The 57,247-nt window shown below is 44.0% G+C and overlaps 3 protein-coding genes across 9 annotated transcripts; all 3 read right to left on the reverse strand.

The window, feature by feature from the left end:
• Nucleotides 1-6,113: 6,113 nt before the first annotated feature.
• Nucleotides 6,114-34,157, reverse strand: SLC34A3 (solute carrier family 34 member 3). The gene is made up of 12 exons (XM_027852539.1): nucleotides 34,079-34,157; nucleotides 33,715-33,828; nucleotides 33,077-33,205; nucleotides 32,430-32,573; nucleotides 32,132-32,243; nucleotides 31,778-31,973; nucleotides 27,869-27,952; nucleotides 27,303-27,414; nucleotides 27,011-27,178; nucleotides 26,264-26,380; nucleotides 7,546-7,670; nucleotides 6,114-6,587 (listed from the first exon to the last, which is right to left on the reverse strand). The coding sequence occupies exons 1-12, from the start codon at nucleotides 34,155-34,157 to the stop codon at nucleotides 6,114-6,116; spliced, it is 1,854 nt and encodes a 617-aa protein (XP_027708340.1).
• A 3,388-nt stretch (nucleotides 34,158-37,545) lies between these two features.
• RNF224 (ring finger protein 224) lies at nucleotides 37,546-47,095 on the reverse strand. Of its 6 annotated transcripts, XM_027851685.1 has the most exons (4): nucleotides 41,634-41,700; nucleotides 40,950-41,091; nucleotides 39,218-39,375; nucleotides 37,546-38,667 (listed from the first exon to the last, which is right to left on the reverse strand). In XM_027851685.1, exon 4 carries the CDS (start codon nucleotides 38,664-38,666, stop codon nucleotides 38,169-38,171), a length of 498 nt encoding a protein of 165 aa, XP_027707486.1. In that variant the 5' UTR covers nucleotide 38,667; nucleotides 39,218-39,375; nucleotides 40,950-41,091; nucleotides 41,634-41,700; the 3' UTR covers nucleotides 37,546-38,168. The 6 variants fall into 6 exon arrangements, with proteins under 6 accessions (XP_027707486.1, XP_027707496.1, XP_027707468.1 ...); XM_027851695.1 differs by lacking the exons at nucleotides 40,950-41,091; nucleotides 41,634-41,700 and adding an exon at nucleotides 47,009-47,095; XM_027851667.1 differs by lacking the exon at nucleotides 40,950-41,091 and having other exon boundaries at nucleotides 41,634-41,721.
• Nucleotides 45,936-48,625, reverse strand: CYSRT1 (cysteine rich tail 1). 2 transcript variants are annotated; one of them, XM_027851726.1, is made up of 2 exons: nucleotides 48,390-48,625; nucleotides 45,936-47,564 (listed from the first exon to the last, which is right to left on the reverse strand). In XM_027851726.1, exon 2 carries the CDS (start codon nucleotides 47,499-47,501, stop codon nucleotides 47,091-47,093), a length of 411 nt encoding a protein of 136 aa, XP_027707527.1. In that variant the 5' UTR covers nucleotides 47,502-47,564; nucleotides 48,390-48,625; the 3' UTR covers nucleotides 45,936-47,090. The 2 variants fall into 2 exon arrangements, with proteins under 2 accessions (XP_027707527.1, XP_027707517.1); XM_027851716.1 differs by having other exon boundaries at nucleotides 45,936-47,567; nucleotides 48,390-48,623.
• Nucleotides 48,626-57,247: the final 8,622 nt, after the last annotated feature.

Here is a 57,247-nt window from a genome sequence, read left to right on the forward strand (position 1 = left end):
ACACACACACACACACACACACACACACACACACACACACACACACACACACACACACCAGCCGTACTCAGAGTTAGAGGGCATAGCCCTGGGCTGGGGGGAATGTGATTTTTGGGACATAAGAAGTTCTGTTATCTCCCAAATAACTCCCTACCTTTGAACTAGTAAGACCTCTGTTAAAAATATAGATTTTGCCTGGGATGAGGTATCTAGCTGTTAAACCATTTAGTCGTTAACACCTTCATCAATACTTCAAGTATTGATTACAAGTTTATCTTAATTTAATGGGACTGAGCTTTCCTCTCTGACTCTTCTGATCAAGAATCTAACATGTTCTACCAAATCAAATTGAAACTCCTCTGTCCTCGGTCAAGGCCGCCGGTCTGGCTTTGTCCATCTAGTCCAAGGTCATTGCCCACTGCACTTCCTCCTGCAGATTATCTCCTCCCTTGGCTTCTGCTAGGCTGCTCACCCTTAGTTCCCCACTGACCACTCCTTCTCAGTCTCTTTTGCTGGATCATCCTTTGTTTCCAACCCCTCCTCACCGAGGAGAGCCCTCAGGGGTTCTGTCCTCGGCCCTACTTTTGCTCTCTCCATTCTGCCTAAGTGAGCTGAATCCTGCAGGTTCGGGATTGTCACCTCCATGCAGATGACACCAAGGGCTCCCATTTCTCTCCTAAGCTTCAGTCTTGTATCACCAGCTGTCTGCTGGACACCTCGACCTAGCCTTGTGGTAGGGGCAGGACTCAACATGTCCGAATGCAATTCATTATCTTTCTCCTAAAACCTATCCTCTTGTGGACTTCCCTTTCTCTTTCTGTCCAAGACCCCACAATCCACCCATTCATGCATATTCACACCCTCAGGGTTATCCTCAGTTCTTCAGGTCCATTTCTTGTCTCAATCCTTGGCTGTCTACTCAGAAGGCCACCAACCTGGAGTTCAGGTATTCATCGCCTCAAGCCGGCTAGAGCAGCAGCTAGGTGGTGCGGTGGATAGAGTGCTGGGCCTGGAGTCAAGGAGTTGTTCAGTTGTTTCAGGCGTGTACAACTCCTGGTGATCTCATTTTGGGTTTTCTTGGCAAAGATACTGGAGTGGTTTGCCGCTTCCTTCTCCAGCTCATTTTACAGATGAGGAAACTGAGGCAAACAGGGTTAAGTGACTTGCTGAGGGTCACACAGCCAGTAAATGTCTGAGTCCAGATTTGAATTCAGGAAGATGAGTCTTCCTGACTCCAGGCCCAGCACTCTATGCACTACGGCGCCACCTAGCTGCCCCAGGAGTTAAAAAGACCTGAGTTCAAATCCAGCCCCAGCCACTTATTAGCTGTATGACCCCTGGGCAAGTCACTTAACCTCAGTTTCCTCATCTGCAAATTGGGATAATAGCATCGACCTTCCAGGGTTGTTGTGAAGATTAGTTGAGATAATTGTAAATCGATAAACACAGTGACTGGCACATAGTAAATACTATATAAATGTTATAGCTATTATTATTAGCCAGGATTATTGCAGGAGCCTCCCAATTGTTCTTCCACTCTCTTCCGCTCGGCAATTTGGTCTCTACACAGTTGCCAAATTAATGTTTCTCTTTCTTTTTTTTTTTTTTTTAGGCAATTGGGGTTAAGTGACTTGCCCAGGGTCACACAGCTAGTAAATGACAAGTGTTTGGTCTGAGGCTGTATTTGAACTCAGGTTCTCCTGACTTCAGGGCCGGTGCTCTATCCACTGTGCCACCTAGCTGCCTCCCAAATTAATGTTTCTAAAACACAGGGCTGACTATATCGCTTCCTTGCTCAAAGATTTTCAATGCCTCCCCACTTATTTCTGGTACAAAATACAAACTCTATAGCCTGGTATTTAAAGCCCTCCATGATCTGGTTTCTACTGCTCTTCCTTGTATATTCTACATTTCAGCCAAGCAGGCCAACTTGCTACTTGCTGTGAATGACATTCCATTTCCCACTTACAGACCTCTGCAAAGGGTATGCACCCATTGCTGGAATGCTTTCCCTCCTCACTTGCATCTCTTGGAATCCTAGCTTCCAGCAAGGCCCAATTCAGGTGCATTCTTCCAGGAGAGGCCCTTTCTGATCTGCCCAGTTGTTAGCGCTTCTCTCCCTCATTACTTTGTATTTATTTGTCAGTGTATATGTTATATCCTTCCCATTGAATGGAAGCTTCCTGAGCACAACTATTATTTCACTTTTATCCCTAGAGCTTAGCACTAGGCCTTATCTGTAGTGGAGGGAGAAACAAGCATTAAGTGCCTGCTATGTGCCAGGCACTATGCAAAGCACCTTACAGAGATCTCATTTGATTGCCTTTAATAAGTACTTAATAAAATGTTTGTTGAATGGAACACAATTCCTCAGCTCCAATCAAACAAATCCCTTCTCTGCCACTCACATCTCTTCCTTTGCTCAAGCTGTCCCCAGCCTATCCTTCCCATTCTCTCTGCCTATTGAAATCCAATAGAATCTTCTAGTTCAAATTCTGTCTCCACTATGAGATTTTCATAGCAGGCCTCCCTGAACTCTCTCACTTGCTGGTGTCTCAATCCAGTCTCTGATCCATCACACACTCTTGTCTTGCTCTCTGATTTTTTTTTCTCTGCAAGTTACTTGTACACAGGCCTGGGCACACTGGAGGTGCTCAATATAGTATAGCTGAGTGGAATTAACTGGGAAGTTTTGATGGTGGAGACAGTGGCTTGACAAAATTCCACCGAAAAGGACATGATCTGTGTGAGGCAAAGAAGGGCTCTGCAGTTCAGGGACCTGGGCAGGGGATAGGGAGGAGGATGGAAAGGAGGATAACTGAAGACAAACTTGATTTTTTCTCAAAGGAGAGAGACCTGCATATAGCTAGGTGAGACACACTCTTTGCTACAGTGGGGAAGTTGGAGAGTTATGGGCAGCCTCCTGCTCCACCCTTTACCTGAGCAGAAGACGAAGGGAAATCCATTCCTGTTACAATTGATCTGGAATTGTTTCTTCATGGAATAGGGTCCCTTTCCCCGACTCAGGGGTGTGCTGGAGACTGCTTATATAGACTTTGGGAGATCTGATTGTTACATTTTCAGTGGGAGCATTTACACCTTAGAAATCAGCAAACACTACAAATTAGGGCATGATTTATTATTTAGTTGATTGTCTAGATTTGAGTGGTAGAGAGAATGTTACAAATACAGATTAAGCTGGTTGTAAAGCCAACACACCCCTGTCCAAGGGTCATCTTTCAGTTCAGCTCCACATACACCATCCCAGGGACAAGGTTCCGATGCTGAACCCAACTGTGGAAAATTGAAAGAAGGTCCAGAGGAGAAAAGAGGAGGTAACTGAGGAACTTGAAACAAGCTCTCATATTTTTTTCAAAGCACCTTCAACATTTTTTTGGTAGGGGCGCCCCCTTTTATGACCTTATTTTATTCTCATGATGTTCCAGCCTGGCAGACAGAGGGGCAATTCTTCTTCTTCCATGTTATGAATGAAAACACAGGTGTGGAAGGTTTTCTTCTGACCACACGCTCAGGGAGGTGGAATTCCCAAGATCACTTAGCTAAGATTTATGGCCACAAAATGCTGAAGGAATGATATTGTTCAGGGAAAAGAGAAAAACAGCCTCCAAAATCCTAATTTAAAGAGACGGGTGCCCAGTGGATAATCTTTGCTGCTCAGAATAGGATGCATTGAGGTGTAGAGAAAGGACAAAAGAGGAGAAAGTTAAACATAAGGAAGCCCTGATTTCAGAACCTAGTTTTCTAGGCATGCTGCTAAATTTGCTTTGGACTTGTATGTAGAATGGGGCCCTCTGATGTTGGGGAAATCCGTGAACTTGGAGCAATGTTAGTCACTCAAATTAGTGCCTGTGGGGTTGAAGGATGGTGAGAAATGCCTCGGAGGCATCATCCTTTCCTCTTAGTGATTCCAAACCACACATAATGATGAATGGTCTTCTCAGAGACAGAGAATGGGTGTTAGCCTGCCCTCACCAGCTCAGGGAAAGACTAAAGGTAGAGAAAGAATAATAGTGTTATAGAATTTAGAGTTGGAAGGTAGCTTGAAGATCACCTGAGAATGTGGCCCTTATTTTACAGATGAAGAAACAAGTGTAGAGGTTAAGTGGTCCACCTAAAGGGATGGAATGAATGTTGCAGCAGAGCACAGGAATATCTTGACAATGATTGGATTATCTCCCAAGCACCCTATCCAAACTGGCCCACTGATTTCCCTCTTGAACCAAGCATACTGCCTCCCTCTGACCATGGCCCATGTTGCGTACCAGTATAACCTCTGATTAGCAAGACTTACAACAGATAGCTAGGTGACTCAGTGGATGGAGGGTTGGTCCTGGAGCCAGGAAGACCTGAATTCAAATCCAGCCTCAGACACAGACTAGCTGTGTGACCTTGGGCTTTAACTTTAGTTTCCCCATCTGTTAAATGGGCATAATATTAACACTTACTTTCCAGAGTAGTTATGAGGATCAAATGAGATAATATTTGAAAAGCACTTAACACACTGTGCCTAGAACAGTGCTATTTCAATGCTATTATTATTATTATTACATCACCCAGAGGGACTACCCCAATGGGAAGGTCAGAGAATGTAAAGGTAGAGAGGGAATCAAGGCCAGAGAAACCAAAAATGTAGCTGGGGAGATGAGGTAAAAACCCACATGAAGGAGAAATGGGGGATTCTTGAATGGGGGAGCCGAGAATTGAGCTCAGGGAGGAGCTGATGTGGGGTCTTAGAGGGTGGGTGGTTTTAGTCAGAGTGTGCTGAATCAAGAGTGAAATAGTTGAAGTGGTTCTGGATTTGGGAATCAAGACCTAAGTTTGAATCTCAGCTTCGCTACTTGCTACCTCTGTAAAATGGGACAAGTCATTTCCTCTCTATAGACCTTAGTCTTTGACAATGACTTGTCTTTAAAATTTCTTCCAACTGCAGATTCTAGGGTAAACAAGACTGGACTTGGTACCCAGAGAGATTTGGGTTTTAGTTATGCCTCTGAGGATAGTTGTCATTACCTCTCTAAGCTTCAATTTCCCCATCTGTAAAATAATGATAATCATTTATGGCACCTAACTCACTGGGTTGTCAAAAGGCTCAAGTGATACAAGCACTTTGTAAACCTTAAAATCTTATATAAATGTCAGACATACATGTGTGAATGCAGGGACTATTTTTGCTTTTTTTCCCCTGTATTCTTAATGCTTAACATAGTTGCCCGGTGCATTGTAAGCATTTAATAAATGTTTATTGATTGATGATGATTATCCTATGACAGTCATATATGAAACCATTCCTGATTCCAAGGTTCTCTCTCATTCCTTTCTCTGTTAGTTGCAGAACCTACTAACTTGGGCCTGCATAGACCTACCCAGGAAACTGTTCTTAGCCAAGAACATTTGAATTTTCCCCACTCAGTAGCACTAGTTGCAGGCAGGTACCTGTCCAGTCATCTCCAACTCCCCACTCCTGGACCCCTTGGACCAATGAATTCCTGAGGATGGGAATGTGTCTCTGGGCTGCTGACTCTACCCTGGGTAGTTTCTGGAGCGGGGTCATCCATCAGCTACATGCTACATACTACATACAGCAAGGACTCAGCAGTATTGCAGATTTGTTTCTTCTCTCACACCAAGCTGGAAAAGTCCCTAATTGACCAGCAAGGGGCAGCATCAGCCAGGCTTGTTCCTTTCTCGCTCAGCTACTGGCAGCCTAGAGGTGTGAATCTTGCCTAAACACCCTCCCAACCCTGGAGCCAGTAGGGTCAGGAAAGCAGAAGCCTGGGGAGGGGGGAAAGGGGCTAAGAGATAGAGCACCATTTATTCTATAAGAATAAAAGGGGATTCTGAGGATAGGTTTGTTGAGGAGGGGGATGTGTGTGGTGGAAATACGACACTGTAGCATCCTAGAAGTCTGCCCTGGGTCCATCCAGGGCTCACCTCTCCAAGTGAGAAGGAGAAGTCTTTTTAGATGAATCTGTGCACATGCGTAGCCCATCCTGAGTGGACCCCACACTGGTGAGATTGGCACTTCTCCATGTCCTTCCCACCCTTCCCTCAGGCGTGGTGACCCAGTATGGCTGTAATAAGAACCTGGATTTTCACAGTCTGTGGGAGGCCAGGACAACAGGGTTCTCAAAGCAGTGGGCTTCCTTGACGGTGGTATCTGCAGGTGGATCCTGGGCCTGAGGGCAGCACTTGCAGCAGCTGGTGATGGCGCGGTCCCAAGGCTGAAGGGAGTGGAGCCAAAGGGGGAGGAAGGCCCAGGATCTGAGGCAATGGGGTAGCCAGGTGGGGCAATGCTGCTGCATCAGGTTAATGAGAATGATCAATGCTAGGAGCCCAAGCAAGGGCCCTCCTACGGCTGCCAGCACGACACCTCCTGCCATTGATAGCCCAAAGACTGCCAGGGGGATCAGGAAGAAGCTGAACAGCAGGTAGACAGCGGCCACCCAGCGGTAATGGGCAGTCACATTCCCAAACTTCTTGGCCAAGGGGATGGGCAGGCGGAACGCAGGCACTATATACCACAGCAAAATGCCAGCCATGTTAAAGAACAGGTGGATGAGTGAGACCTAGGGAAAATCTGTGTTAAGATATAGACTGGGAAGAGGCCTCTCAAAGGGATCCCCAGCTAATTCCCCACAAATAGTATTGGTCAACCAGGACCAGTTTCTGGGCAAGGTTGCATTCACATGATAGCAAAATGGCCATTGCCCCAGGGACAAAGGCTTGAGAGGCTGCAAAGGGGCGTTTTACAGAACAGACCAGAGTGCAAAGACCCCTTAGGTGAGGGGGGCCCTGGTGACTGGGTTACACAAAGGCCCTACCTATCCTTACCTATTTTTAATCCGCCCTCATCAAGGGGTTACTGAGGACATTTTTCTTGGACCCCTGCCCCACCCAGGATATTCCCTGATAATTATGAGGCAGGATATTCTGATAATTCCTTAATCAATCCATGATAAACTGGGACAAACCAGGCCTGATAAGAGGTTGGTGAGACTGGGATTGGCCCTGGGTAAGGGTGACTCAGTGACAGGTTGGGACAAAGTCTGGGGCCTCGTTCACATCCCTGCCCTTCAGTATGCTGTCATATGCAGGATAAATTTGGTGGCAAAAGAGAGGAAGAAACACAAATGGTGGTAGGATCAAGGAAAGATTTTTCTCATGACCAGGGAGACTTGAGCCTAGCTGCGACCAAAAGGGAAAGGAGCCAGATAAGAGGGAAAAATGGAAGATGCTGAAGGGAGAAAAGATGAGTGCTCGGAGGGATCTATATTCAGGAAACAGGCGGAGGGTTTCATGTGTCTAGGCTCCTCAGTCAAAATTTGCACACAGTGGGAAAAGCCCGTGTCAAATATGGAATAGGGCATCCTGGGGGCTTAGTACTGTCCTGCTGACTATGAGTCTGATGTTTCCCCCATTCCAGTCTCTGTCCCTAAGCTGGTTACGGAAACCGAAGGAAAGGGTTTTCCTTTAGAGGAAGGGTGTTGACTCTGTAGAGTACTAGGCTCAACCACATTAAGATACCTGGACAGCGCTGAACAGCATGTCAGCAGGGCTGGCAAGAGCAGCTAGCAAAGCCGTGGTGGTTGTACCGACGTTGGATCCCAGGAAGAGGGGGTATGCCCGCTCCATGCTGATCACTCCAACTCCTAGAGGAGAACATGGGAGTCACCTGGAGGCTAGACCTGAGAATTGCCACTTCTAGGAGAAAGCATGTAAGGATATGGCCTGGTGCTCCCATGCATACCTAGGCTAGAGAAGGATCTTCACCTACCCACTTCAGAACCTCCTTCTTCAGTTTTCCATCACTACCACATGCCGAGGCAGGAAAAGGCCATCCCTGACACCAAAACTCCTATCCCAACATTTCTTCCTCCCAAGACAAGTGCCCAGGCAAGTTTAGGGGCTACTCATGACATCAAGTCTCCTGGACCGACACCTATTCTTTCTTTTTCACAGTGCATGGGAAAGTGGAGTTGTCCTCCTGAGGGAACTGTATTTAGAGGTCACACCAAATCATCCAAAAAATAATACTTTTATACTCCATTACTACCGAGGGCCCAGGGACTGAATTTGGAGGCTTTTTGAATATGTTGCCACATACAAAGGAGCTCCTACCTCAACCCTGTTTCACCAAACCATCTGAGATAAGCAACAATTCCTCAGTCCTCTACAGTTATCACAGGCCCAGGCTCCAAGTGCTTCAAGATAAGACCTCATGGGGTAGAGCCGAGACGGCGGAGTAAGGCAGGGACTTGCCTGGGATCTCTCCTAAACCCCACCAAATACCTTTAAATAATGACTCTAAACAAATTCTAGAGTGGCAGAACTCACAAAAAGACAGAGTGAAACACTTTTCCAACCCAAGACAACTTGGAAGGTCGGGAGGAAAGGTCTGTTGCGCCAGGAGAGGGTAGCAAAGTCCAGCACAGGCCATGCCAATGCAGACTGGACCCCAGCAAACCAGGAACAATCCTCAGGGAGTCTGAATCAGTGGCGGCAGTGGTGATTTCCAGACTTCTCAGCCCATAGACAGTAAGGTGATCAGACAACGGGTCAGAAAGAGATTTCCAGGGGTTCCTCTGCTGGTACCAGCATCAGGACTCTGTTGCATTGCCTATCCTTGGATTTAGGTCACAGTCCTGGGTCTCAGTCCCAATGCAAGGAGGAATGCTAGCATAGCAGAGCTTGTGGCCGCAAGGGAACAGGGACTCTGGTCACAGTTCTAGGGTTGAGAAGAGTGCTTGTGGTCACTCACAAACCAGTACACAGTACAGGAGAGCAGTAAACACACCTTTCCCTAGATCATACCACTCTGGAAGAGCCAAAAACTTACTAGGTCTCCATAATTACCTCTGAAAACAGCTGCACAAAAATCCTGAAGCTTGGGAAGCAGAGCCCCACTCCAGCATAGAGTTAAAAGTCAAGAAATAGACTGGAAAAATGAGAAAACAATAGAAAAAAATTCTGAACATAGAAAGTTACTACGGTGACAAGAAAGATCAAAACATATACTCAGAAGACAGCAAAATCAAAATGGCTACATCCAAAGCCTGAAAGAAAAATATGAATTGGTCTCAGGCTATGGAAGAGCTCAAAAAGGATTTTGAAAATCAAGTAAGAGAGATAAAGGAAAAATTGGGAGGAGAAATGAGAATGATGCAAGAAAATCATAAAAAAGGAGTCAATAGCTTGGTAAATGAGCCACCAAAAATACTGAAGAAAATAACGCCTTAAAAAAAAAAACAAAACAAATGGAATAAGCCAAATGGTAAAAGAAGCACAAAAATCCAATCAAGAGAATTCTTTTAAAAGCAGAAGTGACCAAATGGAAAAAGATACACAAAAATTCACTGAAGAGAAGAACTCCTTAAAAAGCAGAATTGGCCAAATGGAAAAGGAGGTACAAAAGCTCACTGAAGAAAATAATTCCTTAAAAGTTAGAATTGGGCAAGTGGAAGCTAATGATTTTATGAGATATCAAGAAACAATCAAACAAAATCAAAAGAATGAAAAAATAGAAGAAAATGTTAAATATTCCATCGGAAAAACAACTGACCTGGAAAATAAATCCAGGAAAGACAATTTAAGAATTATTGGACTACCTAAACATCATGATTAAAAAAAAAAAAAAGGAGCCTAGAAATTGTCTTCAAGAAATTATCAAGGAAAACTGCTCTGATATTCTAGAACCAGAAAGTAAAATAGAAACTGAAAGAATCCATCAATCACCTCCTGAAAGAGATCCCAACCCTTTGACCCAGAAATAGTACCTCTAGGGCTATATGCCAAAGAGATCATACAAAAGGGAAAAGGACCCACATGTACAAAAATATTCATAGCAGCTCTTTTTGTAGTGGCAAAGAATTGGAAATTGAGGGGATGCCCATCAATTGGGGAATGGCTGAGCAAGTTGTGATATATGAATGTAATGGAATACTATTGTGCTATAAGAAATGATGAACAGGCTGACTTCACAAAAACCTGGAAAGACTTGTATGGTCTGATGCTGAGTGAAGTGAGCAGAACCAAGAGAATGTTATACACAATAACAGCCACGTTGTGCAATGACTAATAGTGATAAACTTAATTCTTCCTGGCAATACAAGGGTCTAAGACATCTCCAGAGGCTTCGTGATGGAAAATGCTATCCACATCCAAAGAAAGAACTATGGAAGTTGAATTGCTATTTTTTTTCTCTTCTGTTGAGTTTTGTTTCCTCTTTCTGATGGTTCCTCCTATTGGTTTTAATTTATACTTACAACATCACTAATGTGAAAATATGTTTAATGGGAATGTAAATGTATAGCCTATATCAGATTGTGTGCCATCTTGGGGAGGGTGGTGGGGAGGAAGGGGGAGAAAAATTTTAAACTCAAAAGCATATGGAAGTGATTACTGATAAATCAAAATAAATTAATAAAAAAAAAGAAAATGAAGGGCAAACAACAATACCATCTTGTTGAGGAGGAAAAACATTAAAAGTGACTTCGTAGATCTATGTCTTTTTAAAAAAAAAAAGAGAGATCCCCAAATGAAAACTCCCAGGGATATTATAGTCAAATTTCAGATCTCCCAGATCAAAAAGAAAATATTGCAAGCAGCCAGAAAGAAACAATTCAAATAATGTGGAGCCAGAGTTAGGATAACAAGATTTAGCAGTTTCTATATTAAAGGATCAAAGGGCTTAGAATATGATATTCTGAAGGGCAGAAGAGCTAGGATTATAACCAAGAATCACCTCCCAGCAAAGCTGAGTATAATCCTTCAGGGGAAAAAATGGACATTCAATGAAAGGACTTTCAAGCATTCCTGATGAAAAGACCAGAGAATAGCAAATTTGACTTTCAAATACAAGATGCAAAAAAAGCATAAAAAGGTAAATAGGAAAGAGAAATAATAAGGGACTTGATAAGATTAAACAGTTTATATTTCTACATGGGAAAATGATATTTATAACTCCTAAAAACTTTCTTATTATTAGGGCAGTTAGAAGCTGTGTACATAGACAGGAAGTAGAGGTGTGAGTTGAATGTGATTATATGATTATCTAAAAAAAAAAAAAATTAAGGGCTGAGAAAGAAGAATGCATTGGAAGAACGGGAAAAAAAGAGGTGGAATGGGATAAATCATCTGACATAAAAGAGGCCAGAAAGAGATTTTTACAGTGGAGGGGAAAATAGGGGAAATGGGGAGGGGAGCTCATGAACCTTACCCTAATCAGAAGTGGCTCAGAAAGGGAATAATATACACACTCACTTGGGGATAGAAACCTGTCTTACCATACAGGAAAGTAGGAAGGGAAGGGAATAAGAAAAGGGGGTGGAGCTGATAGAAAGGAGGGTAGTTTGGGGGAGGTAAAAGTCAGAAGCAAAACACTTTTGAGAATGGACAGGGTAAAAGAAGAGAGAGAATAGGATAAATGGGGAAAATAGGATGGAGGGAAATACATAGTTGGTAATCATTACTTTGAAAAAAAATTTTTACAGTTTCTCTGATAGAGGCTTCATTTTTCAAACATATAGAAAACTGAGTCAAATTTATAGAAGTAAGAGCCATTCCTCAATTGATAAATGGTCAAAAGATATGAACAGGCAGTTTTCAAACAAAGTAATTAAAGGTATCTATAGTCATATGAAAAAAATGCTCTAAATCACTATTGACTAGAGAAATACAAATTAAAGCAACTCTGAGCTACTACTTCACACCTGTCAGATTAACTAATATGACAGAAAAGGAAAATTACAAATGTTGGAGGGGATGTGGGAAAATCAAAACACTAATGTACTATTGGTGAAGTTGTATACTGATTCAGCCATTCTGGAGAGCAATTTGGAACTATGTCCAAAGGGCTGTAAAACCATGCAGACCCTCTGACCAAGCAATACCACTACTAGGTCTGCATCCAAAAGAGGTTAAAAAGCAAAAAGGAAAAGGACTTGTGTATACAAAAATAGTTAAAGCAGCTCTTTTAGTAGTGGCAAAGAATTGGAAATTGAGGGGATGTCCATCAATTGGGGAATGGTTGAACAAGTTATTGTATATGATTATAATGGAATACTATTGTGCCATAAGAAATAATGAGGAGGATGCTCTCAGAAGTACATGGAAAGACTTACATGAACTGATGCAAAGTGAAATGAACAGAACCAGGAGAACATTGTACACAGTAATAGCAATATTGTATGATGATCTACTATAAATAACTTAGCTATTTTCAGCAATACAATGATCCAGAACAGTTCTGTAGCATTTATGATGAAAGGTGCTATCCATCTCCAGAGAAAGAACTGGTAGAGTCTGAATGTAGATCAAAAATACCTTTTCTTTATTTTCTTTATATTTCTTGGGTTTTTTGACTGTGTTTTCTTTCATAGAATTACTTACATGGAAATGTGTTTTGCATGACTACACATGTATAAGCTGTGTCAAATTGCTCATCTTCTCAATGAGGGAGAGGGAAAGGGGAGAGAGAATTTGGAACTCAAAATTTGAAAAAAAATAATGTTAAAATTGTTTTTACAATTGTAATTGGGGGAAAAATGAAATATTAAAATTTTTTAAAAAGACCTCATCCAAGACTAGGGCCTCACATACCAATCTTGACCAGGAGCCAAGTGTTTCTTGCAAAAGCAGGGTATCAAGGAGGTTTGGGGAATAGGACCTGAAGGGGGAAACCCGAGAAGGAAAAAGGAGAAGGTAGCTGACAATATAATAAGGCAAGTAAGAAAAAGTAAGCGAAATAAATCTGAGCAATCAGTGGGTAAAGCAAATTGACAGAGTGGATTAGCAGTTGGGGAAAATAGGTGAAACAGGTTGATTCAAGTCACAAGGGGAGGTGAGGTTTAGCTGTGTAGTTGTGGTTGAGACTACAAGGAAAGGAAGTTTAATAGGGTTGTTAAGTTATTAAAATGAGATAATATGCAATAAAAGTTTTAGTTAGGTGAGGTGTAAATATCCACAAGTAGTTTAAAAAAAAAAAAAGCTGACAATCTCAACCAGAATGCAGAGTAGGTAAAAATGTGTAATGACTTGAATCAATTGAATAATGTTTATATTTCAAAGTGAAGTGAGTGTCCCCTCATTTCAGGTTGTTAGGGACAATGAAATATTTCGTAAAAAAACAGAAATGTTTTCAGTGGAGAGATAAATGAGGGGTTGTGGAGGCTCAGAGATGGAAGAAGGAAGATTTGACCTCTGTTAGGATATTAGAGTAGAGGAATGTTACACAGAGGAGAAAGGGAAAGGACAGCTGTACAACTAGAACTTAAAAATAGACTTGAGCTCTTCCAGAAGAGGAAGGAACTGGATGCTCTGGGGAGGAAGCAGCTGCATGTCCTCTCAAAGATGATGTCATAGAATCCCAGAAGCCCTCAAGTGAGAGATCTCCCATTGAGGGTCAGAAGAAGAAGAGAAGTGTGGCTGTATTGGGTGATTGGCCACTCAGAGGTCCTGAGGCCTCTGTTTGTGGACCCAAGGGCAACAACAGACAGATCTGTTGTCTTTCCAGGGTATATATCCAAGGCCTAATAGAGAACCTCCCTAGACTTAACAAAACAGATGACTATTCTCCACTTCTGGTGATTCATACAGGCATAGATGATACTGCCAAAAGGAATCTAAAAAGTATGGCCAACCATGATGAAGTCTTGGGCAAGAAACTGAAGACCACAGAGGCACAGATTGTATTTTCCTTGCTGTTGTCATTGAAGGTAATGGATGAAGAGAAAAGTTAACTTGGAAAGTGAATAACTGGCCAAGAAGGTGGTGTCTGAGAATAGGATTTGGACTTCTGAACCATTGCTTAAAATCTCAGGATGACGGATTCCCAGACAGTGATGGAGTACACCTAACCAAGACTTGTAAGAATGTACTTACTGGATATCTTGCAAATCTAATCAAAAAGTCTTTAAGCCAAAAAGAGATAGGGGAAGGAAAAGGCTATCTACGTATATACCACAAGCTAGATATCATAGAGAGAAGGCATCTAGTGTCTATACACAAATGTCTAAAGTTTAGGTAGGAAAAAGAGAAACTAGAAGTCTTAATGTGAGGAAGCAAATTTGACTTCATAGATACTGCTGAGGCTTAGTGTGATGAAACCAATGTGTAGACTAAAGTTCTAAAAAGGTATTGCTTATCCAAAAAGAAAGAGGATAGATAAAAGGTAGGGTGGAGGGTAGTATTGAATATTAAGAAGGTATGTGAGGAAATCCAGACACCAGAGGAAGAAAGAATGGTAAAGAGTATTTATTTGGATGATTCTTCTCAATAGAAGGAAAAATAGAAGGAAAAAATAGAAGTGAATTGGTCATTTCGGTATATACTACAGGCCACCTGGAAATGAAGAGTAAATCGATGAGGGGTTTAGGAAACAGATTACCAGCTTGGCACAGACATATAATATAGTATTGATAGGGGACTTAATGATCCAGACTTCTGCTGCAGCTCTGTCTCCTAATGAATCCAGAGACACTAATAATTTCTTGACTTGCCTTAGTGATAACTCCATCCTTCAAAATGTGGAGGAACCAACAAGGGGAAATTCTGTTCTGGATCTGATTTTCACTGATAGGGAGGGTGGCAACAATAGGGAAACTGGAGAAAAATGACTACTGTCTCCTAGAGTCTTTGATAGAGAAGGAGAGAAAATTTGGGCATAGTCTAACATGCTTCCTAGATCTGGGGAAAGCACATCTCAAAGGGTGCAGATGACTAAAAATGGACTAAAAATATATAGGGGAAGACAATCTAGAAGCTTCATAAGAATAAAGTCTAATGATACAAAGGGAAATAATTCCAAGGAGAAAAAAAAAAAAAGATTTATGTGAAGACAATGATGTGGATGCACAGGGAACTCACCAACCAATTTAGATTTTTAAAAGAAATGTACAGAAGACAGAAACAAGGCTAGATAACAGAGGATGGATTGAAGAATATGATATGGTTTTGAAAAAACAAATGCCCAAAACTGCTAAACCTCATAATGAGCTGAGGCTGGCAAGGAAAGCTGAAGAAAACTCTACTGAGAGAAAAGGAGCATCAAAGAATGAACGGGAGGGTGATAAACTAACAAGAGAGAGCAAAGTTGCTCAATTCTTATTTCTTTGCCAAGGCAAATGACCTTTGCACTGGAAATGACAGAACAAAAATAGCTAACAGAGTTAATATCCAAGATAAGTAAGGAGATTTAATATCTAGTTTAATGTCTAGAATACCTAGTTGCCTTTGATATGTTTAAGTTATCTGGTACAGATGAACACCATTTTTAGGTACTGAAAAAAATGACAGGTATAATTGCTGAGCCAAGGTGAGTAATACTTGAAAGATTAGGGAAAATAGAAGAGGAACCTCAGAATTGGAGAAAGGCAAATGTTTTTCTGATTTTGAAAAAAGAGAAGGAAATGATCTTAAACTATAGCCAAATGAGGTTGACATTGACTCTGGGGAAAATTCTGGAGGAGGTCATTAAACAGATAATGAATATCTAGAGAGGTAAACAGTAACTGAATCCAGAGAGCCAGAATGGTTTCTTCAAGAACAGAGTATGGCGGACTAATCTAATTTCCATTTATGACAATATTACCAACCTGGTAGATGAGGGGAATTCTCTAGAGTTTACTTGGATTTTAGTAAAGTTTTGAATAAAGTACCTCACTGGACTATTCTAGTGAAGAAAGTGGAGAGGTGTGAACTAGACAATAATTCAGTTAGATGACTCTGAACTAGTTAGAGAACTGACTGAAAGAGTAGTTGTTGGAGGTGCACCGTCAATGGGGCAGGAGGTCTCCAGTACAATAGCCCAGGAATCTGTACTTGGTCCTGTGCTAACATTTTTTAATCAATGACTGGAAGAGCAAAGATATTAGGCTTAGTAAATGTACATGACATAAACTGGGTGGGACAGACAACACAATACATGAGAGGGTCTGGATCCAATAAGATCTTTACAGGTTAGAGAATTGGACTGCATCTAATTAGATCAAATTCAATAAGAATAAATAGAAAGTCTTATACTTTGGTATTAAAAAAATCTATTTCACAAGTAAGCTCTGAAGACCAGATCCTTAGAACATGCAATATATCTCTATCTGACTTGGTAAGCTTACTTCTAGAAGTATGACAGAGGGGCCCATTCCTTGCTTCAAAGTATCACAGGTATGTGGGGCAGTTAGATGGTGCAGTGGATAGAGTCCTGAGCCTGGAGTTAAGAAGACTCCTCTTCCTGAGTTCAAATCTGGTCTCAGACACTTATTAGCTCTGGGACCCTGGGCAAGTCACTTAAAACCTGTTTGCATCCGTTTCCTCATCTGTAAAACGGTCTGGAGAAAGAAATGACAAACTACTCCAGTGTCTTTGCCAAAAAAAAACCAACCCAAATGGGGTCATGAAGAGTCAGACACAACTGAAAAATGACTGAACTGAATGCACAAATATCTTCTTAGCTGTATCCTATCTGTTTACTGTGTGGTGACCAAAAAAAAAAAAAAAAGCCTTTTAATTGGATGCTGAGCCAGAATTGAGTATGCATACAAAAGTCTGGAAACTGATGGATAAACACCATCTTTGCTAATGTCAAACAAAGCAAAAAACTGCTGCTATGGCCTGATGGCTGCCTTCTTTCCCCACCTTGCCATGAATACATGGTGCCACCTTGCTTTCTATCTCTGTGGTATGTAGTCTTTTCTGGTCCTAGGCTTGAAATAAGTGTCAGAGACAGAACTGACCCATGTATGACCTTGTGTGAGCTTCAAAAGGTTCAAGAACTACCAGAGGTCCAGAGACTGGAATCCGAAGCAGAATCTGCCAGTAGCAGCGGCAGCTGAGTCCAGTGAGGACCCAGCCCTGAGGAGACACCTGCTGGACCCGGCCCAACAATGAATTGACCTAGCAGTCAATACATGATGTCCTTCAAGCAAGGGAATGATGTGTCTATCACCTATGCCACTCCCAGAAGCAGATTTGGTCGAGTGAATGTTCAATAGTTACCACTTTATGTTGGAGCTCATCCTTTCTAGGAGATGAATGGGTGTGGTGAGAGGAGAGTGTTCCAGGTTTAGGAGACTGTTGTACTTCAGCCTTCTCAGTGAATGTTGCTTTGTGAAAGCTAATTGGTATTAGTTGGTTAATTCAAATGGACGAGAGATCAAGTGGTCAGTTGATATTGTGGAGATGTTAATTGATGAACATTGATATTGGGAGGAACACATAGATAGGGGCTCAATAGCAATAGTGTTAGATGTCTTCAGCCTTTCAGGGTTTTGCCCTTAGAACCCCAAGAAGAGTAGTAGGCTCATTTTGGGGACCTGACCCACTAGAACAAATGTGGTTTGGCAAAGTAGCTCAGAGCCTACATACTACAGGTAAAAAGTGAAGAAAGTGTTAGATGGCAATTTGTCTAAAACATATTTGGGAGTTTTAATGTATCTGAAGCTCAAAATGTAGGTCAGTGATAAGATATTTCAGACAAGAAAGTTAATACAATTTTGTGCTGCACTGAGAAGTTGGTGGGGCAGCTAGGAGGCACAGTGGGTAGAGCACCAACCTAGGAGTCAGGAGGACCTGAGTTCAAATGTGACCTCAGACACTTACTAGATAGTGTGACCCTGGGCAAGTCACTTAACCCATAGAAGAAGAAGGAGAAGGAGAAGAAGAGGGAGAAGGAAGAGAAGTTGGTAGTCCCACTGTTCTCTACCCTGTCAGGTTTCATGTGGAGCAGCACTGTGTTAAGTTCTACCTGCCATAGTTTAAGTATATTGGTAATAAGAATGTCCAGAGGAAAGAAGCTAGTATGGCAAAGAGCTATGGTAAAGCAGGATTTAGTTCATGTCACATGGGCATTGTTGGAAGGAACTGGAAATGTTTAGCCTGGAGGAAAGAAGATGTAGGGGGAGGACATGCTAGCTGTCTTCAAATATTTGAAGGGCTATCATGTGGAAAGAGGATTATTAGATTTGCCCTGTTTGGCCCCAGAGGGCAGAACCAGAAGTAACAGGTGGAAGTTACAAAGAAGCAAATTTAGGCCTGAAAAGTTAAGAAAAAGTCCTAAACACTCAGAGCTGTTCGAAAATAAAACGGATTGTTTTGAGAGGTAGATGGCCCCCCTCTTTGTTTGTGCTTGACTGGACCCCCATGGAGGTCCCTTCTGACTGTCAAATTCTGCAGTCACATGATTCTGAATTTTCTGGGTGTGCATCACCACTTGTCGCCTTGGGATGAGGCAAATGAAGTGTGAGTCCAGAAGGGCCCTGGGGACCCCATCAATTCTGGACCAAATCTCTCTGCTGCCACCTTCTTTCATTATAAGACCCTGGATAGTGGGAGTATAAGTCATCTAATATTTTCCCTGGCTTATGGCTATCAAACTCCCACTCCATCTTCCCCTAGTTCATATGGTTGAGAGTCATTGTCCCAGGATCTTAGAGTTGGAAAAGACCTCAGAAGCCATCTCATTCAACTCATGTGTAAACAAAAATATCTTCTACAACATACCTAACAAGAGGTCATCCAATCTTCACTTGAAGGCCTTCATGAAGGGGGAAGCCACTACTTCCCACAGTAGCCCATTCCATTTTTTTTTTAATTTGGAGGCAATTAGGGTTAAGTGACTTGCCCAGGGTCACACAGCTAGTAAGTGTCTGAGGTCTAATTTGAACTCAGGTTGTCCTGACTCCAGGATTAGTGCTCTATCCACTGCACCACCTGACTGTTCCAAGCCTATTCCATTTTTGACTAGCTGTAACTGTTGGGAAGTTTTCCCCTATATCAGGCAGAGTCCACCCATTGCTCCTAGTTCTGAACTCTGGGGCCTGCACTCAAGCAGAACAAGTCTAATAATCCCTTTTCCACGTGACAGCCCAAATACCTGAAGATAACTATCATACCCACCTCCTCCCCCAGGGTAAGCACCCTTAGTTCTTTCAACTAATCCTCACACGGCATGAACTCAAGGCCCCTCATTATCCTAGTTGCCTTTCTTTGGACCCTTTCCAGTTTATGAATGTCCTACCTAAAATGTGCTCAGAATGAAACACGGTACTACAGATGTGCTCTGATGAGGGTAGAATACAGAGAAATTAACACTCCCCTGGTCCTGGACATGATGCTCCTCTTATTGCAGGCTAAAATTGCTTTAACTTTTGGGGAGGCTGCCAGATCACACTATAGAATCATACTGAATTTATAGCTCATTAAAACTCCCCAAAGATTTTTCAGATGAACTGCGGCGTAGCCACATTTTCTCAGTCTTACACTTTTGATGTTGATTTGTGAACTCCAATATAATATTTTACATTTGTCGTTGTTGTTCAGTCATTTCAGTCACATCTGACTCTATGTGACCCCATTTGGGGTTTTCTTGGCAAAGATACTGGAGTGGTTTGCCATTTCCTTCTCTAGCTCACTTTACAGATGAGGAAACTGAGGCAAACAGGGTTAAGTGACTTGCCCAGGGTCACACAGCTAGTAAGTGTCTGAGGATGGATTTCAACTCTAGAAAATGAGAGTCTTTCTGACTCAAAGCCCAGTGCTCTATCCACTGGGCCACCTCACTGCACAAATATTTTACATTTACCCCTCTTGAACTTTACCTTTTTAGATTTCACCCAGTGTTCTGACCTGTCTGTATTCTTTTTTTTTTTTTTTTATGGCTAGGCAATGGGGTTAAGTGACTTGCCCAGGGTCACACAGCTAGTAAGTGTCTGAGGCCGAATTTGAACTCAGGTCCTTCCGAATCCAGGGCTGGTGCTCTATCCACAGCTCCACCTAGCTGCCCCCTTGTCTGTATTCTTTTGAACCCTGAAGTTGTCATCCAATGTGTTAGCCATTCTTCCCAGTTTAAAAAACCCCTCTACAAATCTGATAATTAGGCCATCTGTTCCTTTATCCAAATAATTGGAAAAATGTTAAAGTGCAAAGGTACAACTTTCTGGTCATGAGACCAACAGGTAGCAAACTGAACATCTTCCCTAGTCCCCACTAATTCTCCAAAAAAAGAGGAATTATGTGCCAGATATACAACAGTTACAGCTGGACCAACATGACAAAAAAGAGAGAACCTTGACATGATAAAAATCCCTATGAATTAGCACTGGATAGTATTAATCTTTAAAATGCCCACCACAAACCTCCACCCTCCTAGAAAGGACACACAAATTGACCTGACCCACAGGCTTGGATCTGGAGCCCATATTAGTATGCCTTCTCACTGCAGAGACTTTTCTGGCATGCCTCATCCCCATGCCCATCTCCTCCCACCTCAAGTACCCATTCTCTCCCACTATGTGAGGAGGAGGGAAAGGAAAGGGAGAAATGAGTAGTACTTTCTGCCTGCTACAGAAACTATTAGGAACAGCCTCTACACCCTGTCTCTACCCTGAAAAAAGTGGAAGATGTTGATTCAGCTCAGCCAGAAAAGAGAACAGCCAAGGAAGAACCTAGGGTATAGGGCCAGTATGAATGGCTGTACTAGATCTGAAGGAAAGGGGACTGAAACTTAGCTGGGGCCAGTCCTGTTCCCTAAAAGGCTATTGAAGGCAGTAACCAAGGCCAGTGAAATCTAAGTCCCTCCATGTGGAAGGGGACCAAGGCAGCTTTATAGTCCAGCCCCAGCAATGTACCCTCCAGAAAAGGGAGGGGAATCATAGTGGGGATGACAGAGAAATATAAGGAGAAAGGCTAAAACACCAAATATTTCAAGAAGAAAATTTAATAGAGGGGAACTTAAAACTAGAAGGAAATATGAATACTAAACCCTCAAAGAGATCATAGAGCTCTCTTAACAAATATTGCAAGACAAATGACAGTTAACCAATAACAGCTAGCATTTATATAGTACTTTAAGGTTTGCAAAGCCCCTTAAAATTATTTTCTCATTTTATCCTTACAACAATTCTAGGAGGCAAGGGCTAATATTATCCCAATTTTAGAGATGAGAAAACTGAGGCAGATAGAGGTTGTGGCCTGCCCAGAGTCATACAGATAGTAAGGGTCTAAGGCCAAATTTGAACTCAGGTCTTCCTGAGTGCAGTTTCAGTGCCGTAACCATTGTACAACCTAGCTGCCTCAGGAAACCTGAGGAAACACAGAACCAAAACAAGAAATTCCAGAATGATTCAAAAGAGAAATTAAATCCATTAGAGAAGAAATTAGGAATTAATGTATTCCAGAAGTTATAGCTCTCAATGTAAGTAATAAAATACCCAATTAGCAGATTAGAAAAGGTCAAATCCACAGTGGAAAGTTTCCCCAAGGAAGCAAAAGAGATTTAACATATTTGGAAAGAAGGAATACTGAAATAGAGAGAAATCTGGCAAGGAGAAGCAAAAGACAACCACATTAAAAGAGCACATGATCTCTCCACAAGACAAAGTCATTGACCTTGAAGATAGGCTATGCAGAAGCAACTTAAGGATCACAGGTCTCCCAGAAGAATGTGACAAATAAAAAAGGCTGAACACTATAATGAAGGAAATAATACAAGAAAACTGCTCCAAATCTTTGAATACAGAAAACAAAGCACCAATTAAAAGAGTTCACAAATTGTCTCCAGAAAACAGAACAAAACAAAACCCTACCCTTCAAATGCTGAGACACATAGTGATCAAATGGAACAATTCTAATGACAAATAAATTCTACAAATGGCCAAGATAAAGACCTTCAGATAGAAAGGACAGGAAATTAGAATAATACAAAATTATTGTATATCCACTAGAAGTATCAGAAAGGAATAGTTCAACACAGAGGTGTCAAACTTTCAGTCAGCAAAACTCCTGAGTGCAGCCCAATCAAATTAAAATGTAATTGGAAAACATTTAACAATATAAGTAAAAATACTATCCAACATAATAATATTCATTTGTGGTTTTCTAAGTCATTATGTAGCCCAAAGGTATCAGTTTCTACTTGAGTTTGACATCATTGGGCACATTCAAGAAGCAAAGGAATTAACACTGCAACCCCAAATGACATACCCTGCAAATTCAAAGCTAACCACCGAGAACAAAGGGAGACATTCCACAGCAAAAATCCAGGCACTGAAGGCCCTCCACTAGACACCTCCTTCCATGTTGATATCAAACTACTTGCTTCTTTGGGTCTAGGCATTCAACCAATGCTGGGTCCAATTGCTGTACTCTCATCTCCTGAGATTCTTAACCTGGAATCTGTGAACTTGTTTAAAAAAAAAATTTTTTTTTAGGGGCAGTTAGGTGGTGCAGTAGATAGAGCACTGGCCCTGGAATCAGTAGGACCTGAGTTCAAATCCGACTTCAGACACTTGATACTTACTAGCTATGTGACCCTGGGCAAGTCACTTAACCCCATTGCCTAGCCCCTCCAAAAAAAATTTTTTTAATAACTGTAGATCAGAATAATTACTTTCTTTTATAATCCTATGTATTTTATTTCATGCATTTAAAAACATTATTCTGGGAAGGGGTCCACAGGTTTTACTAGATTGCCAGAAGGGTCTATGACACAAAAAAGCTAAGAACCCCAATCTAGTCCATGAATCTTAATCTTGTCCACAAAAAATATCATGAGATACTTTTTCAAATGCTTTGATAAAATTTTAGTAATTCCCTGAGTTACTACTTTCATAACTCTGTCAAAAAGGAAATTAATTCAGCCTGGCAAAACCTGCTCATGATGAAACCATACTTTCTGTGATTGTTGCTTCCTTTCTAGGTGTTCCCTTTAAAAACGCATTCTATAATTTTGTCTGGAATTGAAGTCAAGCCAGTTGCTAATAGCTTGTAAAAACCATTCTATTCTCTTTCTTTGAAAACCAGGATAACCTTTGGCTTTCTCTACTTCAATGATGGCTTTCACTCTCTCCATATCTTTCACAGTGGCTCACATTGGTCCTCACAGAATACTGCTTATGCTAGGCCAATTTGCTATCTCCCTACTTATCAGGAGCGTCACCTACTCATCATTTTTTCTGTCCAAAGACAATTTTTCTTGGTAGAGAATACAGAAATAGAGCAAGAACTGAGAACCTCTGTTTTCTCTATCATTGATTATAATCCCATTCACCCAAGCAACAGATCTATCCCTTATTTGATCTTCTTTTTCCCACTATAGCAAAACACCCCTGTACACACACATACACACACACACACACACACACACCCCAAACCTTTTCATGACTTTCCTTACTAAAGCTGAGCTTCAGAATTCATGAAGTAGTCTTACAAGACAATATCATGTTTTTGCAGCCCTCTCCTTATGTTGTGCCATCTAGAACCCCTCTTCTATCACTTTATCCCCTACATCTTCCTCTCACATTCCTTCCAACTTCTTGCCTTCTGGGAAAACTGGTTCCCTCTAAATAGTTCTTTCCCTGGTTATCATCTCCAGTATTAGGTACTTCTTTTGTCCTGCCCCCACATCCTGAGCCAATAGGAGTGAGAATAATCTTTGCACCTGAGTGTGGTGGTGCATTCCTGCAGTCCCTGTTACTAAGGAATGTGATTCCCTTGATTGCTTGAGTTTGGGAGTTCTGAGCAGCAGTAGGACTAAAGTCCATGCTAAGGGGATTAACTAAGTCTAGTACCAATATAGTGAGCTCTCAGGAGCAAAGGGCACTAGGCTGAGGGTGGGGAAGGGGGCTCAAGGAGAAAAACTGAGCAAGTTAAAACTTCTGTGTTGATCAGTAGTGGGAATCAGATCCACAAGTGGCCACTGTACTCTCAGACTAGCAAGACAGGGAGTCACAGTCTCAAAAGAAAAATTATTACATCTCACTGTCTCTTCTAGACATCATCATCCCTTTCACATCATCACTCAGCAACCTCTTCTCCTTTTGATATTCACCTGGCCTATCTATATCATCCTGGCTAGAACCTGGCCACAGTTACCTATCAGCTTCTGGGTCATTCTCCCTTCTTCCTCAAGGAGTTCAGTACCTGTTCAGTCTTTCTTTCTACTCCAATCTCTGCCTTCTTACCCAGAGACTGCAATATACATCTTTTTTGAGCTTCTTTTTTATTAATTTATTTTTAGTTTCCAACATTCACCTCTATAAGCTTTTGAGTTTTAAATTTTCTCCCCCTCCCTCCCCAAGATGACATGCAATCTGATATAAGCTCTACATATACATTCCTATTAAACGTATTTTCACATTAGTCATGTTGTAAAGAAGAATTAGAACCAATAGGAGTAGCCACAAGAAAGAAGAAACAAAACAAAACAAAATTTTAAAAAAAGAGCAAATAGTATGCTTCTGTCTGTATTCAAACTCCATAATTCTTTCTCTGGATGTGGATAGCATTTTCCATCATGAGATTTTTGGAGATGGCCTAGATCCTTGCATTCAATATACATCTTAATGCCCCCTTAAATACCTTGGTACCCCAGATCCTTAATTCTCTCAACTTCTATAACCTGTACCTTCACTCTACCTCAGTCACCCAGAAGGAAGGACAAATCTTAGATCTCACCAAAAGACATTCGACTCAATTCAACAATCATTTATTCAACACCCATGATTGTGCTACTTCCATGATTCTGAATCATGAAATTCCTTTCTGACCATGACCTTCTATCTTTCTATCCCTACCTTTGCCTCCTTCTGAATCCATTCTTTATTCCCACTACAACCTTCAGTCTCTTTATTTCTCATTGTCTGTGAATCAAAACCCCTGAACTGGTTTCTCTTTCTTCCCTTCATTGTCTTGGACCCACTGTCTCATCAGTCCAACTATGTACTATTCTCTACCTTTGAATTCCTAATTCTAACCCCAATTGCCTCACTGGAAAAAAAAAAGCCTTTCATCCCCTCAAGATAGTATCTTCTCTTTTTTTACAGCCAAACTCCTAGGAAAAAAAGTCATCTGTATTCAGTATCTCCATTTCCTGGACTGACACTTGCATTCTAATTCTTTGCAATCTGAATCGCAACCCTATCGATCCTCATTGCTCTCTCCAATATTACCAGCAATAACTGCTGCATCCAACTGTTTCCTCCTTGCCCACTCCCACCCCCATCTCCACCCCCACCAAGCTTTATCCTGCTTGACCTCTCTGCATCCTTTTACTGTACTTTGTTGACTTCAATTCTGTTTACTGGTTCTCCTCCTATCTATCTGACCACTCCTTCTCAGTTCCCTTTGTTAGACCTTCATCCATCTCCCGACACACTGTATGGATGTCTCTTCAAGGCTGGCCCTGGGTCCTCTTCCCTTCTCTCTCTGCACCTGTTTTTGGTGATTGCATCAGCTCCTACATACTCATTTAGAACACCTTTACAACAAACATGACTCCCAAATCAATATCTCTTCAAAATTTATATCTTTTCTAAAGGACTGGAACTGTTTAATCTTTGTCTTTTTATCTCCTAAGTGCTTAATAAGTGCTTGATGAATGGATGAATATACATTTGCCACTAATCTCTTGCCTGAACTCTATTTGCTGATCATCAACTACCTGCTAGAAACTTCTACCTACATCTCCAATCAGTATCTCCAAATTAGCATGTCCTAAAGGGAATTCATTGTCTTCCCCACTAAGCCCATCTCTTTTCCAAACTTCCTTGTTCCCATTGAGGTACCACCACTCTTCCTGTTACCTAAGTTCACCATTTCTGCTTCCTTTTTATCTAAGCAGTTGTTAAGTCTTATCAATTCTACGCCCCACAACATCTCTTCAGGCTGCCCTTTTCACACCACTCCCATGGACACCCTAGTTTCGACTCTCATCACCAACCAAATGAACTATTGAAAAGCTTCCTAATAGACCTCCTCATTTCCAGTCTTTTTCTCTCCCTGATTTATTTCAGCCAAATTGGTCTACTGTTGTTTGCTGAATTCAACTTTCCACTTCCTGTCTTTGTGTCTTGCCACAGAAATATCGGTCTCCCATCTTTATGCACTCTCTACTGGACTCTGCCTCCTAGAATTCCTAACTCCCTTCAAAGCTCAACTCAGCTCCCAGATACAACCTGTTCTGGTACTTGACTTCCCTGCCTTCCCACCAACCAATTTCCATTGTCAGTGCGCCTCCAAGTTTCTTGGATTTACTTATCTGTAGACATGTAGCTAGTAGAATATTAGCTCCTTGAGGGCAGAAACTGGCTTTTTTGTCTTCCTGTCCTCTGCACCTAGTACAGTGTCTTATACATAACAGGCACTTAGTAAGTGTTTATTGAGATGAACTAAATTGAACTGAACCAGGACCTCACATACCTCTCCCAGCCCATTCCAAGCACCATCACTGGCACAGTGAGGCTTCTCTACTTACCCATCAGGGGAACAATAGCTGCAGTGAATACACTGCTGCTCTGGACCACAAAGGTCATAACAGCACCAACCACAATGGCCAGGTAACCGCTAAGCCATCCAAAAGGGAAAGGGAACTCTGCAGGAATCAAAAAGAAGGAAACATTAAAGTTATTGTAAGAATATTAACAACAGAATTTGCAATGTATATAACACTTTACAGTTTATAAAGCACTTTCCTGAGAGCAGACCCATAAAGTAGTGTATTATTTTCCCCATTTTGTAAATGAGGAAACTGAGGCTCAGAGAATGACCACATTCACAAAAGTAGTAACAGTATATTACCACTATTAGTATAATAATGATTGTAATAATTTCTGATAGTGCATTTTAGGGTTTGTGTTTTTTTTACATTATTGTTTTCGGTTCTCACTAAAATCTTTCAAGACAGATAGTTCAATTACTATCATCCCCGTTTTCTAGATGAGCCTCAGAGAGGTCAAGTAACTTTCCCAACCTCACAGAGTGAGTTTAGTGGCAGAAAGCTTAAGCCCATGTTTCCTAGCTCAAAAAGTCCTATATTCTTACCAATGCACCATGTCGCCTTGATTTTTCTGCTTCTTTTCCCAGTCTCCAAACTAATTCCCTCCAATCCCCATCTCTCCCTCCCATGTTCCTCCCTCTGATGGTGACTCCCCTCTCTCTGCCCCTGCCTTCCATTTCACCCTTTTCAACTGCCCCCTCCCCTCCAATCCCAGTTCCCCCTCACCAGCATTGATGACTTTTCGAATGACCTGGGCAATCTGGCCATGAAGGATGGAGTTGAGTAGGCGGACAATGAGGACTAGGCCAGAGCAGAGGGTGAGTAAAGAGCCAGCCAGCAGGATGAAGCCAATGGCCAGGTCATTAAGGGATGATCCCACAAAAAGGTGGTGACCTAAGAGAGGCATACCCCACCCCCCACAATGTATAGATCAGCGAGGACTGGGCTAAGGCTGAAAAGGGGGCCTGTGGGGATGAGAAAGGGAGTCAAGGAGATGTTCAAAGAGGATGTTTCTCACAAGGCTTCATGTTGACTGTGACATTCCTCCCTTGGCAAAGCTGGTCCCCGCAGGGGAAGCAGAACTGTGTACTGCATTCACTAATGTTCTTCACATGAATAGGCTCCATAGTCTAGGTTAGAGTCAGGTGGTCACAGGAAGGGTTAGAGGTCAGAGGTTTGGATTAGGAATGAGTCAGAGGGCAATACTGGGAGAGTCGGGGTACATAAGGCTGGGTTTGGGGAGTGTTCTGGGGTCAGAGGGCCAGGTTAGAAAGGGGCAGGGATCAGAGCTAAATTGGGAAGAGGCCCAGGGTCAGAGGGCCAGGATGAACACTGGCAATCTGGTTAAAATTTCTTTTCAGAATGGTATTTTTTAAATTGAAGGAAATGCTAAATTTTCGGTTAGAGATTAATGAAAATAAAGTATTTTTTTCCCATTCAAGTTTATGGACCCCCTGAAATCTAGGGATTCATGAACTTCAGGTTAAGAACCTTGGATTAGAGGAACCCTGAGGAAGTGGATTCTCTTTGACAGACAATGCCTGGGAGATAGGGGTCTGGTTGTGACCTAGGATGTGTCCTCACCATCTTCTCGGTGTCACACCATTGCTTGATGATGCTATTGGTCACGTTGCCTGTGGCACTGTCTGAGATAGCATTAGGATCCAGCTGTGGAGGGCCAGGCCAGAACAGTGAGTGAGGGAGGCTAGCCTCAGCCCTTGTCCTATCACTGGCATCAGCCACCTGCTGGGTAACCTCCCCTCCTCTTCCCTCACCTCCCTCCCTATCCCTCCCTCTCTTCCTCCCTTTCTCTCTCTGTCTCTCTGTCTCTCTCCCCCCCATACACACACACACACACTCACACACACACACACACACACACACACACACACACACACATAGGTCCCTCATGATTCCCTAGAACTGCCCCCGCTAGCCATCAGAAACCTTGTGAAAAATAACCAGCATAGTTGGCGAAGTATGCCCACTTGATTTAAAGAGTTCATAGGAGATAAAAAGGGGGAAAGATTTCACAGTTGTAACCATAAATCAATGGGTAAATATAATGAGACTTCAATGCCCATTCCTTCAGTTATTCATTCAACTAAGTTCCTATTATGTGCAAGGCCTTGTGTTCTGCAGTAGGAATGCAAAGATGAAAAATGATAGCTCCTGCCCTCAAGGACCTTACAGTCCAATTGGGGAAGAGACAAGTATAGAGACAATTGGGGAATGAGACAAGGGAGAATGTGGTAAGTTCAGAAAAGAGATTCAGGTGAAGTACTCTAAGAAAATTTGAATTAGAAAAGACCACTTTCATCTGGGGAATGAGTGAAGGCTTCATGAGGAAGGTAACATTTAAGACCTACCTTCAAAGAAATAAGGGATTTTGACAGATGAAGTAGAGAAAACAGTTCATTCCAGGGAGAGCTAGAAGGGGTGGAGGGGACCTTAGTAAATTCACAGAGGCAGAAGAATATAGGAAGAGATTAGGGAATATTTAGTGTTCTCATTTGTTGGAATCTAGAATATGTGAATTATGAAATGTAAGAGATTGATCAGGAGGGCTCACTAATCAACTAGAGGAGCTTTGTTTCAAACGTTTGTCTGTGCCTTAGTTTCCTCATCAGTAAAATGAGCTGGAGAAGGAAATGGAAAACCACTCCAGTATCTTTTCCAAGAAAACCCCACAATGGGGTCATGAAGAGTCAGATGTGACTGAAATGACTGAACGGCAGCAGTAGTAACAACAGCCACAAAAACAAGATCAATCACTACCACCGCCTCTCCATAGAGGGATGGCACCTTAAAAGGAAAAACAAGACAACTCCTAAGTGATTTTGGGACGGCCTCCAAAATGAATTGGTTGGTTTGGAGCCACCTCTACATGCCTTCTAAGGAATGGGCTTCAATGTCTAGGGTGACCCTCAAGAGCATACTGTAATAAACTTAGAGCTAGAAGGGAGCTTAGAAATCAATAAGCCCACCGACTTCATTTTACAGATGAGGAAACTGAGGCTTAGAGAGGTTAAATAAGTTCTCCATGGTCACATAGCTAGTACATGTCAGAGACTAGAAATGAACCCAAGTCTTCTTGACTCCAAATTCAGCACCCTATCTACCACACCACACTGTCTCTCATGATTTGGTTGGCTTACGCTCCAGAATATGCGTTCTCTTGAGTGGAAATAACCTTTGTGCTGGCCTATAAAAGTGAACTCACTGACCTGTCAGCATTTAGATGAGAGCCATGTTTACCTATTGACTTATACTGGAGTTTCAGAAGATAGAGAGGCTATATAGTAAGCCACAACCAGTGCATCTCTCAGTTGAGATGGTTGAAGAAGGCCTACTAATTAGCATGAAGCTGAGATGTACTTATGTAGCTCAATCTTGGACAAGCTGCCTTAACTCGCATCATGCTAGGGATAGTAGTCCCAAATAGATACTTCCAGATAGATATTTACTTCCAAATAGGTAGTTCCAGAGAGATACTTCCAAATAAGAATCAAACAAACCTTTTTATTGTTGTTAAGTCGTTTTTGTCATGTCTGACTCTTTATGACCCTGTTTTAGGGTTTTCTTGGCAAAGATACTGGAGTGATTTTCCATTTCCTTCTCCAGCTCATTTTACAGATGAGGAAACTGAGGCAAACAGTATCAAGTAACTTGCCCAGGATCACACAGCTAATAAGTGTCTGAGGCTGGATTTGAACTCAGGAAGATGAGTCTTCCTGATTCCAAGCCCAGTGCTCTATCCCCTGTGCCACCTAGCTGCCCCAAATAAACCTAGAAAGGAGCTATATTTGGAGAGTTTCTCAGACTAAATTCTGGGTGGTGGCATCAGCCAAAAGAGAACATGACCTTTTTAGGGATTCTTCTAAGCTTGAATCTGGTCTGTGTAAGCTTAGATCTTGAGGGCTTCTAGGCTACTGGTTACAGAAATAAGGCTAGAAAGGTAGGGTGGAATCATTTTGTGGAGGTATTTAAATGCCAAGGTAAAGGCTATTGTGTTGGATCTTCTGGGCAACAGGAAAAATGACAGAGGAGAAATAAGGTCATTTGCAGCACATTAAGAAGATGCCGTTGGGGCAGCTAGGTGACACAGTGGATACAGCACCGGCCCTGAAGTCAGGTGGACCTGAGTTCAAATCCGGCCTCAGACCAGATACTTGACACGTACTAGCTGTGTGACCCTGGGCAAGTCACTTAACCCCAATTGCCTCAGTAAAAAAAAAAAAGAAGAAGAAGAAGATGCCATAGTCAGCTGTGTGAAGAAAGGAGTGAAGAGAACCTGGAAGCAGGGAGTGGCCAATCAGAGGCTATGACAGTAACCCAAGATAGGGGTAATGGAGTGGTAAAAAAGAGTGGCAGTAGTAGGGGAGAGAGAGTGAAGGAAATGGATGGAAAAGAGGTTATGCCCCAGTCAATGGGACTTGGGAATAGATTGGATGTGAGAGATAGAAGAGAGGAAAGAGTTAAAGTCAACTGGCTAACTGGGAGCATGGTAGTACCATCAACAGAAGCAGACACTAGAGGAAAGGATGGGCTTGAGAGGAAGATGAGGAGGTCAGTTTGGGACACATTTCCTTTGAGTTGCTGGTAGTACTTCAAAGCAGAGGTAAACTGGAAAGAGCTGGAGCCGTGGGGCTGGAGCTCAAAGGAAGAAATCAGAGCTAGATAAAGAATTCAACTCAAGAAACACTTATTAAAGGCATACTATGTCCAAGGCATTTCGTTGGATGTTAGAGATATAGGCACAAAGTATGACATAGCTCTCACCCTCACGAATGTTATAATACAGATTGTATAGATTTGAGAGTCATGTGCATAGAGTTGAAAACTGAAGCCATGGGAAGAGATGAAATCATCGAGGAATAAAGTGTAGAAAGAAGAGAGAAGGGTCAAGAACAGAACTTTGGGGGTTCCTTGCAGTTAGTAGTCAGGAGAACAAAGATGAACCAATGAATGCTCAGGAGTTGAATTCAGATGGATAGGAAGATAATCAATGCAGAGCAGTGTCATGGAAGCCAAGGTTAATGCAAGAAGCTCCCTGGTGGGGGCAGCTAGGTGGTGCAGTAGATAGAGCTCTGGCCTTGGAGTCAGGAGGACCTGAGTTCAATTTGACCTCAGCCCAGACACTTGATTCTAGCTGTGTGACCCTGGGCAAGTCACTTAACCCCGATCGTCTCACCAAAAAACCAAAAAAGAAAAGAAAAGAAAAGAAAAGAAACTCCCTGGTTCCTCTGTGATTTGGACAATGACTTAATAGACCCTAATTCTAAATATTTCTCTCTCTTTGAAAATCAAGATACCACTTTACCAAGGTTGATTTTAGGAACATTGAACTAAGTTGCTTTAGTTAAAGCTTTCTTAAGAGGACAAGGAAAAATGAAATGGAAGCTATCTAATTAACAAGTGTATTAAACCTCAAAGGGGAACCCAGTAACCCTGAGATTCTGATCCCTCTCCCCCAATTTTCCTGGAAGGTACCTGCACAATGAGATGGGTGAGGGGCTGTGTTAGCACCTTCAGGATGTCAGGTGCCTGTTCCCCAGGGCTGAGAGTAAAGGATCCCACCACCAGACCACTGAGTTTCTCCAGAGCTCTGGCTGCAATTTCCAGGGGCAGCAGCACCAGCACTGTCATCCAGTTAAAAATGCCATGGACAGCAGAGCCCCCAAAGGCTCTGCAATACCAAGGTCACATGACCCTGTGTAATAGTCTCCACCATAGACTTCCCTCCCAAGCCCTGGGAAGCCCCAACCATAAGATCTTCCCCAGCCTTTCCCTCCCTAGCCTCTGGACCTCCCACCTTCCCCCTCTCCAGCCTTTCTCCCCAGTCACCTCCGGAATTCATCCCTGGCACCCGACTGGGCCATGGAAACTAAGGTGCTGGTGATAGAAGTGCCCACATTGACTCCCATGATGATCGGTACCGAGGCTTGAACGGTCAACACTGAAGAGAAAACCCAGCTCAACTTCTTGGACCCTCAGCCCTGAGATTGGGGCAGATATGGGTCCTTTGTTCCTCCACCCCCATCCTCCTAATCCTCCCACAAAACCCTCTCCCCATCCGTCCATTTTTCTGTGAAATGAGAGGCCCGGTCACCTGAGAGCACGGTAGAAGATCAGAGTCACTCACACTTTGAGGCTACCATGCTGACCACAATGGAGGAGGAGGTACTGGAACTCTGCACCAGTACAGTGACCAGGACGCCAATGACCAGCCCAGCCACGGGGTTGGACAGCACTACATTGTCCCTAAAGATGTCCCCAGCCACTTTGCCTGAGATAAAGGGCAGGAGGGAGAGAGGTAGGGAGAGAAGGGTCTGAGAGTGTTAAAAAAAACTAATCCCTGAGATGATCCCAGTGGAACCCGGGAAGACTTGCATGAGCTGTCAGAGTGAAGTGTGAACAAGCACAATTTACACCACAGCTACAACTCTGGAAAACAAACAACTCTGAAAGATTTCTGAAAGAACACTGATCCACCCAATGGCCAACCGTGATTGCAGAAGACCCATAATGAAGCATGCTACCCACCACCTTACAGACAGGGAATGGACTCAGGGTGCAGAATGAGACATATTGTTTTAGATGTGGCTAATATAGCAATTTGTATTGTTTGACTATCCATCTTTAAATTGCAAGGGTTTCTTTTTTCTTTGTTTTTCAATGGTGAGGTGAGGTTCGGGGAAGAAGGGAGGAAATTGATTTGTAAATGAAAAAAATGTAATTAAAAAATTAGTGATTCCTAAACCTCCCCTGGTCATGCCCATGGCCACTCACTGCTCAGCAGCTGGAAGGCAGAGCTGAGAATATCCAGGGAACAAATGAAGAGGTAGAGGAGGCCAAGGAGTGCAAAGCCCTTCAGGACACCAATGACCACATGGCGTAGCCGACCTGCCCAGCTTAGCTCTGAGGGAACAAAGTAGACACTTTCCCTTTGCCCAGAGCTCCCATGCTTACCCCTATTTGATCATCTTAATTCCTACATCCCAATACCACCCCCCTCATTCTGACATTCCCATTCCATATACCAATCCCTACATCCCTGTGCCATACCCCACTATACCAACTTTAGTCCCTTTGTTTCTATTCCTATTCCCTGTTTTGACCTCATAACCCTAAACCCTGTCTCATGTTCTCAACTACTAACCTGAATCCTTACATACCTATTCCATATCCCAGTTCCACAACTTTAATTATTCTATCCCCATGCCCTTAGTTTCCCCATTTGTGAAATGGGGATGGGATCACGAAGGCTCTTCCAGAACCAAAACTCAAAGAATTCATTTGCAATTCCCTTCCTTGACTACAAGATGTATCCTCCTAATGTCAGATGCTTCCCTGTCCCCTTTTAATTCCTTGTCTATGGCTGGCTTTGCCCTTTTCTGCTGCAGAGAATAAACAAGAACAGAATTCACCTTTCCATGACCGGCCAGAAGCTTTCAGCTGTGGGAGGGCCCAAGGATCTGTTTCTCCCTCTTCCTCCAGGTCTGGGGCCCAGCTGGGGACCTGAGTTTTGAACTGTTCCATCCCTGTGGAGGGTCTGAGTCAGAGCCAGGATGGGTGGCTGAGCTGGACCCCAGGACAAGAATTATCCCAAATTTCAAACCTTCCAGTATGGTCCGGGGAAAGGATCAAATAGGATAGAAGCTGAGATGGAATCAGGGTACAAGGATGTGATACAGGACACAGCAGTTTGGAGATAAGAAGCAGAGAATCAAAGGACAGGAATGGAGAAGAACGGAAAGGGAGAGGGGAGGCTGTGGAAGAAGATTTTTGTACCTGCATCTCCAGCTCTCTGGCTCTCAAGGCTGATACTGACTGTGGTAGGGGCCCTGTGGCCAGGCTGAAAGTGAGACATGGGGTCCCAGTCTGGCTGTAGGAAATGAAAAGAATGGGAAAAGGTTGGAAAGATTCCTCCTTTCCTTGGCAGGGAAGGTATAGGAATCAGAAATCCTGAGTTGTCTGCTCATTTCCTCCATAGAAGGATAACTACATTGGCTTTAGGTCTGTGTTTTTCTCCCTCCTGTCCACTAAAATTATACCCTTCTAAGCCAGAACCCACACCCACAGTAGAAGTAATGATGCTATATTACAAAAGGCAAATTCAGAGGCTTCAGGTAACCCATGGTTTCATCCACCCACCCATCCATCCATCGATCCCTCTGCCTTCCTAGGGTCTGGGCCCATCCAGACGTCCCTTTATTTCAATTGCTCCTGCCAATTCTTCCAGGCTGTACATAGTCAGATCAAGCTATCTTTAGGTTGGGACAAGGGTTAGGGTGGAAAAGAGGGCATGGAGTGCAAAGTGGGTGACATTAGGACTTGGCCTGAGCGGAGGAACTCAGTGACCCATCCTATCTTGTGTCATTACAGACACCATAGATGGTTTCAGATTAGACTTTGGCATTTGCGATGATGATGGTGATAGTTTATCATTACAGTTCTTGGGTACTCCTACTCATTTACCAGAAATCCAAGATCCTAATCCCCCAACACTCACTCCTTACTCCTCTCTAACCAAAAAAAAAAAAAAAAAAAAAAAAAAAGCTGTACTGTTTATCTTTAATCTTAAGACTGGTTTCTGTGTAGCCTGACTTCTATCTTATATTTGGTCCCTGAGGCAACTGATTTCCCTCCATACCTCCACCAGATTCATAAAATCAGAGATCTGGAGTTGGAAGGGGCCTCAGAGACATCCCCATCAAACTCCCTCATTTTACAGATAAAGAAACGGAGGTTCAAGGAGGTTAAGTGACTTGTCCAAGTTCACACGGGTAGTAAGCATCAGAAATGGGATTCAATCCCAGGTCTTCTGACCTCACAGTCAATGTTCTTTTCCAGGGGACCATGTTGCCTCCAAATGTTTCCAGGTCCCTTGGGTACCCAACTCTGCCCATGGCCCAGGTCCTCCCCACCGACTCACACACAAACACATATATTATGTCATATCATGTCACAGTCAGCAGCTCCCTCCTGCCTGATTCTGGGATTTTACAAGGCAGGAGGGAGGTGCCCTTTCTCTGTCACCATTACCCTCATTCTCACACGCTATAAGAAGATGGGAGATGGAGGTACACAAATCCTGTTCTCTTCTGTCACCCCTCTCCTTCTTGGCTACCTCTTCCTTCCCTTGTAGCTCTTTCTGCCATCAACTACTGGGTAGCTGGGGATGAGAGGATACCCCAGTATCCTGGGAGAGAAAGTCAACCCACTCTCTCTCAATACACATAGTCTCCTGGCCTGTCAAGACCCGGGCCCTAGGCCCTAAGACACCTACCTGAGCTGCCTCTTGGCCCCAAGGTACCCTCTGAGAAGTGATTAGGAGGCTGTAGAAGAGGCTGGTAGTGATTCAGGTCAAAGATCCAGCTTCGCTTACACATGACCTACTATAAGCACCTCCCCATTAATGTTTACCAGGGAGCTAATCTGTCCCCCACTCCCTGGGTGAGGACACCACACTTCTGACATGGTCCTCCAGCTACAGACACCCATAAGGGTAGAAGCTTCCTACCCCCCAAGCCCTTCCCAGAAAGAGGATTACTTTCCCTTGGCTTGGGTGCTCCCCCCTCACCTGGAAACTAGAATCTTCTGGACCATCCCTGACAGGTAATCTCTGTCTGATGACACTTATCCCTTTCCTCAAACTGGAGAAGCCAATGTACACATATGTATAACCATGACCATAACTGCACATGAACAGTGACCACACTAAGTCTGGCTTCTCCCTATCCCTACCCCAATGGCAAGGTGGAAGGAACCTGGGGTGGATATTCTGGACTCCCAGGTCCCTGTCTCAGGTCTTTCTCTGATTCTGGCTTTCTCTGCACAACCCCAGAACATTCGGATGAAGAGGAAAATGTGGATTTAGGCAATCCAGCTTTGAGGTGCCTGTGTCCTGGGCTGGCCACACATCTTATCTGCTGCAGAGCACTCTGCCAATGACAGAAGCCTAACCTTGAGGAGCTTATGTGCCCTTCCTTCTTACTATCTCCCTGTCCGTTGTTCACCTTCCCAAGGGCATCATCCACTTTTCATTAAGGAGGATGGGAGCAGGGTGGGCAAAGCCGAGGCAGCTTCTACTCCCAGAGTCCAGGTTGGGGCAAGAGAGGGCTAAGGATATCAGAGAGTGAGAGCGGCATCATTCTGAGGCAAGAATGGGTCAGGGTTTGGAGGAGGGAATGGTAGACTCAAGGAAAATCCAGGAGAATATCTGTGCCTGGAGTGGGGTCAGGACAAGGTTTAGAGTCATTGTGGAATCCGTATCAGATTTAGAGGTGGTTCTTGCTAGGGCCACGGTTAGAATGAAATCTCTCTCTCTCTATCCTTGGAAAAGGAAGGTTAGAATAGAATGGTCTCTAAGGTCCCTCGCAGTGCTGATATTTTATGGTTCTATGCTTAACCCTGGTCCCAGACTGAGGCCTGACCTCAACTACTGACTGCTTTGGAACCCTGACCATAGACTGAGCCCTTACCCTGGTTACAGACTGAATTCTGACTGAGACCAGCTGTGGCCTTGTTGTAGATCTCACCTGCGCCCTTGGGGCACCATCTCTGATGGGTGTTCCCTTTTCTTGGGGTCAGCCCCTCCCTGATCAGTTCTCTCTCTGGGGCAACAAGATCAACGGCCAGGCACCCCCCTCCAACCATGCCAGGGTCAGATTTAGACATACTCTCCAGGGGGCCAGCCTGTGGGGAGTCCCCACTCTCTGCATGTTCCCTGTGGGCATATGAGACTTTGGACTTGGTGGGTGAGGCAGATCTGTGTCCCTCCTGGGTCAGCACATTCCCTTGGATGCCTTCCCTCCCCTCCACAACCAGGCAGCCTAGGGCATCATACTGGGACCTAGGTTCAAAGAGAGCCCTACCAAAGAAATCTCCTTCTGAACAACACAGGAATTGATTAAATGTCTTTCTTGGGATCAGCATCCTGGATCACTTTCTGAGGAGTCACTGTGTCTGGGGGTCAGTGTCTAGGGGTCATTTAGGGGTCAGGGTCCAAGAGGTCAATGTTTAGAGTTCAAAGTTATATACCAGTCCTATCTATCAGTAAAACGTTCCTATAGGAAGCTGGGATGGGAGAGCACCTTCTGTCCAGAAGGGGTCATTCATAGCTTTACTGTTTTTGCCTATCTTGTTCCTCATGTGGGGAGAAAAAGCCATGGTGACACATTGGGGCCAAAAGGATTTTCAGGCAATTAGAAACAAACTCTGTGACTTCAGACAAACATGCAGTTGGGGGACAGAAACCAGAGTAGATAGTCACACTTTAGTAAAAAAACCAAAAACAAAAAATGAACAGAACAAATGGTTGTAAACACAGCCGTTGTGCCCTATTCCAAACTGCAGGGATCTCAGCCACGGTCCTAGGTATCCCTACCCTCACAATCTGGGTGGTGGCCTCTCCTGGGATGCAAGTCAACATAGCTTTTAATTTATGTGCTAATTATGGGGTTTGAGTTCAGGGTTCTAGGTGCAGAGTCCTATCTCTTTCAGAGGCTGAGTTTTCTAGGGGACCAGGCAGCCAAGGGAACCATTATGGGTTCTAGCAGCCAGAGGCCCTTTGCCACCTTGAGGAATTAGAACTCTCCAAATAACCCCAACTCAGGGTCCTGGTAGGGAGAGTATGATGGTGAATCAGCATTGAGAAGAGGTTGGTGGCAACTAGCAAAGGAGTTGGGACTTAGTGAGGAAAGCAAAGGAGCTGTGATGAGACATATCTCAGGACAGAGCTCCAGCCCTCACTTTCAATCCCATGCATGGGCTAGGTCAAGGGTCCAGCCTCGGCTTCCCATGAAGACTGCCTGGATGTTGTGGCTAGGGACTGTTCCATGGCAGGATGTTTGGTAGCTGGGCACATTTATGGCAGGACTCAGACTTCAGGGGTGCCCTCAGGCTCACAGCATAGGCAGCAGCCCCAACAGCCACCCTGTCGGGGGAAGCGGGGCTGAGGGCCTAGGGTTGGACAATGGCTGTCTGGTTGCTGGGTGATCACGGAGCTAGGTTTGGGAGGGCTGCCTTTGTGAGGAGTTGGGGACCAGGGCTCTCCTCGGAGGGGTTCCCGCTCAGCCTTCACAGCCAGGAAGGCAGCCAGATCAAGGTCCAGCATGGCCACACCACCTCTCGGTGTGGGTGTGCTCTGGCGGCACTGAGGGCAGGGGATCCATCGCTGTTCATGAGCTGGTGTGTCCAGTCGCCGGACACAAGACTGGCAGAAGGTGTGGCCACAGTACAGACGGCGTGGAAGGCGGCCAGCCAGGTCATAGGAGGAATAGCAGATGATGCAGTCATTTCGGTGGACCCCCACTTCTGAAGGTTTCTCCTTAGCAGGAATGGCCTCACTTTCAGTGACTCCCTCTACATGCAACATTCTGTGGAGAGAAAGACGGACCAAGGCTGGGGACCTGGGACTCATTCAGCCTGTTACCTTGGATCCCAGGGCCAATAAAGGGCTAGTGTTAAGATGTGGCACAAGGTCTTGACTTCATCAGACCCCTCCTGTTCTGGAACACATTGCTATCCCAAACTTTACCTTCAAAAGCCCTAACTACATCTCTTTGTCCTGGCTCTGTTCTCAGGGGACACACACAAGTACAGACAAGGGTCTCAGAGACACTCATATAAAAGAAACACCACTGCTGGTCATTTATATAGCATTCCCTGGTTTGCAAAGCATTTTACAAATAATTGATCCTTGTATCAACCCTACACAGGAAGCACTACAAGTATCACCCCCATTTTACAGATGAGAAAACTGAGGCTGAGATCTCCAATAAATTATTTATTTGCCTAAGATCAAACATCTAGCGAGTCTGAGGCAGAATATGAAGCCAGACATTCCTGACTCCCAGGTCTGGTGCTCTAACTACTGTGAGTGAATGAATGGATGGATGGATGGAAAAGCATCTATTAAACACTTACTGGGAATACAAAGTGAGAAGCAAGACAGTCCCTGTTCTCACAGAGCTCACATTCTAATAGCGGGAGACAACACACACAGCAGGATTCAGCAGCAAGTCAGATGGTCCTTGGGGTGCAATGGCAAAACAGATGGTAATGTGCCTTCATTAATGTTATTTCTGTTGATTAAAAAAAACAACTATATCCATTTCTGTTGTTGATCCATTTGACAGGGCTTAGAACTATGCAACACTTCTTATGTTTAGGACACACTAACATGGGGAAAGTCATATGGAAAGAACACTAGACCTACTATCAGAGGACCTGGGTTTGAACACCAGCTCTGACACTTACCCCTTATGTGACCCTGGCCATGATGATCACTAAGGTCCTTGACTGCTCTAAATCCTTTGATGCTATGAACACACACAGAGCACATACACATACACACACACACTAAAAGACACATAGCTTGGATGAGAGATCACAGATATCTTATTTCCAAACTGGACAGAGACAAGGAAAGCCACCAGCTGCTCCCTTTTCGGTCCTGGAAGGCTGAGGAGTGAAGAGTTCAGGGAGAGCCAAAATGGGGGTCAAGGACCTGGGGAAAAGTTTTTTTGGAGGAATATTAATGGAGCCCCTGAAAGAGATGTTCTAAAGGTAGTTTGTTGGGGTACAGGAAGGGTAGGGAAGGTAGAATGAAGGAGAATATGAACAGAGACTTCCTCCTTCTGGTTTATCCTTGAAGAGGAAACTACAGCCCTAGTGATTGCTTTACTTCCTGGACTCAGGAGAATTTACCCCATGTTGAGAATTGGAGCTAGGTTCACAAAATCTTTGCTGAGTTGGGGCCTCCACTGGGGACTTTGGGGGATAACTGATCTGCCATGTATTTTTTGAACATACTTCCTCCTTTCCCAACAACCCAGACTCCTCTATCTGCCTCCCAGGTCACACTGATAAAAGTCAACACATCTTTAAAAAAACCCTGATTTCTGTAGACTCCCATGCTAGGGCCAATGGGAGAGACTATAAATATGGTTCCTGCCTTTTGGCATTCAATCTTGTTAGGGAGACAACAACCTTGATAGATACGTATCATTCACTGATGATCTTTGACCTATCAAAGGGTCCCTATGGAGACCCCCACCCTTTACCCTGACATTCACTCTGAGAACCCTTAGACCCTGAATGTGATTCTCCCAAATGCTGAACTAACATTAAATCTCAGGAATCTGTCTTCCCCCTCTGGGTCTTTCCTCTACCCCCAGAACCCTATGGGAAATCCAACAAGAGAAACTAACTAGGGCAGAATGACTGGGTTTTTACTTTGTGGCACTTGCCATCCAGAGGAGAGCCTGCTCCCTCTCTCCTTTCACTCCTCCTAGAGTGCTCCTGTACCTTCCGGTTCTTTGCCAGGCCTTTGTCATGGGCCTCAGTAGAGGCAGGGTAGCCCCCTCCACTCTCTCAATAGACGTTGGGACCCCCAGCGGTCCCACTGCACTCCTCTCCCAGCGGCTGGTGCCTGGGCCCTCGTACCCTGTAACTACTCCCTGAAGTTTTCCTACCAGCTTTGCCCCAGGTGTCAGAATGGCTAGTTACAGCCTAAGCCAACCAGCTTCTCCCCTAAAAAGCTCTTCCAAAGGCCCAAACTGAAGAATATATCTCTGTCTTATGCTTCCTGAATCTTAGCGTCCTGGAGGACTTTACACATACTAAAGGATTGTCTCCCTCCTGACTCACTCCTCACCTGTTGGCCTTTTGGCCACTTTTAGCAGCTCTTAGACTACTTGGTTCCTTTCAGGGTGCCCAGACTTTGTCTCTCTTCTTCACCTAGTGTCTCAAGGCCTCAACTTTCCAGCTCAGCATGTCTCTCCTTAGTCTCCTCTCAGCTGTTCAGGTTAGAACCTCAGGTCATTGAATGTTGTCCAAGACAGGTGTCTGTGGGGGACATTTATCTCCCAGTCTCTAGTAGCTTCACCTCCAGCAGATGCTTTGAGTCTCTGGTCCCTGAACTCATTTCCCTGAATTGGGATTTGCCTAGAAAGGAGCTGGGAGCAGAGGAGATTTACCTATCCAGGCAACCCATCAGCCCAACCCAGGCCAATTGAGACAAACTTTCTGGATCATCCACTATTTGGCCTATTCACTGGATTCCCGAGCAGCCCAGTTCTCTAGCCCAGGGTATTTACAAGCTGATCAGACACCAGGGAATGGATCTATAACTCAATTCACATCAATCTTTCCCCATCCCCCCTTATAGCACTGCTGTAGTACCAGACAATTCCTGACTGTAGGCCCAACCTCTGAGTCTCTCTATGCCTCCATCTCTCCCATTTCTGTCTCTCTTAGACACCAGCTCCCAGGTGTCCTTTCCTTCCCTCCCTCCCTTGCTTTCCCTGCCCTCAGCCCCAGCCCCAGCTCCAGTTCTTACCTGCTCCCTGACCACTGGTCTGGATCTTGTGCTTCCACACGTGTCCGGCCTCAGGGCCAGATCCCAGGGAGTCTGATGGGTACTCAAGGTGCCCAGAGCTCCCCCTCCCCCAGTGGGGGCTCACATTACCACCCAGGAGCTCAGGATGAGCCAGCTCCGCTTTCAGTCACAAAAGCCATGCAATAGATCTCCCACCACTGCTTCCAGACACATGGCCCTGCGAGAGATAAGGAGTCTTAGGGCCCTCTGCTTGCCTACCCCTACTTGGTCTCCTGAATGAGGGAAAAACACAATCAGCAGAACCTTCCATTTATCACTCCATGCAGCATTGATGGAGAAAGCTTGTGAATGGCAAGGTTGTAATGGGGAAGGCACTGGAGCAGGCATTAGTTAGATGAGGAGCATGAGGAGGGGTCATGAATGACTACGTTAAAGGCTAAATCTGACCAGGGCATATCCCCTTAACATGTGGACGTGGTCAGGTAGTGAATAATAATAATAAGAGATAAATTTATACAGTGCTTTCTTTTTTCCCCACTTAATAGTATTTTATTTTTTCCAATTACATGTAAAAATAGTTTTCACATTCACTTGTATAAGATCTTGAGTTCCAAAATTTTTCTCCCCTCTCCACTCCCCAAAACGGCAAGCAATCTGACATAGGCTATATACGTACAACCATATTAAACATATTTCCACACTAGTCACTTTGTAAAGAAGAATTAGAACCAAAGGAAAGAACCATGAGAAAGAAAAAAAAAGAGAGAAAATAGTATGTTTCAATCTGCATTCAGACTCCATATTTCTTTCTCTGGATGTGGATAGCATTTTCCATCATGAGTCTTTTGGAGTTGTCTTAGATTACTGTATTGCTGAGAGGAGCTAAGTCTATCAAGTTAATCATCACACAATGATACTGTTATATATAGTGCTTTCTTGACAATAGCTGCATGAGGTGACTAGGATAAACATTATCATACCCATTTTATAGATGAGGAAACTGAAGCTCAGAAAGGTTAAAGTCACTTGCTTATGATCACGTAACTAATGTTAGAGATAGAACTTGAATCCACTTCTGATTCTAAGCAATACGACACACTACTTCTTGGCTTGTGAACGTGGGTCAGCTCTGGGTAGCCCCCTGACCCTGATCATTGGCCATCCCTTCCTTGGAACAAATACAACGAATACTCTTGTTCCAAGAGCAGCTGGTGTAGGGTCAGGGTCAGGTTCTAAGTCAGCATTTCAATTTAACTCAAGCAGTTTCTGTAGTGGGAACTGAAGAGTTGCTTTGAGCCAACTTTGCTCTGAATCTGGCAGAAAGTAAAGGTGGAGGGCAGCCTCTTCTTCCTTATCCCCTCGCCATTTCCCCTCCCTCAGCCCGCCCCCAAAACTCTCCCCAAACTGGTCTGACTAGTTCTAGTGGTTCAGTCTGGGTGGGGCTGCTTCTCTCCTAGGTTGGGCTTGGGGGGTGTAGGGTGAGAAGAGAGTACCTGCTTAGGAAGGTGGTTGAGTGGGCCATGGGGACCAGGGCAAGGCAGGCAGAAAGGGGGCATCCAAGATCATGGTGAGAGAAGATGGTGTGTGTGTGTGTGTGTGTGTGGGTGTGTGTGAAAAAAGGATAGTGCTTCTCAATAATGTTGGCAGAGCTGGTATGAGTCTGTCTTCTGGGCCCTGATCCATGAAAATTCCTGACAGCTGGGTCATACACAGTGAATACCTCACACATACCAGGCACCTCTGGGCAGTGATTGCTTCCTGCTGACTGTTAGATGTGGAGAGACCAGTCCATCCTGCATGTCCTGTCAGACTAATTGTTCTCAAATCTATGGTGTTCCTTTGCTACTCAAGAAATGTAAGCAGTTCCTTATTGCTCACAGGATAAAGTCCAAACTCCCAAGTCTGGCATTCAAGGCCTTCTATGATCTGACTCCAAACTCAGCTTTATCACTCAGTTTTCTCCTAATGTACCCTGCATTCCTAAAACAGTGGATAGAATGCTGGGCCTGGAGTCAACAAGACCTGAGTTCAACTCCAATCTCAGGCATGGACTAACTGTGTGACCCTGGGCAAGTCACTTAACCTGTTTGCCTCAGTTTGCTCATCTATAAAAAAGGATCAAATGAGATAATAATTATAAAGCACTTAGTACATAGCTAAGTGTCTGGCACAACTCCTCAGACCATAGCACACCAATAATGACCCTGGGGTTTTCTTGGCAAAGATACTGGAGTGGTTTGTCATTTCCTTCTGCAATGGATTAAGGCAAACAGAGATTAAGTGACTTGCCCACGGTCAAACAGCTAGTAAGTGTCTGAAGCCAGATCTGAACTCAGGTTTTCCTGACTCCAGGCCCAGCACTCTATTTGCCTCCTGGCACATAGTAAATGCTATATAAATGTTAATTATTACTAATATTATTATGATAATGGCTTTTATTATTCCCTCTGTAATGCCCTTCCTTTCTTCTTTCCCTCTGTCTATCTGTCTGTCTCTTCTCCTCCTTCTTTGCCTCATCTCTTTCCCTTTAAGATGCAGTTCAAGACCAACCATCATGCAGGAGTCAGAGAAGATTTCTACGATCCTGGCTCTCACTGCACTCAGTGTCTGATCTGCTCAGTTCAAAATTCAGTCTCATACTGTCCTAATTGATGTTTCACATGAGTGACTTCTCTTCTCAGAAAAACTATAGTTTCCTTCAGTGCTTCTCCATGTTTCTCGAGTTTCTTGACTAGGATGAAGATAGGCATGCAGGGGTACTCACACAATGTCTGTAAAAACCCCACAGTGGTGGTTTGGAACTCACCTACCAGGAGGCATGGATGCCCTAGGATGGTCTTCTCTAAGAATAGGATATTGAATTCGAAATTTAAAAAAATCTGGATTCTGCCACCAATATTATTTGTGTTACCTTGGACAAATCACTTCACTTTTCTCAGCCCCCAGGTTCTCTGTTTGTAAAATGAGGGTTCAGTAGATAATCTCTAAGGTTTCTTTCAACCTTTCAAAGTGGGTCCTAGGCTCATTTTGGTAAGAATGGAAGGAATAAAGATGGGACCAGGAGAGTGCATGGAGCAGAGGCTGGTAGTGGGTGGGGCAAGGATATGTTGGGCAGTGGGTGGGACCACTTGACTGTAGGGTCAGAGGAAACCAAGGTTTCAATGGAAACTAGGAAATCATTCTCCACCCAGGCTTAGGATTTAGAAGATGAGTCATTGGCCTAGCCAAGTTCTACTCTGGCTTCTGCACCTTCAGTCCTGCAACTCCCACTTGCTAATTCCTATTCTTCCTCACCATTAAGAAATCTCTTTCCCTCACGACCTTAATGACAGCAATGTGAAAACTTTTTTCCCAAACTGCAGCACAAAACTCACCTCCCTCAGAAAGCCTTCCAAGACTGACCTCACCCAGCTCTATTCACTTCTGGATTCTGGGACCCCTGGGCCTCTGGTCTGTACTACCTTAGCTGTCCCTTGTGAGTCTGACACTCTATACACGTGTTCTTCATCCACATTCATATGCCAGGTTTTAGATATTGGCCCTGACTGAACACTGGCCCCATGACTTCCTCATAGTGGATGGGTGATAACCTTCAATTCCCTCCTCACTGCTAGGACCATGGCTAAGAGACAGGTCATAAGGTTAGGCCAAAGGCAGTGTAGTTACAGGGTCAGGGCAGAACCAAGCATGAGACTGGGGATAAGGAAGGGAAGGCAGAGGTGGATAGGGTCCCTCCTCAGAGCTTCTATTGCCTAGCCAGCTAGTGGAAAATAATCAGTGGCTGAGAGCTGTGGGGTCTGAACTGCTGCTTAATGACATGAAGAGTTTTGGCTATCTCCTCAATCCACCTCTAGATTCAGGCTGGTCCAGCCCTAACCAAAATGGAAGCAAGGTTGAAGAGCAGGGATAGGAGAATGTGATTGTGTGATAGAGAATGTAGGAATTAGAATCAGGAGAGAGGGGTTTGATTCTCAACTCAGATACTAACAATGTGACCCAAAACGTGAGGCAAATCACAATGCCTCAGAGTCTCAGTTTTCTTATCTTTAAAATGGGAATAGTAATACTTGGTCTACTCTACCTCACAGGGCTGTTATGCGGAAAGCCCATTGCAAGCTTTAAAGTGCTATACAAATGTGAGCTGTATTTCTCAAACCCAAGAATCCCTTCTTCTCTGGCCATACACCCAATTCTTACAAATTTCTAAGCTCCAAGTGAACCTTCCCAGACCCGAGACCCCAAGCCCAGCCCTTCCAAGCTTTATGCCGTCTCTGGATAATCACAGCAAAGCAGCGGTGAAGATAGAGCTGAACAAATTATTTAGGTTTATTGTCAAGGGAACAACAGGGGTAACTGAAGAAGTGAGGAGTCCCCTGGGGCTGGGGACTGCCTCAGTCCAGGTGAGGTGGGGTATGGGTTGATAGGACACCTGAGTTGAGCTGTGTGAGGACAGGAATCATTCTCACTGAGCCTCATCACTGGCTCAGGATTCTAGTGGGTAGAGAGTGGGCAGTAATAGGTATCACCAGTGCTGATGGCTTGTCCTAGTCCTGTGAGGCTTTCAATAGGCACAGGGTTAGGCTGCTAAATACCTTCTTCCATCTTAAATAGAGATCTTCCCTCTCCCAACCTTGGTTTCCGATTTCCCTGACACCCCCCTCAACACTCTCCTCACGATAGATGCCCCCACCTTAGACATCCCCATATCTTATAATAGTGTATTCAGGTCTGGGTATCACATTTTAGACAGGACATTAACAAGTTGGAGGAGGGAGACTGGCCTGGAAACCATGATGTACTATGATCAGTTGAAGAAACAGGCATGTTTACCCTGGAGAAGAGAAGAATAATCTTGGAGGGACATGACAGCTGTCTTCAAATATCTGAAGAGTTGTGATGGGGAAGAGAGATCAGACTTGTTTTACTTGGCCCCAAAGGGTAAAATTAAAATCAATGGATGGAACTATACTGAGACATATTTCCATTCAATGTAAGGGAAAACTTTCTAACAGAGTTGGCCAAAGACAGAATGGGCTCTTCTGGTAAGTAGTGAGCTCCTGGCCGCTGGTGATTTTGGAGTAGCAGTTAGATACCCATTTATCAAGGAGATCGTAGAATCCTGTACAGGTACAGGTTAGACTCTATGATTTCTTTGATCCATTTGAGCTTGGAAATTCTGTGATTCCTAGGCTCCTGATTCTGCCCAGGACTCTGTCTTGTCATGATGGGTGACTTGGGGAAGGAGATAGGAAGATGATTTCAAATGCATCAAATCCTAATGACTTCGGCCTCTGTCCTGAGCTCCAGTTCCTTTGGCCGGAGGTGGCAAATGCAATCCAAGGGGGAGTCACCCAGTGAGATATGTGCCTACTTACCCCTGAATGACAACAAACCCAGCTGCATCGTGGCATAGGTCTCCTTCAGTCTGGGTTCCTCTGGGCTAGGTGGTCAGAGGATCTAAGAGACCACGCAGCAACAGCGGTGGCAGCGGCAGCATCGAGGGCAGTGGCAGCACCGGCAACAGGGGCAGCAGCAGCAGTGATGGGCGATGTTGTCTCCGGGTCGTGCAGGTGGGACGGTTGTATAAGGTGGCTCTGCGGTCCCTGATGTCTGCTGCAGGCCGGTGTAAGGATTCCCTGGCTGTTGCCAAGACGCCTGGGTCTGGATTTGAGACCCTCCTTTGGCTTCCTCCTGGGTCCACCCACCCACTGTTGGCAGGGAGTAAGCTGGTGCAGGGCTAGGCCTGGCCCCAGGGTATGGAGTGTCCTGGCTTTGTTCCAGTTGCTGTTCTAGGTCTGGGCGAAGGTGGGCTCGGGGGATGTTAATGCTGGCGTATGGGTTCTTCACCACAGATTCAAGGGGGTCCATGGAGCTGCTAGGAAGTGGCAGGGAAGGAGGGAGGGAGGAAGGGAGGAGCAGTTTGATCTGGCCCTGCTGAGGAAGGACACAAATATTTACCCAGTACAGAGGGGGGAAGGGCAGCTAGACCTGAGCTTCCCAGACCTGGAGACAGACCTAACTCCCAGTCAAGACCCAAGTTGCTCACCAAGGGCTCCCAGCCCTGACCAGAGCCTTAAATCTCCCAGTAGAACCACTCAGCTTTGTAAGACAGCTCACGTAAGTATCTGAGCATAAAAGTGTATGCGTGTGACCATGTGTATGTGTGATTGTATATGTGAGCATATGTGTGTGAATTTTGGACAACACAACGGTGTGTGACAGCTTGTGTGGCAGAAAAGGATATATGAGTATGATAGTATATAGATGCAGGTGTGACAATGTATGAATTAGGCAATATATGAAGAATGCTCCCCAAAACTCCGAGCTTCACTCTACCTTCGTGGGACAAAGCTCTACAAGGAAGTCAGAGATGAAAACTAGGAATCTGGGGAATGGGTCAACTAAGAGGATGAAGTCCTGCACTGGACAGTGGGTGAACTGAGCATCTGGTTCCTCAATAAAGAACATTGCTTCCCCCTTTCGTCCCTCTGTGCTCCCCTCCCCATTCCCCCAGCATGTGGGGTTTACATAGAGAGGAGTTTCCAGCTTCCAGGGTTAGGTTCTTTCCTGATCTGTGACTTCCCCCAGTCCCCTTGTCCCTGTGTTCCCATGTCCTCAGCCACTCACCAAGGCAGAAATGTCCTAGAGAAGGAGAACACAGCCACCCTCTTCTCAGAGCTTAGCAACCCCAGGGATGTCCCAAACACCTGGCCTGCGTCCCAGAGAGGGCAAACACAGACAAGCTCATGAACCTACCTTCCGCTGAAACAGGCAAGTGTTGTGTGTGGATCCTGTCTTGTGTGACACTCTGGGATCAGGGTAGGTGTCAGCTGAGTTGAACTCTGTGGGGCCTCCTCCTTTTCCCTTTGGGGGAGGGCGGGGGGAGGTCCTAGGAGGGGTTGGGCCAGGGTGGAGCAGAGGAAGCCCAGTGGGGCTCAGGAAGGTGGGTACAGGAATCTTAGGAATAGAGAGTTGGGGGGCTTAGAGGTGAATTCAGAATACTAGCTCCAGAGAGATTCTTTTCTGCTTCGCTTCTACCAGCCCTTGCTCCCAGCTGTCCTTTAAAGAATCAGGAGTGTCTTCTCCTACATCAGTGCCTGATAAGGGGTTCAGCACAGAAGGGGTTTCTTGCCCTTCAGGTCCTTGGTCTCTGGTGATCCACAGAGCTGGCTCACTTCTAAGGCATCCCCAGCCCCTCCCTGGCATACCATTCTCTGTCAATCCGTAGCCCTTAAGCCCACCCAGCTAACTCCTCTAGGTGGAGACAATTGAATGAGGCTTAGCCAGCTAGACAAGGATGGGAGAGGCTGACTAGGGAGGAGAACAGGGAGGGAAAAGAATGGAGGGGGAGAACAGAAGGAAGGGAAGGAGTCAAATGCAAGGAAGAAGGGACCTCCATTAGGACTTATCAAAGGCTCCATAACCCTGGAAGATTGATGGAGGGTAGGCATAGACTGCTGGAACCCTCAGGACCACCTAGTCTTTCTCCCCAGGAGGTCTCCACCCTTGTTTTGGAAGAGGAGGAGAAACCACTAGGAAATCCTCCCAGCTCAAATAGGGAGGATCCCCACAGACAAGATATTCCAAGCAGACCAGTTTCCTAGTAAGAGGAGTCATCTCCAGGATCTGGCAGGGTCAGGGGGATCAGCCCCAGGGTTAGCCTTAGGGTCAAGAGATCAGGCCCAAATGTATAGGTGAAGCAGGAAGTGCAGCCCCACTGTGAAAGGAATCATCTCCAGGGTCAGTCAGGGTCGGTGGGGAGGGGCGGGGGGTCAGCCCCAGAGTTAGCTTTAGGGTCAAGAGATGGGGGGAATGAGGAAGTGAAGCCCCACTGTGAGAGGAGTCATCTCCAAGGTCTGTCAGGGTCAAGGGGGTCAGCCCCAAGGTCAACAGTTAACAGGGTCAACTGTTAGGATTAGTGACTAATAAACCCAAAATTCAGGGGTCTGCCTCAGGATGTGAGGGAGAGGGAAATAGGGGAAAATCACTCCCAAGATTGAGGGTCAGGGTCAGAGGGGCAGCCCCAGAATCAGAGGGTCACTGTTTCAGGATAAGGAGGGAATCAGCCCAAAGCTTGGGGGTGATATGTGGATGGGGAAGAAAGGACAGCCCTAGGCTGGTTTGTCCTGGGGCGCAGGGGTGTGTTGGAGCCCATTTGTACAGGATTGGGAGACCCGATAACTAAATTTCAGTGAGTGTTTACCCTTCAGAAATCAGCCAGGAGAAAGAATGTCCCCCTGCAGGTGGGAATCACACACCGCACAATTTCCCAGCCCAGCCTCAACCCGCCCCCAAGAGGTAAACACCAGTCCTGCATCCTCTCTGAACCCTTCGTCCCCCCCCAACCTCTGTGCGCTTGCGCAGGACTAGAGGGGCGCGAACCATGAGGAAAGTCGCAGGCACTGAGACTTCATTCCCCAGAAGCCTCCGTGCATGCAGACTCGCTTTCCCAGGAGCCTCTCTGTCAAGGACACACTTTCCCTCTGCCGAGCCCCGCCCCGCTCTCTCTCCAGTGCTCCCAGGTTTTCGCCGTAGATGCTCCCAGCCCTTCCAAGACTTGAGGGAAAACAGTTGGAAGTCTGGAAGGGTCGGGGCCTACGGAGGCCTATGGGAGACTTCTGAACGAAAGGGGCGGGGCCTACGGGAAGGTGGGGGGGCAGGAAAATGGAGCGAATCCCTGGTCTCTGAGCGGGAGGGCCCGCGCCTATCTAAGGCCCCAAGCCAGGCTGGGGCGGGTTCTTCGGCCTACGTTGGGCCTTGGCGGGGTTACTGTGGGTGGGGTTTGGATTTCTGGGAGGCCTTTATCCAGTGGGGTGCGTGGGAGGGGCAGGAAGCCGCGGTTAGCATTAGCAGACCGCTCCCAGAGGTTATCCGAGTTTGACTTTTTAATTACACAGTTGGGGAAACCAGTGCCCACAGAGGCCCTTTCTTTCGCCAGGCCCTTTGGACTCTCTAAAAACCTTACCTACCGTGGAAGCCTTACTGGAGGCATTGGAATGAATGAATGAAAAAAGCATTTATTTTAAGCTCCTTTTATGAGCCAGGTGCTGTATTGTGCCCTGGAGGCGTGGGGGGGGGGGAATCCCTCAGACAGAGAACAGTAGCGTGGAAGAAGCTTGCGGAGGCCTAGCCCCTGACCCGGACAGCCAGCCAGTCAATCATAGGGATAGAGGACATTTCCATAGTACAATTTACTCGGGTCTTGGCAGCTATTACCTCATTTTGTCTTCCTTAACTCACCCACACCCTGTAGCTAATCTGTTGCCAAGGCTTGTCAATTTCACCTTTGCAATGCCCGATAAGCCCCCTTCTGCCGCTAGGTGGCGCAGTAGACAGACCTGGAGTTAGGAAGACTAATTCAAATCCACCCTCAGACGCTTACCCTGGGCAAGTCACTGTTTGCCTCAGTTTCCTCATCTGTAAAATGGTCTGGAAAAGGAAGTGGCCAACCATTTCCTTATCTTTGCCAAGAAAACCCCAAATGGGGTCACGAAAAGTCAGCCAGGACTGAACAGCAACAAGCCCCTTCTCTGATACTGCATGGTGTGCATTCTAATCACTTCATCATTGGGCTATTGTAATAGCCTGCTGGCCTGTCTGCTTCTAATCCATCCTCCAGTCTCTCAAATTTTTTTTAAAGCATAGGTCTGAAAATGTCACCTCCCTATTCAGTAAACTCCACTGGCTCACTTGTCCCACTTGTCTCAGAGATCAAATACAAAAATTTTGTTTGGTGTTCAAAGCCCTTCGTAATTTACCCCCCCTCCTATTCTTCTTACACTTTACTCCCTGAAAGATACTCTTGGATCTAGTGACACTTGTCTCTTTACAATTCCACAAACAAGACATTCCATCAGTTGACTCAGGACATTTTCTCTGGATGTCACACATGCCTGGAATGCTCTTCTTCCTTTCTGATTACTGGCTTCCCTGGATACCTTCAAGGCTGTCTAAAATCCCATTTTCTGCAGAAAAACTTTTCCAACCCCCTTCAAATTCTAGTGACTTCCTTCTTTTAGTTATTTCTTATTTTTCCTGCATATAGCTTGTTTGTACATACTTGCTGGTTGTCTCCCCTGTTAGATTGTGAGACTGTTGAGGGCAGGGACTGTCTTTTGCCTCTTTTTGTATCCCCAGAGTTTAGCACAGTGTCTGGCACACAGTAGGTACTTAATGCTTATTGACTGACTGGTCCTCATAGCAGCCCTATAATAGAGGTAGGGCAGAAATAATACAGCAAAGTGAAAACAGCTTTAGATTTGGGGTCTGAGAACCTGGGTTTAAATCTCAGCCCAGACTGAGGCTCACTTCTATGACTTCTGGTAAATCACTTAACCTTTCTGGGTCTCATTTTCTTCATCTATTCTCATTTGTACCCCCCTTCTAACCTAGAATTTCTTTTCTTTTCCTCTGCCTGTCCTGCAAGGTTTTTGCCTTACTGCCCCTTTGTGAATAATGATAGCTCACATTTCTGTATCTCTCTAAGGTTTAAAAAATACATTTCTGTATCTCTGTAAGGTTAAAAAAATACCTTTCTTCACAACAACCCTGTGAAATAGGTAGTGTATTATTATCGTTATTTTAAAGATAAAGAAACTGAGGCATAGAGTGTCAGAAACTGAGTGGTAAGAGTCAAAACAAAGGTGTCCTGATGTCTCCAAATGATAAGTCCACAGACATATGACTAGGAAGCTGTCAGTGTCAGGGGTCCAATGTCTTCCAGTGCTCCTTCTCCTCCATTATGTTTCCTTAGCACAGTGATCTTTTCCTTGTCTGAGCTCCTGCAAGAATTGTTGCCTGTATCACAAAGGATGTGAGCTCTCCAAGGGACAGAACTTAGTCTCATCCTGTCTTCTTCAGTGCATAGCCAGGCACTTAGAAAGGCTCCAGATTTTGTTGACTGACTGTCACAAAATGTTATTGATATCAGTAAGGAAAAAAAAATCCTTAGCTGATCAAGAACTTGAGGAGTTTGGGCCTTTCCAAGGGAGGATCCTTCAGTACCGTCTCTGCCCCTTCCCATTACAGCATCTTCTGCCAGCCTAAAAAGAGGACAGGATATATAGGGCAGGCATTAGCTCTCATTGAAAGAGGGAAAAACAGACTCAGTATGAGATTAAGACTCGATGATAGCTAATGAGTATCAGAGGCAGGACCAGAGCTTAGGGATCCTGACTCCCAGTCCCCAATCCCATATACACACTTCTGTCTGCTAGACACTCGGCATATCTAACCCCAATAAAACAGAATCTTGGTCCTGATGGCCATCTCTTGTCTCTAGGCTCTAGGATTAACAAAAAACAACAAACATTTCCTAAGCATCTACTAAGTACTGAACACTATGCCAGGGTGCTGGGGGAGAAAACAAAGTTTAGATGACACAAGACCTGCCCTTAAGGAGCTCAGACAAGTTTATAGTATAATATGGGAGTGAAATACCAGTACAGCTATAATTAATAAACAATGTTACATGGTGCATGGAATATTTACAAAATTATGTGTTGCATGAGATCTAAGGGGGAAGAACTCAGACTAGAAAGGCAAGGTGGCATTAGGACCCTAATTGTTAGTCAGAAGTGTATGAAAGAAAACAATAGGGACTCACTGAAGATTTTTGAGCATAGAGGTAACATCACAAGATCTATGGGTAAGAAAGATTTTTCTGTATAAAGAATGCTTTGGAGTGGGGAGAGAGTGAAGGTATTCTGGGATAGTTGTAACAAGGGCTGAAACTGGAGAGATGGCAGAATAGGGAGAAGGGGAGAGATGTGACACAGGGGTGTGTTAGAGCCAGTTTGTACAGGATTGGGAGATCCAGTTGTTAAATTTGAGCATTTACACCTCAGAACTCAGCAAATACTACAAATTGGGGCTTGATTTATTGTTTTGTTGATTATTTAAACTTAAGAAAATGATGGAGAAAATGTTAATAATTAAGATTAACCTGAAAGTGTATTCCACTTTTCTTTTCTCTCTTTTTTTTTTCAGAAAGGCAGATGTTAAACATTTACCAGCATACACTTGTATACGAGAGATATTGTAGAAATGGAGTTGATAGAAACTGGTACCAAATTGGATATGGCAAAATGAGACAAAGATAATTCCAAGGTCATATGAATGGTGGTGTCACAGAGAGAAAAAATAAAATAAGATAGAGAAAGTTTAGAGGAAAAGATAATGAATTCAGTTTTGAACATATTGAATTTGAGATGGAGAGAGGAGAGGAGAGGAAACAAGCAAGCATTTATTAAGCACCTACTATGTGCCCAGTACACTGCTGAACACTTTACAAATATGATCTCATTTCCTGTAGGCATGTGGAAATTCGGGAGCTCAGATGAGAGTTAAAGATGGATGACAAAATCTGCAAATTGAGTCATCTGTAATATGGGGTGGTTGTAGCTGGAGGGAAGGGGGGAGTGAATGAGCATTCCAAGGAAGAAATTATAATAAGAAAAGAAGGCTAAGAAATAATGACAACATTACTACTAATACTCTATTCAGAATCCCTGTGACTCAAAATCAAAGGAAGCTTAGGGAAGCTCCCTTCCCTGACCACCACTTGCTTCTCCCTCATATCTATCTAGGTTAGCCCTATTGCTCACGTGTTCCCATTCCTTCCTTTCACACTATCTCTTCAAAATCACAGAAATCTGGCTCTCTCGGATTTAGCACAGTGCCTGGCGCATAGTAGGTGCTATCTAAATGTTTATTCCCTTCCTTTCCCCTATCTCCCTGGAAAGCACTGTATTTCTGACCACCTTCTTGGTTGTACCTTCTCTCATTGTTTTACTTCTTTCATGTGAGTCATGATACACTAGGTCAAGAGAAAGGAGAAGGCATGCTTTTTGATCCTCACAATCAATTCCAGGCCCTCCCCTCACCATCATCACATAGTAACCTCTCTTTCTTTGAAATTCACTTCATCCAGATATGTTGCCTATGACAGCTCCTCAGCTTTCTGGAGGAGTTCATTGTCTGCCTCACAGATTTCCTCTAAACCCCACTTGCCCTTACACTTAGGAACTTTAATTTACATGTTGATATATTTTTAAGCATTTATGAAGCACTTACTATGTAGGCACTGTGCTAAGCACTTAACAAATATTATCCCATTTGATCCTCCCAACAATCCTGGGAGGTAAGGTACTATTATTATACCCATATTTTGTTGTTGTAAATTGGTACAAATACATTCTGGAAAGCAGTTGGAACTAAACTCAAAAAGTCACTTAACTGTGCATACTCTTTGACCTAGCAGTAGCAGTACTTGGCATATATCTCAAAGTGATCAAAGAAAGAAGGAAACAACCCATATATACAAATATATTTATTGCCATATTCAAGCATTTTTTATTATAGCAAAAGAAATAGAAGCTGACAGGATGTCCATCAACTGGGGAATGGCTAAACAAATTATGGCTTATGAATGTAATGGAATACTATTGCACTTTAGGACATAATGAAAGTGATGGATTCAGAGAGACTTGGGAAGGCTTGTATGAACCAATGCACAGTGAAGTGAGCAGATCCAGGGGAATAGTTTATACAATGACTACAACATTTATAAAAAAATCAACTTTGAAATACTTAAGAAATCTAATAATTCAATGACCAACCATGGCTGCAGAAGACTGAGGATGAAAAATGCTTCTTCCTTCTTGACAGAAACATAATGGACCAGAGGAGAAAAATGAGATATACATTTTCAAGCATGGCCAATATGTGGATCTGTTTTGCATGGCTATCCTAATTTAGTATGAGAAGAGTTTTAATTTTTATTTTGGGGAGTGGTGGTGGGAGGGGACATGATAGTGATAGCACTGCAGAAATTAAGGAAGAGAAAGAAAAAAGGAAATGAGGAAGGAAAGAAAGAAAACAAAGAAAGGAGTGTCAATGAAATATTAAAAATACGCAGAAGGAAAAAGAAGGCAGTTTAGAGGAAAATAGACAAATTATTTGGTGTGTGTCAAGTTTAGAATTTCAGCCCTCACTGTTGTATACCGAGTCTTATACTCTTTACTAATTGACTGTCTCTCACTTCCTATAGAGGCTGTTTCTTACCTTCTTTTCTCTTCTCAAATGATCTTCAACCAGAAGTGTGCTAGTGAATATTTAGGGAAAAAAAAGTAATGTACACAACATACTTAAGTGTATATTACCTTATTAACATTTTCTCCATCACTTTCTTAAGACTAGATAATCAATAAAACAATAAATCAAACCCTGATTTGTAGTGTTGGCTTATTTCTGAAATGTAAATGTTCAAATTTAGCAATTAGCCTAAACAGTTAAATTTGCTTCAGCACACCATTGCCTACATCTCTGTTTTTGTGTTTGTCTCCCTCTCTCTGTAGGGAACATAAACGTAGACTTTTGTAGGGGGAAAAACTGAGGTCCTCTATTGGGAGCTCCCTCTTCTTCCCAGTTCTATACTTTAAATAACCTCAACATCATTTGCTATTTTCTCCTTTGCTTCAGTTTCAGAGGATAAGGTGGCCTTTCTCCTTGTCAGTACCAGCCCCACTGCTTGTACTCTTCCTTGATCCCCTCCCTTCTGTCTCTTCCAGCAGCTTACCCCCAAAATTATTCCCTTTCTATCCCTAATTTTCAACCATTCCTTATTCACTGACTTTTTCCTGGTTGTTTACAAAGCTGTCCAGATTGCCCCCATCCTTCAAAAACCTTCACTTGATCCTAACATCCCCTCAAGCTATCATTCTGTATTTCTCCTTTCTTTCACACCCTAACTCCTAGAAAAAAGTGTCTACACTCAAGCATAAAACTGAAAGAAATCCAAGGGGTAAATCCAGAAGAAGATGGTAATACCTTAACAAATCCAAGTAGAGCCTCAGAAAAAAACAATGCCCTCCCTATAAGGACTAAAGGAGTACCCGGAAGAAATGAAGCTATAGATACAAAATGGAATAGATGGGGAGGAAAAAATGGCAAGGAAAATGAGTACCTTGAATTTCATCTTATTAGATTCATGTTTTAGCCTGTCAAGGTCTTTTTGTTTCCTGGCTGTCATCCATCATGACAGCTAACCTCTTTGTGTCATCTGCCAACTTAATAAACTTACCATCAGATAGTCCACCTCTTTCTCTTTTTCACAAGTAGATATGCTTCCATTTTTTCATGTCACACTCGCTTCTCAACCCCTTACAATCTGGTTTCTGAACACATCACTCAGCCAAAATTCTCCTTCCTCTTTGGCTCCTTCTTTCATAGCCTCCTCACCAATAGCCTCACAGCCATGTGTGCATTCACTGGCTCTTCAATTCTGGAAACATGAACCATGATTAAATAAAGTCAATCTACTCCCTTATAGCCCCCTCTATTCACTATCCCTGATCCCTATGGATTTCTGGACCAAAACATTTCCTCCCTTGCCACCACCTCTCTATATGTATAATTTTCTGCTTTAGATTATAAGCTCTTTGAGGTAAGAGAGATCCCTTCTTTTTTATTTGTATCTCTAAGAGATAATAACTTATGCTTGGCACATAGTAAGTGATTAATAAATGTTTTTTCATTCATTCATCTATCCTTCACCCAAGTCACTGGTAAAAATGTTAAACATCACAGGGCCAAGCACAGATTCCTGGGAACCT

This window comes from Vombatus ursinus, unplaced genomic scaffold (genome assembly GCF_900497805.2).
Source record: "Vombatus ursinus unplaced genomic scaffold, bare-nosed wombat genome assembly UNPS02000580.1, whole genome shotgun sequence".
NCBI classification, from domain to species: domain Eukaryota; kingdom Metazoa; phylum Chordata; class Mammalia; order Diprotodontia; family Vombatidae; genus Vombatus; species Vombatus ursinus.

Bases quoted from the DNA above. Each gene is read 5' to 3' on its own strand.
- RNF224 (XM_027851676.1), bottom strand. From the start codon at position 38,666: ATGTTGCATGTAGAGGGAGTCACTGAAAGTGAGGCCATTCCTGCTAAG.
- CYSRT1 (XM_027851726.1), bottom strand. From the start codon at position 47,501: ATGGACCCCCTTGAATCTGTGGTGAAGAACCCATACGCCAGCATTAAC.
- SLC34A3 (XM_027852539.1), bottom strand. From the start codon at position 34,157: ATGTCTCACTTTCAGCCTGGCCACAGGGCCCCTACCACAGTCAGTATC. The intron at 32,574-33,076 runs GTGAGTGGCCAT...CCTTTATCTCAG, and splicing joins TGCCTTCCAGCTGCTGAGCA to GCAAAGTGGCTGGGGACATC. The intron at 32,244-32,429 runs GTGAGTGACTCT...TTTTCTCTTCAG, and splicing joins CAGCATGGTAGCCTCAAAGT to TGTTGACCGTTCAAGCCTCG.